Source organism: Pan troglodytes, chromosome 7 (assembly GCF_028858775.2).
Source record: "Pan troglodytes isolate AG18354 chromosome 7, NHGRI_mPanTro3-v2.0_pri, whole genome shotgun sequence".
Classification (NCBI taxonomy): Eukaryota; Metazoa; Chordata; class Mammalia; order Primates; family Hominidae; genus Pan; species Pan troglodytes.
This window is the reverse complement of record NC_072405.2, coordinates 124,409,463-124,481,551: the sequence shown is the minus strand read 5'-3', so window position 1 is coordinate 124,481,551 and position 72,089 is coordinate 124,409,463. Positions and strand designations below refer to the sequence as shown.

Sequence of the window (72,089 nt, the reverse complement as noted above, 5' to 3'; positions counted from 1 at the left end):
AACTCAAACTGTATTTACAGTAAGAGCTACATAATTTAGAAATGGATCATCTTCTCTCTTGCATATTTCTGTGTTTCTGTATTAAAAAGTTGTCTTCTCAGTCATATTATGCATTCTTCTCGGGCAAGAACTCTAAATATATAAAACTCTTTCTACAACTTAGGAAAATAGAAGAAAGTAAATACTGAGAAAAACTCAACAAAATATTCAGCAAGGCACCTCCAAGATACAAGTGCCTGTATTTATCCACAATTCATTTAGTATCATTTTTTCCATCTATGAACAGTAAGTGTACTCTCTGCATAAAGAAACTTAAAATCACTCTCCCGACTCTCTCTCTCATACTTGTTGCTTTATTTCTCACTTTGCCTTGTAATTTTCTGTTGCTACAGGGCATCTCTGTTCTATTTGTTTAGTCTTGACTGAGCATGTTTTCTTTTCTCATATGGTAAATTCACCTAGCTTTCCCTTCTTTCCTTTTATACACTTTTGTTGGACCAGGCATGATTTTTTTTCTTTTTTAGTACCGCATCCAAAATTTAATTGCCTCTGATTCCTGCTTAAAAACAATGGCTACCTAAAAAAGAGAGGTACATTTTATTTTTGTGTGAAGAGTACAACTCAAATTTTGGCAGAACAAAAGATTATTTGGAGGCTGTATGTTCTAGAGACTTTGGATTATAGTTATTGAACTTGATGTTTATATTTGTGTGTGGATGACTTCCACTGCTGTGATAAAGACAATAGCAGAAGAAAGAATGAATGAATAGGATGGAATAACAGTTTAGACAAATCAAATTTTCACAGTCTAATGATTGTTGAATGTGTATATTAAAAGAATTGCTATAAAATATTTACCATCAACATAAAATAGCAGCAAAGGTAGTTTTATTTAATAAGTGAATTCTTACTGGTTTACATTTTATCTAAGGGTTTCACATTACTAGAAAAATCATAATACAGTTAATTCTCCAAAGACCATCTGAATTGTAAATTAATAAAAAACATTTTTTTCCCTTAAGATAGCACTTATGTTACTGTACCTGCCACAATCTTTTGTTGCAATCTGAGAAATCTTCTGTTAATCTTAAATGATTTTTTTTTTTTTTTTTGAGATGAAGTCTGGCTCTGTCGCCAGGCTGGAGTGCAGTGGCCCTATCTCGGCTCATTGGAACCTCTGCCTCCCAGGTTCAAGCGATTCTCCTGCCTCAGCCTCCCAAGTAGTTGGAACATAGGTGCATGCCACCACAACCAGCTAATTTTTGTATTTTTAGTAGAGACGGGGTTTCACCATGTTGCCCAAGACAGTCTTGATGTCTTGACCTCTTGATCTGCCCACCTCAGCCTCCCAAAGTTCTGGGGTTACAGGCGTGTGCCACCGTGCCCAGTGGATTTTTTTCTTATAATTTCTTTGAAAATTACTAGATATAAAAAAGAGTTAAAACTATTCTAAACAATTCTTAACTCACAAGAACAATAAAGCTCATCAATTCTAAATTAAATTCCATGATTAGTATCTTTTTTCTGTCCTTAGCTAAATTCAGCCTAAATTCAACACTTATGATGTGTGTTCCCTGAATTATTTTGTTGATATTATACCTTGAAAAATGCAGTAGATGTAAACAAGTTATACTTACATAAGTTAAGTCAAATGACAAATCTACTGACTTAGCACTCATAGATTTTTTGAGCTACATGTAATTTTGATAAAATATACCTGATATAAAAATATGTAAAATAATAACAATAGTAATAATTAGGAAAACAATACTTAAAATGTGTTAAGCTGTCTGGTGAATGAGATGATCATTTTAATATGAGCCCCTCCTTGGATATTATTATAGAGCAGATGAAGAGAGAGATATGACCAGTGCAAAGTAGTAGGAACATACTTCTATCTATCATATATACCTTTTGTTTGAAAGAATATTACCTTTATGTGTTAAGATTCATGACTGATTTTCACTTCAATTAATATTTCTCTGGTAGTTATAAAGAAATACATTATTATATCATTTTTCTATGATATAAGACACAGAGAAATACTTTGGACATTTGTGACAGAATAATTTATTTTTTCCTACAGAAAGAACTGAAAGGCCATCACTGCCAATATCAATTAATTTTAATAATGACACTATAGAGAAAAATGGTAGTTAAGCCTTCAGCTGTGAGGCACCTTTTATAGAACTTTAAAAAACTGCAGGTGCTGGCACCTGGCCCAGAATGGAGAAAACTGTATTATATATTGTTAGCACTAAAACATACTGATTTCAGCTGAGACGTTTTTTAAAAGCCCACCAATCATGGAAATAGGAAATACATTAGTTTGTCCAAATAATATTTCTTGACTTTCTAAGAAAATTCAAAGAAAGCACCATAAGTCAAGGACAAAGAAATGAACATCAAGAGCAATTGCACACTAACCGCAAGCTCAAGGATGGTATAATTTCTAATGCTAGTTTATCCAGTTTTTAATTTAGAATGAAGTGTGTCTAACCGTCTGAAGAACCAAACTTCCCTGTGAACTAATTACTCTCAAATAAGGAAAAACAATTATCAGACTCTGTAAGGACGTATAGAAATTATTGATGCTACTTAAAATTTCTAACAGATGCATTCATTCATAAAAACAGGCTCTATTATGTGTCATATATGTGGGTTGGCTTAAAGTATTGAAAAAAATTACTATCTTGTACTAGGCTTAGTACCTGGCTGATGAAATAATCGGTACCACAAACCCTTGTGGCATGAGTTTGCCTATACAACAATCCTGCACATGTACCCCCGAAACAAAAGTTAGAAAACAGAGAATGATATAGAATGGTGCATGTATATGAAGAAATTACGATCTAGAGGGTGGGACAGGACAATATCACATGCAAATTATGAAGACGAGGGTAAAATGAGAGAGAATACTTCATTTTGAAAGAGCATTGAGACACCTTTAGAAAATAAATGACCTATGAATTTGGCATTCAACTTAGGAATACATTAGGTAAATGGAAAGACTATTTCAAATTGAGAGAAATCCAGGTTGTAACTCATAAAAAAGAACATATAATGTTGCAAGAATTTATAAAGTATAGGCTGGAGTGTATACATTTGTGGAGAGTGTGAGGCTAGAAAGGTAGGTTGGAAGCTGAGAAGGAAAAGATTCAGTAGCTAGACTTTAATCTCTTTCCTTCCTATACTGGAAGAACATTTCTGGGAAATCCTTGGAATTCTTTTTTTTTTTTTTCTTTTAATTATACTTTAAGTTTTAGGGTACATGTGCACATTGTGCAGGTTAGTTACATATGTATACATGTGCCATGCTGGTGCGCTGCACCCACTAACTCGTCATCTAGCATTAGGTATATCTCCCAATGCTATCCCTCCCCCCTCCCACCACCCCACAACAGTCCCCAGAGTGTGATATTCCCCTTCCTGTGTCCATGTGATCTCATTGTTCAGTTCCCACCTATGAGTGAGAATATGCGGTGTTTGGTTTTTTGTTCTTGCGATAGTTTACTGAGAATGATGATTTCCAGTTTCATCCATGGCCCTACAAAGGACACGAACTCATCATTTTTTATGGCTGCATAGTATTCCATGGTGTATATGTGCCACATTTTCTTAATCCAGTCTATCATTGTTGGACATTTGGGTTGGTTCCAAGTCTTTGCTATTGTGAATAATGCCGCAATAAACATATGTGTGCATGTGTCTTTATAGCAGCATGATTTATAGTCCTTTGGGTATATACCCAGTAATGGGATGGCTGGGTCAAATGGTATTTCCAGTTCTAGATCCCTGAGGAATCGCCACACTGACTTCCACAATGTTTGAACTAGTTTACAGTCCCACCAACAGTGTAAAAGTGTTCCTATTTCTCCATATCCTCTCCAGCACCTGTTGTTTCCTGACTTTTTAATGATTGCCATTCTAACTGGTGTGAGATGGTATCTCATTGTGGTTTTGATTTGCATTTCTCTGATGGCCAGTGATGATGAGCATTTTTTCATGTGTTTTTTGGCTGCATAAATGTCTTCTTTTGAGAAGTGTCTGTTCATGTCTTTCGCCCACTTTTTGATGGGGTTGTTTGTTTTTTTCTTGTCAATTTGTTTGAGTTCATTGTAGATTCTGGATATTAGCCCTTTGTCAGATGAGTAGGTTGCAAAAATTTTCTCCCATTTTGTAGGTTGCCTGTTCACTCTGATGGTAGTTTCTTTTGCTGTGCTGGGAAAACTGGCTAGCCATATGTACAAAGCTGAAACTGGATCCCTTCCTTACACCTTATACAAAAATCAATTCAAGATGGATTAAAGACTTAAACGTTAGACCTAAAACCATAAAAACCCTAGAAGAAAACCTAGGCATTACCATTCAGGACATAGGCATGGGCAAGGGCTTCATGTCTAAAACACCAAAAGCAATGGCAACAAAAGACAAAATTGACAAATGGGATCTAATTAAACTAAAGAGCTTCTGCACAGCAAAAGAAACTACCATCAGAGTGAACAGGAATTCTTGTGTTGGTAAAAACATTAGTAAAAGTTAATACTAAGATGTTGTATTTGTGTTAGTCTGACTTAACTATATTTTAGTTTGCATATTTTATATTTAATGTGGTCTGTCTACTGACAATAGAATAAGCTAAACATAATTGAATTTTAAGCAGATTTTGGAAGCAGGTTGAAGGATGAATTACAGAGGTATAAGAACAATGGGTTGAAGAGATTTGCAATTTCCCAGATTAAAAAAAAGATTATCTGAAATTGGCAATGGATTTAGAAAGAAGGGCTGTGCATGAGAAATTTTAGTGGCAGGACTCTGACTGTTGGCTCTTTCTCATGAAGTAGAGATGAGATGATACTAAAGATTTTGTCTTGGGCAGCCAGTTATATGGTTAGATGATGATGCTATTCACAGACAGATAAGAATATAACATGAAAGACATGCTCAGAGGTGAAATTATTAATAATTATCTTAGTTTGGACATTTTGCATTTTAGTCATATAGGAAATAATTGGTTAGAGATGCACCTACACATTTATTAACTTAAAGATGAATGTAAGTGGATTTCTTTACCTGTTTTGTGCTTACATCCATTTGTAATCCAGAATAATTCTATGCTATATATTGTCCTTCAAATAATAGCTCTTAACAATGATGCTATAGTTCTATCAGCTATGGTAGACTTTTATAATTTGCTAAAGGAGATTTCTGTAGTTACACTGATTGAGTTGCTTTCCCTTTCTGATAAAGTAAAATAAACTATATTACTTGCTAATAATATGAAGCTGAATAATATGGTTAACCTTTACATGCCTCAATTTTCTCATCTAAAAGTACATTCCTTATAATCTTGTAAGAAATAAATTAATTACCACACACACTTCTTTTACATGAATATAAATATGACATACCTACATATATTTTCCTAGCGGAGCGTACAGGATATTTTAAGTATGGAATATTTACTATTGTCATAGCTCAATTTTCTGTTGGTTGATTGTTAGCAACAGCAATATGGTAGCTCATTGAAAGTATCTCATATGTTTGGAAAATTGTATCACTAGAGCAGTCAGGATGGGTTGAATGTCTTTTTGTGTGTATCACAGAGTTTGTGATATCATTGAATCCAATTGATGTTTTAAAAAAGCAGAATGGCATAGAGGATTCTGGATTTATTTAATTTTAAGTTGATAAGATAGCTAGGCCTTTCTTAATGAAATATGGCACAGCTTCCAATTGCTGAAGAAAGAACACTGAATTCCAGTGATGTATGTAAACGTTGCTTTCCCTTTCTGATAAAGTAAAATAGGAAACCTGGAATAGAAAAATTAGAGACTTCGATTTATTATAACTATAATTTATAAGCAAAAATAATATAGCTTTGTCTAGTAGTTTCTCTGTGGGAATTTAGTTATTGTAGGGGATTCATGATTCTCAAATTGGGGACTCAAGATTTTAAAATATTTTCCCTGCTGGGATGTAGCAACAATTCTTAAATCACCTTAGAATATTACAGGCTTTTCATTGCCAATCAGGAATCTTGTCTTGATCCCTACCAGGAGTCTTATATCATTTCATACCTTGATGAACATGGATTTTTGTGTTTTCTATTAATTGATCCATTATTTCAAATTATTTTAAATATTGATGATTCATCCAGGAAACATTAGACTAAACTGGTGGTTTTTAAAAGTCATTGCATTAGCTCCTTCCCAGCCCTGGTTTTGGGGGTTGGGGAGGCAGGCACAATAAAAATAAATAAATAAATAAAAGTTAAAAAAAAAAAAATATATATATATATATGTGCTCATCAACATTCTCCAGGCTGCCTTTTAAGTTTATTGAGGCCATGTGAGTAATTCCTGATGAATGGGATATTAGAGGAAGTGATGAAGCCATGTATAGGCATGACCTTTAAAAACTCATGTGAGTCCGGGTGCGGTGGCTCATGCCTGTAATCCCAGCACTTTAGGAGTCCAAGGTGGCGGATCACCTGAGGTCAGGAGTTTGACACCAGCCTGACCAACATGGAAAAACCCTGTCTCTACTAAAAATACAAAATTAACTGGGCATGGTGGCACATGCCTGTAATCCCAACTACTTGGGAGTCTGAGGCAGAAGAATTGCTTGAACCTGGGTGGTGGAGGTTGCAGTGAGCCATGAGCCGAGATCCTGCCTTTGCACTCCAGCCTGGGCAACAAGAGTGAAACTCCGTCTCAAAACAACAACAACAACACAACTCATGTGCCACCCTGTACTTCTTTATTCTCCATCATCATGATCTTGAAGACAATCTGTTCCACATACCACAGGTACAAAATGAAGTGGAAATGCCTGACACTGATAATGCTGTCTTGGAAAGAACATTTGTCTTTTTATAATTGAGTTGTAAGAATTTTAAAAATATTATTAAAGATACAAGTCCATTAACAGATGTATGATTTACAAATATTTTCTCCCATTTTGTGAGTAGTATTTTCACTGGATAGTGTCATTTGAAAAATAGATGTTTTTAATTTTGATAAAGTCCAACTTATCTATTTATTTTTATTGTCATTGTTTTATGTGCTTTTGCCATCTCATATATATGACTCCATTGCCATCTCCAAAGTCATGCAAATTTACCCCTATGTCATCTAAGAATTTCATAGTTTTAGCTCTTACATTTCCATTTTCAATGAATTTTTTATATATATGGTTCCAGGTAATGGGCTAATTGCATTCTTTTGCATGCGGCTACCTAGTTACCCAAGTACTATTGTTGAAATGTTATCCTTTCTCTTTTGAGTGGTCTTGGTACCCTTGTCAATGATCAGTTGACCAAAGGCACAGAGATTTACTTCTGGATTCTTAATTCTATTTCATTGATCTATATATCTATCCTTGTGATAATACCACCCTCTCTTGATTACTGTTGCATTGGAGTGAGTTTTGAAATCAGGAAATTTGAATGCTCCAAGCTTATTCCTTTTTCAGATATATTAGACCATTCTGTGTCCCTTGTAATTCCAGTTTAATTTAAAACCAGCTTGTCCAAGCATGCAAAAAAACTACATGGAATTGTGATAGTTTTGTGTTGAATCTATAGATGAATTTGGGGAGTATTTCCACCATTATAATACAATGTCTTCCAATCCATGAATAAAATACACTTTTTTTCATTTATAGTAGCCCTCCCTTTTCTCAGTGGATGCCTAAAACAAGAGATGATACCAAACCCCTATTTATACTATGTTTTCTATCTACCTATTATAAAGTTTAATTTATTAATTAGACATGGTAAAAAAATTAACAATAATTAATGGTAAAATAGAACACTCATAACTATATACTATAATAAAAGTGAATGTGGTCTCTCTGCTACTCTGTCTTTCTCTCTCAAAAGATCTCACTGTATTGCACTCACCGATGTTCAGAACCCAGTTGACCACGAGTAACAGAAATCGTGGAAACCAAAACCACAGATAAGGGGAAAAATACTTTATTGAGATTTTTACTTTTTCAAGAATGTTTCATAGTTTTCAGAGAATAAGTATTGTACTTGTTTAAAAATGTATTCCTAAGTATATTATTTTTGATGCTATTATAAATATAATTATTAATTTTATTTTGTGATTGTTCGTTGCAAGGATAAAGAAATATAATATTTTTTGTTGCTGTTGTTTGAGACCGAGTCTTGCCCTGTTGCCAGGCTGGAGTGCAGTGGCATGATCTCAGCTCACTGCAACCTCCACCTCCTGGGTTCAAGCGATTCTCCTGCCTCAGCCTCCTGAGTAGCTGGGACTACAGGCGTGTGTCACCACACCCAGCTAATTTATGTATTTTTAGTAGAGACGGGGTTTCACCATGTTGGCCAGGATGGTCTCGATCTCTTGACCTTAATCTGACTGACTTGGCCTCCCACAGTGCTGGGATTACAGGCGTGAGCCACCGTGCCCAGCCTGTAATTGGTTTTTAATTACTGATTTTGTACCCTGAAACTTTGATGAAATTGTTTACTAGTTACAAAAGTTTTTAGTGAAACTTCAGAATTTTCTATATTTGTGGTCATGTCGTCTAAAATTACAAATAAGTTTACTTTTCCTTTCCAAACTAGATGTACTTCTTTTCCTGCCTAATTTCCCTGGCTAGCATCTCCAGTACACTATTGAAACAAAGTAGCAAGAACATATACTGTTGTCTTTTTCTGACTTAGAGGGAAATTATACAATATCTCACTGTTAAATATATTAGGTGTGAGTTTTTAGTAGATTTCCTTTATCAAGTTGAGGAAGTCCCTTTCTATTCCTATTTGGTAAGGGCTTTTATTATAAACTGTGCTTAAATTTTGTGAAAGGCTTTTTCTGCATCTATTGAGAGGATCATATTGTTTTTGTTTTTTATTCTATTGATCTAGTGTACTAGCTTAATATATTTTTGGATGTTAAACTAACCTTGCATTTCTGTAGTATTTCCCACTTACTCATAATATATAATTCTTTTTTACGTATTATTTTATACATTTCTAGCATTTTGAGGGTTTCATATTTGTAAAATATATTGATATGTAGTTTTCCTTCTTTGTGATGACTTGCCTGGTTTTGGTGTCAAAGTAATACTAGGGCTCATAGGATAAGTTTAGCAGTATTCCCGTCTTTTATTGTTGGAAAAGCTGTGTGAAGAATTGGTATTTACTCTTCTGTATATGTCTGCTGGAATTTATATCTTTTGCTATAAAATCTAACTAAAGGTTTGCCAATTTTAAAAATCTTTTTAAAGAATAACCTTTGAGTTCCATTGATTCTATTATTTTTCTATTCTCTATCTTTTTAATTTCCACTCTAGTATCTATTATTTTATTTCTCCTGCTTTTTCTAGGTTACATTTACTTTTCCTTACACTATGTTTTAAGGCCAAATGTTAGGTTATTGATTAACAATCTTTTGCCTTTGTTAATATAGATATTTATGTGTATAAATTTTTCTCTAAGCACTGCTTCAGTTGTATCCTATAAACTTGGTATATTGTGTTTTTATGTTCATTTATCTCAGTCTTTCCTAATTTTCCTTTTGATTTGTTATTTTACTATTGATTATGTAAAATGTGTTGTTTAATTTATGTACATTTGAGCTTCCATTTTTGTCATTGATTTCTAAATTCATTCCGTTGTGATGAGGAAAAATACTTTATTTCTATTATTCAAAATCTGTTGAGGTTTCTTTTACTACCAAGTTTATATTCTGTCCTGGAGAATGTCCCACACACATTTGAGAAGAATATATATTCCACTTTTTGGGTGGAGTGTATAATAGATACCTGTTAGGTCTAGATGGTTTATAATATTGTTCAAGTTATTTATAATATTTCTTTGCTGTTCTTCTGCTTATTCTGTTATTGAAAGTGGGGTATTAAAGTTTTCATCATTAGAAGACTTTAATAATTATTATATTGTCCATTTGTCACTTCATTTCTGTCAGTTTCTGCTTCATATATCTAGGGCCTCTGATAGATGGAGAGATAGATGATAGAGAGAGAGATAGATAGATAGACAGAGAGACAGACAGACTTATATCTCTGATGGATTGGCCTGTTTATTATAATAATAACTGTAATAATTGTATCTTTCAACTGTAGAATATCTATTTCTTTTTTATAATTTACATACCCTGTTGGAATTATCTATTTGATATGACACTATCTTCATACTTTCTTTTAATTATTTAATCATGGTTTTGTTTAGTTCTCTGTATTTATAATGTCTGTTTTGAAGTCTGTTAAATCCAACTTCTGGCACATTCACAAGCAGTTTATGTCACCTCCTTTTTTCCAACGTATAGGCAATAATTTCCTGTTTCTCTGCATATTTCATGTTTTTATTTGAAGCTGGATATTTTATATAGTATGTTGTAGTGACCTTCTCCCTCCTTCCCCCATTTTCTGGGCTTGTTGTTGTTATTTTCTTGATTAGTTGATTAATGACTGGCTGCTTTACTTTGGTGAAGACTATTTTCTCCTTACAGTGTCAAGCCTCTTAGATTGTTCCCCAGGGATTACAGTACTGGCTGGGTATGCTCACAGTCACCCCAAGGTGGCAGTGGTTTTCACCAGGATTCTCTTTGACTGGTTCTTTTCCTGACCAACTCATCTGTCAAGATGCAATAATTGTTAACTGATTGCTATTAAAAATAAAAAAAAACAATATCCTGGGGCTAAAATTACTTCATAGACTAGTAAGAATAATATATAAAATCAGATATGATCAGACAGCTTTAAGGCACTAAGGTTGACTATAAGATGTCATTGCTTATAAAGCTTCCCTTGGAAAACTGGATTTGTACCTGGCTTTAAATGTTGTTTTAGAGGTAAGTAAAAAAGGCCACTTCTCGGAATGCCTAGGAACTTCAGGATATTTTAAGGACATCAAGACAAGAGGAATTTGCCCAAATCTGTAGGTATTGCAACATCTGATGGCAAGCCCTTGCATTGGCTTCTTAGCCGCAGGAGGCTTTTAAAAGTCTAATCTGAGATTCTTTATGAAAAGTTCCATCAAAGCAAACTTAAAAAGGCTATGTGATCAACCAGTATTCATGCTGCACTTATATAAGTAACCAGGACAAGTTTAATAAGACTGGTCTCATTTGGCAAACAAATTAGATTCACTTTATCTTTGAAAGAAATGGGGGTAATTGTAGAAAGAAAAACAATGTTTCGATGAAGATCTATGGCACACTTTTGTGGGCATTAAATGCTAGTCCTGCTCATTGTATTTAAGGTTTTGTTATGGTCTTAAAACTAGAATTGACCCTAAATCACTCTAATTTCTTCAAACATCTGGCTACAGCTCTCCGAATTAACGTTTCCATTTTTTATCCTACCCTTCTGGTTTGGAATTATTAAAAATTAAAAGTGCTTTTTTTCCCAAAGACTAGCAGGTTGATGCTGGATTACCTCATATAAGCTTCAGATAAATTACTACTACAGATAATGTATAGATAATATTGTTGCCTGATGTTGCAAGGGCTACTCAGAAAATTCACTGCAAGATTCAATGTCATTGCCAGAGACACAGAGACATTTAAACTGCCCACAAGAAAATTTACAAATGGCCACTGGGCTACTGCCGTTCTCACTTTACCTTCTACAGATGTGTTGAACCCCACATCTAGAAATCTCAACTGGCAGCCCCGTGGATTCAGAAACTGTATTTCTAATGATTAATCTTTGTTTTTTATTTTTTGCATTTTATAAAAATTCCCCTCATTAAACACACGACTGCTAGCACCGTCCATCAAATATCCTCTACTACCAAGTCCTAACATATGATTCAGCAAGTCCTTAAGGAACAAAAGGCAGCCAAACAAGAAAATTGGACTTCTATTACTTATAGGAATGAAGAATGTCTCTTCTGTTCTCAAAAAAGAAGGGGGAAATATAAAGATTTTTGGCTGACCAAACTTTAGTCAGACTTCTGAACCTTTTCCTAGGACCAACTATATACTTCTTAATTAAACTCAGTTTCATCATACAACACTGTTAAGTCAGTTTAGCAAGAACCCTTTCCCCAACCTTGATTTCCTATCATCCTCTATTTTTGATCAGGTTCTTCATCCTTTCCCCTTCCCAGGTGAAGTCTGTTCACCTCGCTTGTATTCATCAATAATCATGTCAAGTTGTTTCAACCAGAATCACCCTTATCCATGATGATTTTTCTTTGTAATTTTCCATCCACAGAGCCCTGCACCGATCCTCGGCTATAAACTCACACTTGCTCACGCTGTATTTGGAGTTGCACCCAATCTCACTCTCCCACTGCAAAATCTCTTTGCCATGGTCCACATACCCATTGTAATGGTACTGAATAGTCTTCCTTACCGTTTTATTGAATAAATTTGTTTTTATCACTCTTATCCCCAAAACTGTGCTCAAAATGATGGCTTTTATAACCATATGCTTGTACTCTTCTATAATGTTATCATTTAATGCCTTTAAACATTCTCATATTTCTCATTTCAGAACAGAATAATTAGCTGTCTCTGAATCTCTGTAATATGTTCCTGATTTCTTAACTTGATTTCAGTAAAGGTTCTACTCCATGATTATCGATGACTTCCAAGTAATAATCCAAAATACATATTTTTCTCTTTATTGTATTCATCTTAACTTCTCATAACCAGAGTCTCCAATTGTTCCTTTCTCTTTAAGAGTTCCTTCTTCATTAAAAAGTATTTTTTTTTAAATTTTTATTTAGCTTTTATTTTAGGTTCAGGGGTACATGTGCAGGTTATATAGGTAAACTCTTTTTAATTTATTATACTTTAAGTTTTAGGGTACATGTGCACAATGTGCAGGTTAGTTACATATGTATACATGTGCCATGCTGGTGCGCTGCACCCACTAACTCGTCATCTAGCATTAGGTATATCTCCCAATGCTATCCCTTCCCCCTCCCCCCACCCCACAACAGTCCCCAGAGTGTGATGTTCCCCTTCCTGTGTCCATGTATTCTCATTGTTCAATTCCCACCTATGAATGAGAATATGCGGTGTTTGGTTTTTTGTTCTTGTGATAGTTTACTGAGAATGATGATTTCCAATTTCACCCATGTCCCTACAAAGGACGTGAACTCATCATTTTTTATGGCTGCATAGTATTCCATGGTGTATATGTGCCACATTTTCTTAATCCAGTCTATCATTGTTGGACATTTGGGTTGGTTCCAAGTCTTTGCTATTGTGAATAATGCCACAATAAACATACGTGTGCATGTGTCTTTATAGCAGCATGATTTATAGTCCTTTGGGTATATACCCAGTAATGGGATGGCTGGGTCAAATGGTATTTCTAGTTCTAGATCCCTGAGGAAACGCCACACTGACTTCCACAATGGTTGAACTAGTTTACAGTCCCACCAACAGTGTAAAAGTGTTCCTATTTTTCCACATCCTCTCCAGCACCTGTTGTTTCCTGACTTTTTAATGATTGCCATTCTAACTGGTGTGAGATGGTATCTCACTGTGGTTTTGATTTGCATTTCTCTGATGGCCAGTGATGGTGAGCATTTTTTCATGTGTTTTTTGGCTGCATAAATGTCTTCTTTTGAAAAGTGTCTGTTCATGTCCTTCACCCACTTTTTGATGGGGTTGTTTTTTTCTTGTCAATTTGTTTGAGTTCATTGTAGATTCTGGATATTAGCCCTTTGTCAGATGAGTAGGTTGCGAAAATTTTCTCCCATTTTGTAGGTTGCCTGTTCACTCTGATGGTAGTTTCTTTTGCTGTGCAGAAGCTCTTGAGTTTAATTAGATCCCATTTGTCAATTTTGTCTTTTGTTGCCATTGCTTTTGGTGTTTTAGACATGAAGTCCTTGCCCATGCCTATGTCCTGAATGGTAATGCCTAGGTTTTCTTCTAGGGTTTTTATGGTTTTAGGTCTAATGTTTAAGTCTTTAATCTATCTTGAATTGATTTTTGTATAAGGTGTGAGGAAGGGATCCAGTTTCAGCTTTCTACATATGGCTAGCCAGTTTTCCCAGCACCATTTATTAAATAGGGGATCCTTTCCCCATTGCTTGTTTTTCTCAGGTTTCTCAAAGATCAGATAGTTGTAGATATGCGGCGTTATTTCTGAGGGCTCTGTTCTGTTCCATTGGTCTATATCTCTGTTTTGGTACCAGTACCATGCTGTTTTGGTTACTGTAGCCTTGTAGTATAGTTTGAAGTCAGGTAGTGTGATGCCTCCAGCTTTATTCTTTTGGCTTCGGATTGACTTGGTGATGCGGGCTCTTTTTTGGTTCCATATGAACTTTGAAGTAGTTTTTTCCAATTCTGTGAAGAAAGGCATTGGTAGCTTGATGGGGATGGCATTGAATCTATAAATTACCTTGGGCAGTATGGCCATTTTCACGATATTGATTCTTCCTACCCATGAGCATAGAATGTTCTTCCATTTGTTTGTATCTTCTTTTATTTCCTTGAGCAGTGGTTTGTAGTTCTCCTTGAAGAGGTCCTTCACATCCCTTGTAAGTTGGATTCCTAGGTATTTTATTCTCTTTGAAGCAATTGTGAATGGGAGTTCACTCATGATTTGGCTCTCTGTTTGTCTGTTGTTGGTGTATAAGAATGCTTGTGATTTTTGTACATTGATTTTGTGTCCTGAGACTTTGCTGAATTTGCTTATCAGCTTAAGGAGATTTTGGGCTGAGACATTGGGGTTTTCTAGATATACAATCATGTCGTCTGCAAACAGGGACAATTTGACTTCCTCTTTTCCTAATTGAATACCCTTTATTTCCTTCTCCTGCCTAATTGCCCTGGCCAGAACTTCCAACACTATGTTGAATAGGAGTGGTGAGAGAGGGCATCCCTGTCTTGTGCCAGTTTTCAAAGGGAATGCTTCCAGTTTTTGCCCATTCAGTATGATATTGGCTGTGGGATTGTCATAGATAGCTCTTATTATTTTGAGATATGTCCCATCAATACCCAATTTATTGAGAGTTTTTAGCATGAAGGGTTGTTGAATTTTGTCAAAGGCCTTTTCTGCATCTATTGAGATAATCCTGTGGTTTTTGTCTTTGGTTCTGTTTATATGCTGGATTACATCTATTGATTTGCGTATGTTGAACCAGCCTTGCATTCCAGGGATGAAGCCCACTTGATCATGGTGGATAAGCTTTTTGATGTGCTGCTGGATTCGGTTTGCCAGTATTTTATTGAGGATTTTTGCATCAGTGTTCATCAAGGATATTGGTCTAAGATTCTCTTTTTTGGTTTTGTCTCTGCCTGGCTTTGGTGTCAGGATGATGCTGGCCTCATAAAATGAGTTAGGGAGGATTCCCTCTTTTTCTATTGATTGGAATAGTTTCAGAAGGAATAGTACCAGTTCCTCCTTGTACCTCTGGTAGAATTCGGCTGTGAATCCATCTGGTCCTGGACTCTTTTTGGTTGGTCAGCTATTGATTATTGCCACAATTTCAGCTCCTGTTATTGGTCTATTCAGAGATTCAACTTCTTCCTGGTTTAGTCTTGGGAGAGTGTATGTATCGAGGAATTTATCCATTTCTTCTAGATGTTCTAGTTTATTTGCATAGAGGTGTTTGTAGTATTCTCTGATGGTAGTTTGTATTTCTGTGGGATCGGTGATGATATCCCCTTTATCATTTTTTATTGCGTCTATTTGATTCTTCTCTCTTTTTTTCTTTGTTAGTCTTGCTAGTGGTCTATCAATTTTGTGGATCCTTTCAAAAAACCAGCTCCTGGAGTCATTAATTTTTTGAAGGGTTTTTTTGTGTTTCTATTTCCTTCAGTTCTGCTCTGATTTTAGTTATTTCTTGCCTTCTGCTAGCTTTTGAATGTGTTTGCTCTTGCTTTTCTAGTTCTTTTAATTGTGATGTTAGGGTGTCAATTTTGGATCTTTCCTGCTTTCTCTTGTGGGCATTTAGTGCTATAAATTTCCCTCTACACACTGCTTTGAATGCGTCCCAGAGATTCTGGTATGTTGTGTCTTTGTTCTCGTTGGTTTCAAAGAACATCTTTATTTCTGCCTTCATTTCGTTATGTACCCAGTAGTCATTCTGGAGCAGGTTGTTCAGTTTCCATGTAGTTGAGCGGTTTTGAGTGAGATTCTTAATCCTGAGTTCTAGTTTGATTGCACTGTGGTCTGAGAGATAGTTTGTTATAATTTCTGTTCTTTTACATTTGCTGAGGAAAGCTTTACTTCCAAGTATGTGGTCAATTTTGGAATAGGTGTGGTGTGGTGCTGAAACAAATGTATATTCTGTTGATTTGGGGTGGAGAGTTCTGTAGATGTCTATTAGGTCCGCTTGGTGCAGAGCTGAGTTCAATTCCTGGGTATCCTTGTTGACTTTCTGTCTCGTTGATCTGTCTAATGTTGACAGTGGGGTGTTAAAGTCTCCCATTATTAATGTATGGGAGTCTAAGTCTCTTTGTAGGTCACTCAGGACTTGCTTTATGAATCTGGGTGCTCCCGTATTGGATGCATATATATTTAAGATAGTTAGCTCTTCTTGTTGAATTGATCCCTTTACCATTATGTAATGGCCTTCCTTGTCTCTTTTGATCTTTGTTGGTTTAAAGTCTGTTTTATCAGAGACTAGGATTGCAACCCCTGCCTGTTTTTGTTTTCCATTTGCTTGGTAGATCTTCCTCCATCCTTTTATTTTGAGCCTATGTGTGTCTCTGCACGTGAGATGGGTTTCCTGAATACAGCACACTGACTCTTTATCCAACTTGCCAGTCTGTGTCTTGACTGTTTATCCAATTTGCCAGTCTGTGTCTTTTAATTGGAGCATTTAGTCCATTTACATTTAAAGTTAATATTGTTATGTGTGAATTTGATCCTGTCATACTGATGTTGGCTGGTTATTTTGCTCATTAGTTCATGCAGTTTCTTCCTAGTCTCGATGGTCTTTACATTTTGGCATGATTTTCCAGCGGCTGGTATCGGTTGTTCCTTTCCATGTTTAGCGCTTCCTTCAGGAGCTCTTTTAGGGCAGGCCTGGTGGTGACAAAATCTCTCAGCATTTGCTTGTCTGTAAAGTATTTTATTTCTCCTTCACTTATGAAACTTAGTTTGGTTGGATATGAAATTCTGGGTTGAAAATTCTTTTCTTTAAGAATGTTGAATATTGGCCCCCACTCTCTTCTGGCTTGTAGAGTTTCTGCCGAGAGATCTGCTGTTAGTCTGATGGGCTTCCCTTTGTCGGTAACCCGACCTTTCTCTCTGGCTGCCCTTAACATTTTTTCCTTCATTTCAACTTTGGTGAATCTGACAATTATGTGTCTTGGAGTTACTCTTCTTGAGGAGTATCTTTGTGGTGTTCTCTGTATTTCCTGAATCTGAATGTTTGCCTGCCTTGCTAGATTGGGGAAGTTCTCCTGGATGATATCCTGCAGAGTGTTTTCCAACTTGGTTCCATTCTCCCCATCACTTTCAGGTACACCAATCAGATGTAGATTTGGTCTGTTCACATAGTCCCATATTTCTTGGAGGATTTGCTCATTTCTTTTTATTCTTTTTTCTCTAAACTTCCCTTCTCGCTTCATTTCATTCACTTCATCTTCCATCGCTGATACCCTTTCTTCCAGTTGATCGCATCGGCTCCTGAGGCTTCTGCATTCTTCACGTAGTTCTCGAGCCTTGGTTTTCAGCTCCATCAGCTCCTTTAAGCACTTATCTGTATTGGTTATTCTAGTTATACATTCTTCTAAACTTTTTTCAAAGTTTTCAACTTCTTTGCCTTTGGTTTGAATGTCCTCCCGTAGCTCGGAGTAATTTGATCATCTGAAGCCTTCTTCTCTCAGCTTGTCAAAGTCATTCTCCATCCAGCTTCGTTCCATTGCTAGTGAGGAACTGCGTTCCTTTGGAGGAGGAGAGGTGCTCTGCGTTTTAGAGTTTCCCGTTTTTCTGTTCTGTTTTTACCCCATTTTTGTGGTTTTATCTACTTTTGGTCTTTGATGATGATGTTGTACAGAAGGGTTTTTGGTGTGGATGTCCTTTCTGTTTGTTAGTTTTCCTTCTAACAGACAGGACCCTCAGCTGCAGGTCTGTTGGAGTACCCGGCCATGTGAGGTGTCAGTCTGCCCCTGCTGGGGGGTGCCTTCTAGGTAGGTGGGTCAGGGGTCAGGGACCCTCTTGAGGATGCAGTCTGCCCATTCTCAGATCTCCAGCTATGTGCTGGGAGAACCACTGCTGTCTTTAAAGCTGTCAGACAGGGACATTTAAGTCTGCAGAGGTTACTGCTGTCTTTTTGTTTGTCTGTGCCCTGCCCCCAGAGGTGGAGCCTACAGAGGCAGGCAGGCCTCCTTGAGCTGTGGTGGGCTCCACCCAGTTCTAGTTTCCTGGCTGCTTTGTTTACCTAAGCAAGCCTGGGCAATGGCGGGCGCCCCTCCCCCAGCCTTGCTGCCACCTTGTAGTTTGATCTCAGACTGCTGTGCTAGCAATCAGCGAGACTCCGTGGGCGTAGGACCCTCCGAGCCAGGTGCGGGATATAATCTCCTGGTGCGCCGTTTTCTAAGCCCATCGGAAAAGCGCAGTATTCGGGTGGGAGTGACCCAATTTTCCAGGTGCCATCTGTCACCCCTTTCTTTGACTAGGAAAGGGAACTCCCTGACCCCTTGCGCTTCCCGAGTGAGGCAATGCCTCGCCCTGCTTCGGCTCGCGCACGGAGCACGCACCCACTGACCTGCGCCCACTGTCTGGCACTCCCTAGTGAGATGAACCCACTACCTCAGATGGAAATGCAGAAATCACCCATCTTCTACATCGCTCATGCTGGGAGCTGTAGACAGGAGCTGTTCCTATTTGGCCATCTTGGTTCCTCCCCCCAAAAACTATTTTTAATTGACAAATAATAATTGTCTATATTTATGGGTTAAAATATGATGCTTTGATACAAATACACATTGTGGAATGATCTTATCAGGCTCATTTACATATCAGTTACCTCACATACTTATTTCATTGTGATTAGAACACTAAAATCCACTCTCTTAGCTGGAACTTACCGTACAAGAGTAGTGAGAGTGGGCATCCTTGTCTTGTTTCAGTTTTCTCCCTTCACTATGATGTTAGCTGTCAATTTGTCATTTATGTACTTTATTGGTCTGAGGTACCTACTTTCTATACCCGATTTAATGAAAACTTTTATCATAAAGCCGCATTGAATTTTATCAAATACTTTTTTTGCATTTATCAAGATAATTATATTATTTTTTCCTTCATTTTATTGATGTGATATGTGATGGTTAGTGATTTATTTATGCTGGAACATCCTTGCATTTCTGGGAAATCCGATTTGATCATAGTGTAGTATCTTTTTGACATCTTGTTGGATTTGGTCTGCTATTGTTTTGTTGAGAATTTTCACATCTGTGTGTATCAGAGATATTGGCCTCCTAGCCAGAAAAAAATAAGCAAAAGGAAGAATAAAAGATATCCAAACTGGAAAAGAGGAAGTCAAATTGTTCCTGCTTGCAGATTACATGATGTCATATAGAGAATAACCTAAAAGCTCTATAGCTTTTATAACCTAAAACTTATAAAAGGGTTTATAGGTTTTAGGTTATATATGTTTTATAACCTAAAACCTATAAAAGAGTTTTATAACCTAAAACTCTTATAGCTGATAAACAAATTCAAAAAATTGCAGGATATAATATAAATATAAAAAATTAGTAGCATTTCTATGCAGGAACAACAAACTAGCTGAATAAAAAAATAAATGAAGACTGCAGTCCCGTTTTCAACAGATAAAAAATAAATAATAGAATGCTATTCAGCCTTCACAAAGAAAATGTTATGTCTAGAGGACATTATGCTATGTCAATAAGCCAGGCACAGAAAGAGAAATGCCATATTCTTCACTTATATGTAGAATCTAAAAATGTGGAGCTGATAGAAGTAGAGAGTAGAATGAAGGTTACCAGAGGCTGGTTGGGGTAAAATGGAGAAAGGTAAGATAACAGTCAAAGGGTACAAAGATCTAAATAGACACTTCTTCATCACTTTTATAAATTTCATCTTCACAAATTTCTGTATACTTATATTCCATAGGCTGCTTCTCTGTATATTTTCTTATCCTTAAAAGGTAGTTTCACATCAAATCAACAAAACCACCCAGTAGTCTCAACTCAGAAGCAAGTGTTACATCAAGGTGCCAGAAAATGCACCTCACAGGTATTTTATCATATTGATATATTCTCTGCTTCTCTCAACCAAAAGCAAGCAGGATTGTTTTAGTACTTCCCTAGGTTAGTGGTCAAATATTTTTGATCTCTATTAATGAGTTAGAAGCTCAGGATAAGGTATTGGCTTGATTCAGAAGCCTGGCTCCTTCCTACATTAAAAGTGGAAAAGTCAGACTGTGAGAGAAATGTCAATATTCTTACAATGGATAAAAATGGATAATCTGTGATATTCATAGATGGAAGATGGAAGATGTAAACTGCACAGACTTTTTTTGTTCTATTATTTAAACAGCTTTAAAAAATCAGCTTGTGCAAATAATAGCTTCAGCCTGCTGGTATTGAAAGCACAAATGTGTTTCCTGAAAATTGCTAACAGAGTAAATCGTAAGTGTTCTCACCACAAAAATATTAAGTATGTAAGGTCTTGCATCTGTTAATTAATCCAATTTAGCCATTCATATTTCAAAACATGTACATTCCTATTCCACTTGGCTGTGTTCCTTAGGTCATTACAAGAGATGCTTTGATTTAAACTCTCTTCACTTTAAGCACTTGAAAAAAATTCATATAGGCCGGGCGTGGTGGCTCACACCTATAATCCCAGCACTTTGGGAGGCTGACGCGGGTGGATCACAAGGTCAAGAGATCGAGACCATCCTGGCTATCACAGTGAAACCCCGTCTCTACTAAAAATACAAAAAAAAAAAAAAAAAAATTAGCCGGGCGTGGTGGCAGGCACCTGTAGTCCCAGCTACTCAGGAGGCTGAGGCAGGAGAATGGCGTGAACCCGGGAGGCGGAGCTTGCAGTGAGCCAAGATCGCGCCACTACAGTCCAGCCTGGGCAACAGTGTGAGACTCTGTCTCAAAAAAAAAAAAAAATTATATATTGCCTCACAGCAGCAGCAATGATGAGCATCATCTTCCATGTCAGACGTCATAATCCTGAAAGTCAAGACAAAGTGGACAACAAAATTATGCATTTGGAGTTGCTACTAAGTAAATCCAAATTATTTTCAAATTCTTTCAGTGCAGATCTTTCTCTTCTGTAAGTGCAGAATCCCTTCTCTATTACCATTATACAAAGTAAACATCAGGTATATAGCATTGTTTGCTCCAATTTTCATAGATGTCATTTGCAAAGCTAAATTTATATTCATATTATAAACAAACAGTTATAATTGCCTTATGGGTTCTTTCCTACTGCACAGATAAAACCAATTCACAGAGACAGCAGTATTTCAGTAGAGAAAGAGTTCAATAATCACAGGGCTTGCCTAGCGGAAGGACAAGAGTTATTACTCAAATCAGCCTCCCTGAAAACTCAGAGGCTAGAGTTTTTTAAGGATAGTTTGATGGGCAGGGTCTAGGGAATGGGGAATGCTGATTGGTTGGATTGGGGATGAGATCACAGGAGGCCAAAGTTGTCTTCTTCCACTGAGTCAGTCCCTGCATGGGGGAGTCACAAAATTTTATGAGCCAGTTTCTTAGTATGGGTTACTGATCTAAATGATGCCAGCTAGTCCATCAAAAGTGCAGAGTCTGCAGTATACCTCAAACACCAATCTTAGGTTTCATAATAGTGATATTATCTATAGAAGCAACTGGAAAGGTTACAAATCTTGCCACTTCTGGCTACATGGACTCCTAAATCATAATTATCACTTATCACTTTTGTCTTAAACTATAAATTCCTCCCATAGTTCACTTGGCCTATGTCCAGAAATGAACCAGGTCAGCTTGAAGGTTAGAAGCAACACAGAGTCGTCTATGTCAGATTTTTTGAATGCCAAAATTTTTCTACGTCAGATTTCTCTCACTGTCATAATTTTTGCAAAGATGATTTCAGAATGCTTTTCTTTAAAATAGACATACAAATTACAGAAAATACGAAGGCCACAACTCGCTTTATTTTTACATCCCCAGAAAGAATTGTGACATTGAAAGGTGTGTCTATCACAATCTCATAGTTTAAAAATAGATTTACAACATATATTTCCCATAAATATTTTCTCAAAGAGCAAGCATTTTCAAAAATGTTAAAATTAACAGTTTGCTTTAAAAATAGCATCTGACACAGCCTCTCTAACTTTCATCAGAATCTATGAAGTCAGAGGAAAATGAAAAAACACATAACACAATCTTTGGCTTAGATCTTTGCATCCATCAGAGAAGAAATTTACCTAACCCAAGGACAGTGGAATTTCATTGAGAGAAGTGATTGACAGCTTCTTGTTCTTTGTGGTATGGCATAAAAGTAGATTAAGAAAACCATTTTTTCATCTTCATTTTCTATAGCCCTATGGGAAAAACCTTACAGATTTTTTTTTTTGCAGCATGGGTACTGCGTTTTTATGTAGCCACAGCAATGTGCACCCTCTTTGCTATTAGAACTTTTTTGAATGTAACAGGTTAGAGAATGGAACAGCTAGATAATACTTGTATAAAATTAATCTGAGGTTTAGAAGAGAAGTGAAGATGGCAACTAACAATAAATTATTTCACATTGGTGGTAAAATTACCACAACTTAAGAACAAGCATAAATTTGTGGAAAGAGTTTTGATAATAAACTAGGAATTGCAATTTCTAATATTTTTCAAACAACAGTAGACTATACCAATAGTGGTGGAAGACATGCCCATCTAAAGTTAAGTTAAATGAAGTTAAGTAAGAACAATTTCTTATTTTTAATGGGAATGTTTTTATAAAACTGTAGCAGAATAGAATAAAAAAGGGAGAAGCTGAATTAAAAATAACAGGATAAAATTAAATGAGAGATAAATGTGAAAAGGAAACATTGAAAAGCAACGTAGGAAACAGAAACAAACATTAAATACATAATAAAGAAAATAAAGGAGAATTTTGTTTTGTAGAAAATCCAATCGCTGAAGTATAGAACAAATGTAATTAGATGTTCTAAAATGTAGAGTAGAAGAACAGGAGTCACAATAGATGTGATAAATAATGGGAGATATAAAAGGCAGATTAGATATCTAGCCTGGCAATGTTAAATTTCTTTAGAGAAGCACATTTTAAAAATTGAGATATTAACTATGTTCAAACAATGACTAGAAATATTGTCTGAACTTAAAGTATGAGTATTTACATTTAAAGGTTTACTATAGTCTGAATGAAATACATTAAGGATATTTAGACAAAGGATTTAACATAGATGATGCTCAGGGGATTCATAATGGCTCTAATTTGAATAGCCATTTACCAGGATATAGTAAACAATAGCAAGAATTTTTAATAAATTTTAATTATAAAGATAAATATAATTTACACATACAGAATCAGAAATAGATTAAGCTACAATAAATATTTAGAAGATTATCCATTATCTGACTCCTTTAACAATAAATAACATAAGATCTAATAAAAATTGGCTACAATAGTTGTACTTGTTCAAGTTTCCTATTTGGTGAAAATATAAGATATTTAAATATAGTATGCTTCAAGAGAATAGATGAACAACTTTTAAAAAAATATTTGAAGATGAACTGCGCCAATGAGAAATGAATCACACTTTACAATATAAAAGGCAAATTTAAAAAATGATAGCATTAACATCAATTAAACATCATTAAACTTGAACATAATTGGCTATAAAAGGAAATGGAAATGTCACAAATATTTATTAAAATAATAAGAAAGCCTAAAACAATTCAGTAACAATAAGCAATGGAAAGAAAACAAGCAGATTCTATTAAGAATATTTAAAATAGAGGAAGGGTTTTCCAGTGAGGAATAATAGTGTACACTTTTCCTTAAATATCCAAAAGATAACATCAAAATATAAAATTTAGTCTTCAATTCAAATAAAATCTAACCATTATTGTTTTAATTTTCTTTTATATTTAATAAATTGCACATCTCTAAAAAATGTAAAAATGTTAGAAGGACCAGAAGCAAAATGTGAAATTTTTATCCTTGGCTCCATGTAATTGCTACTTCCAGACACCTCATTAGAGTTAACCTTTGTTAATGATAATCCTGAATTGTATTCTTTACTACTCTCCAGTAGAAAAGACAGAATATCCAACTCTAATTGACCTAAAAAAGATAAAATTTTTTGGCTCATATAACTGAAAATTCCAGATTATATTCTGGAACTTCACTGAGGTTTCATTAGGTGCTTTAAAAAAAGTCACTACTACTTAATTTTTCTTTCTCTCTATGATCTTTCACAATATCAGCAAAATTGAAAGACTGCACAGGGTCCATGAGCAGATCTAGATTTTCTTCCTAATACTCTTAATGTAACCATTGAAATTGTAGACTCCACCTTTCAACAAAAAGCTTTCCTATATAAAAGAGTCTTTTAGATATTGGGAGAAAAAAATGGAAGCTTGTTTGTTAATGCATTATTTTAATGTAGTGAAACCAGCTGATATGATTTTGTTGTGTCCCCACCCAAATCTCGTCTTGAATTGTAGCTCCCATAATTCCCATGTGTCATGGGAGGGAGATGGTGGGATGTAATTGTATCATGAGAGTGTGTCTTTCCTGTGTTGTTCTCATGATAGCAATTCAGCCTCACAAGATCGGATGGTTTTATAAAGGGGAGTTCCCCTACACATGCTGTCTTGCTTGCCACCATGTAAGACATGCATTTGCTCCTCCTTTGCCTTCTGCCATGACTGAGAGCCCTCCCCAGCCATGTGGAACTGTGAGTCCATTAAACCTCTTTCCTTTATAAATTACCCAACCTCAGATATATGTTTATTAGCAGTGTGAGAACAGACTAATACAGTAAATTGGTACTGGGTAGTGGGACACAGCTGTAAAGATACCTGAAAATGTGAAGGCAACTTTGGAACTGGGTAACAGGCAGAGGTTGGTTGGAACAGTTTGGAGGGCTCAGAAAAAGACAGGAAAATGTGGAAAAGTTTGGAACTTCCTAGAAATTTCTTTTTTTTAAAAAAAAATTTTACTTTTAGTTCTGGGATACATATCCAGAACGTTCAGGTTTGCAACATAGGTATACATGTGCCTTGGTGGTTTGCTGCACCCATTAACCCATCATGTAGGTTTTAAGCCCTGCATGCATTAGGTATTTCTCCTAATGCTATCTCTCCCCTTGCCCCCAGCCCCCGACACGCCTTGGTGTGTGATATTCCCCTCCCTCTGCCCATGTGTTCTCATTGTTGAACTCTCACTTATGAGGGAGAACATGAGGTGTTTGTTTTTCTGTTCCCGTGTTAGTTTGCTGAGGATGATGGCTTCCAGCTTCATCCATGTCCCTGCAAAGGACATGAACTTACTTTTTTTTATGGCTGCATAGTATTCCATGGCATATATGTACCACATTTTCTTTATCCAGTCTATCATTGATGGGCATTTGGGTTGGTTCCAAGTCTTTGCTATTGTAAATAGTGCTGCAATAAACATATGTGTGCATGTATCTTTACAGTAGAATGATTTATAATCCTTTAGGTATGTACCCAGCAATGGGATTGCTGGGTCAAATGGTATTTTTGGTTCTAGATCCTTGAGGAATCGCCACACTGTCTTCCACAATGGTTGAACTAATTTACACTCCCACCAACAGTGTAAAAGTGTTCCTATTTCTTCACATCCTCTCCACCATCTGTAGGGATATTTATAGCACTAAATGCCCACATCAGAAAGTGGGAAAGATCTAAAAATGACACCCTAACATCACAATTAAAAGAACTAGAGAAGCAAGAGCAAACAAATTTAAAAGCTAGCAGAAGACAAGAAATAACTAAGGTCAGAGCAGAACTGAAGGAGAGACATATGAAAAAATTCTTCAAATAATCAATGAATCCAGGGGCTGTTTTTTTGAAAAGATTAACAAAATAGATAGACTGCTAACCAGAGTAATAAACAAGAAGAGAGAGAAGAACCAAACTGACACAATAAAAATGATAAAGGGGATATTGCCACTGATCCCACAGAAATGCAAACTACCATCAGAGAATACTATAAACAACTCTACGCAAATAAACTAGAAAATCTAGAAGAAATGGATAAATTCCTGAAAACATACACCCTCCCAAGACTAAACCAGGAGGAGCTGAATCCCTGAATAGGCCAATAACAAATTCTGAAATTAAAGCAGTAATTAATAGCCTGCCAACCCCCAAAAAAAAAGCCCAGGACCAGATGGAGTCACAGCCAAATTCTACCAGAGGTACAAACAGGAGCTGGTACCATCCTTTCTGAAACTATTCCAAACAATAGAAAAAGTGAGACTCCACCCTAATTCATTTTATGGAACCAGCATCATCCTGATACCAAAGGCTGGCAGAGACACAACAATCAATAAAAGAAAATTTCAGGCCAATATCCCTGATGAACATCGATGTGAAAATCCTCAATAAAATACTGGCCAAATGAATCCAGCAGCACATCAAAAAGCTTAACCACCACGATCAAGCCAGCTTCATCCCTGAGATGCAAGGCTGGTTCAACATACACAAATCAATAAACGCAATCCATCACATAAACATAACCAATGACAAAAACCACATAATTATCTCAATAGATGCAGAAAAGGCCTTCAAAACAATTTAACACTCCTTCATGCTAAAAATACTCAATAAACTAGGTATTGATGAAACATATCTCAAAATAATAAGAGCTGTTTAAGAAAAACCTATAGTCAATATCATACTGAATAGACAAAAGCTAAAAGCAGTCCCTTTGAAAACCAGCACAAGACAAGAATGCCTTCTCTCACCACTCTTATTCAACATAGTATTGGAAGTTCTGGCCAGGGCAATCAGGCAAGAGAAAAAAATAAAGGACATTTATTAGGACGACAGGAAGTCAAATTATCTCTGTTTGCAGATGACATGACTGTATATTTAGAAAACCCATCATCTCATCCCAAAAACTCCTTTAGCTGATAAGCAACTTCAGCAAAATCTCAGGATAGAGATTAAATGGCTTTGACCAAAATGCTGATAGTGACATGGACAATAGAGTCCAAGCCAAGGTGGTCTCAGTTGAAGATGAGGAACTTGTTGGGAACTGGAGCAAAGATCACTCTTGCTATTCTAAGAAACTAGTGGCATTTTGCCTAGAGGTCTGTGTAACTTTTTGAGAGTGATGACTTAGGGTATCTGGTGGAATAAATTTCTAAGTAGAAAAGCATTCAAGGGGGAAGCAGAGCATAAATTTGAAAAATTTGCAGCCTGATGATGTGCAAAAAAAAAAAAAAACACCAGTTTTCTGAGGAGAAATTCAAGTTAGCTGCAGAAATTTGTATAAGTAATGGGGAGCAAAATGTTAATTGCCAAGACAATGGGGGAAATGTCTCCAGGGCATGCCAGAAAACTTCACAGCAGACCCTCCCATCACAGGCCTGAAGGCCTACAAGGGAAAAATGGTTTAGTGAGTCTGGCCCAGTGGTGCCTTACTGTTTGTGCAGCCTCAGGACTTGGTGCCCTGCAGCCCAGCCATGGCTAAAAGGGGCCAATGTACATCTCAGGCTCTTGTTTCAGAGGGTACAAGCCCCAAGACTTGGTGGCTTATACATGATGTTGGGCCTGTGGGTGCACAGAAATAAAGAATTGAGTTTTGGGAACCTCCACCTAGATTTCTGAGGATGTATGGAAACGCCTGGATGTCCAGGCAGTGGTGTGTTAGGGGTGGAACACTCATAAAGAACCTCTGCTAGGGCAGTGCAGAAGGGAAATGTAGGGTGGGAAGCCCCCACACAGAGTCCTCACTGTGGCACTGCCTAGCAGAGCTGTAAGAAGAGGGCCACCATCCTCCAGACCCCAGAATGGTAGATCCACTAACAGCTTGCATCATGCACCTGGAAAAACCACAGACATTCAATGTTAGCCTTTGAAAGCAGCCAGGGTAGGGGGAGCTGTACCCTGCAAGCCACAGGGGCAGAGCTACCCAAGAACATGGAAACCCACTTCTTGCATCAACATGACCTGGATGTGAGACATGAAGTCAAATGAGATCATTCTGGAGCTTTAAGATTTGACTGCCCCACTGGATTTTGGACTTGCATGGGGCCTGTAGGCCCTTTGTTTTGGCTAATTTATCCCATTTGGAACAAGTGTATTTACCCAATGCCTGTATCCTTATTGTATCTAGAAAGTAAGTAACTTGCTTTTGATTTTACAGGCTTGGGGCAGAAGAGACTTGTCTTGTCTCAGATTAGACTTTGGACCGTGGGCTTTTGAGTTAATGCGGAAATGAGTTAAGACTTTTGTTGGACTGTTGGGAAGGCATGATTGGTTTTGAAATGTGAGGACGTGAGATTTTGGAGGGGCTGGTGGCGGAATGATATTATTTGACTGTGTCTCCACCCAAATCTCATCTTGAGTTGTAGCTTCCATAATTTCCATGTATTGTGGGAGGAATCTGGAAGGAGGTAATTGAATCATGGCACTGGGTCTTTCCTGTGCTGTTCTTATGATAGTGAATAGGTTTCACAAGACCTGATGGTTTTATAAAGGGGAATTTCCCTGCACAGGCTATCTTGCCTGCCACCACATAAGATACGCCTTTTCTCCTCCTTTGCCTCCTTCCCTGATTTTGAGGCCTCTCCAGCCATGTGGAATGGTGAGTCAATTAAATCTCTATCCTTTATAAATTATCCAGTAATTTATAAAATTTGGTATGTCTTTCTTATATTTCCTTGGGTATGTCTTATATTTCCTTGGGTATGTCTTTATTAGCTGCAATGAGGACAGACTAATACTCCTGGCACCAAAATCTGTATTAGTCAGGGTTCTTTAAATGGATGGACTAATAGATGAATATATATGAAGGGGTTTGACTCACATGATCACATGGTGAAGTCCCACAATATGCTGTCTGAAAGCTGAGGAGCCAGGAAGCCAGTCCCTGTCCCAAAACCTCAAAATTAAGGAAACCAACAGTACAGACTTCAGTCTGTTGCCAAAGGCCTGAGAGCCCCTGGTAAATCAATGATATAAGTCCAAAACCTGAAGAACTTGGAGTCTGATGCTCAAGGGCAGGAAGCATCCAACACTGGAGAAAGAGGGAGGCCAGAAGACGCAGCAAGTGTCCTCTTTCCATGCCTGCTTTTATGCTTGCAGCTGATTAGATGGTGTCCACCCAGATTGAGGGTGAGTCTGTCTCTCCCAGTCCACTGACTCAAATGTTAATCTCCTTTGGCCACAAACTCACAGACACACCCAGGAACAATACTTTGCATCCTTCAGTGTAATCAAGCTGATGCCCAGTATTAACCATCACATCAATCCAATGGTGCCATAGATAGTTTTTATGATTAAACATAGAAATTCACCCATCTGGTCATAAAGCTTGAAACTTACATTTGTTTTATCTGAGTTCCTTCCTCAGGAAATGACATTTGGGCCTCTCAATAAAGTCAGCTGGGTTCAACATCAATGATCATTAGAGAAATACCAATCAAAACCACAATGAGATATCATCTCATGCTAATGAGAATGGCAAATATTAAAAAGTCAAGAAACAATAGATGCTGATGAGGCTGTGAAGAAATAGGAATGCTTTTACACTGTTAGCAGGAATGTAAATTATTTCAGTCATTATGGAAGACAGTATGGTGATTCCTCAAGGATTCATAACAAGAAATACCATTTGACCCAGCAATCTCATTATTGGGTATATTAAAAAAATATAATTCATTCTACTATAAATACACATGCACACATATGTTTATTGCAGCACTATTTACAATAGCAAAGACATGGAAACAACCAAAATGCCCATCAATGATGGACTGGATAAAGAAAACGTGGCACATATACACCATGGAATACTATGCAGCCATAAAAAGGAAAGAGATTATGTCTTTTGCAGGGATATGGATGAAAATGGAAGCCATTAGGCTGGGCGAGGTGGCTTATGCCTGTAATCCCAGCACGTGGGGAGGCCGAGGCTGGTGGATCACTTGAGGTCGGGTGTTTGAGACCAGCCTGATCAACATGGAGAAACCTTGTCTCTACTAAAAAGATAAAATTACCTGGGCGTGGTGGTGCATGCCTGTAATCCCAGCTACTTGGGAGGCTGAGGCAGGAGAATCGCTTGAATCCAGGAGGAGGAGGTTGCAGTGAGCCGAGATCTTGCTTTTGCACTCCAGCCTGGGCAACAAGAGCGAAACTCCATCTCAAAAAAAAAAAGAAAAAAAAGAAAGAAAAGAAAATGGAAGCCATCAGCTTCAGCAAACTAACGCAGGAATAGAAATCCAAACACCACATGTTCACACTCATAAGTGGGAGCTGAGCGATGAGAACACATGGACACAGGGAGGGAAACAACACACACCAGGGCCGGTTTAGGGGAGTGTGGGGTGAGGGGAGGGAACTTGGAGGACAGGTTGATAGGGGCAGCAAACCACCATGGCATATATATACCTATGTAACAAACCTGCACATCTGCACATGTGTCCTGGAACTTAAAGTAAAATAAAAGAAAATAGAAAATATCGACTAACTGAAACTCATCAGATCACATCCAGACAATGAGATGCCTAGAACCCTTCATTCCTCATGATTGCTTCCTTGCCCTTCCCTAGTTCCTGTTTTCTTACACATTTTTACATTTCTTCCCAGCTATATAAATTCCTTATTTTAATTGGTCACAGAGATGGATTTGAGTTTGATCTCCCATCTCCTTGGGCTGCCGAACACAATTAGAGCCTTCTTCCTTGGTAATACTCATTGTCTCAGTGATTGGCTTTCTATGGAGTGAGTAGAAGGACCCAGAGAAAACCCCTGGTGTTTTGGTAGCAGTAGTAGTATCTGCAAAAGATGTTTCTTTTATTGACTATCTTCATATTAATTGCACATACCAAAAACAGTGGGGATGGAAGAGAATTCACTAACTGGAATGAATATAGAGACTATATATCAGGATTTTCAGGGACAGTGGGAGGTTTGCTAGGAGAGATATGGTTTGTTCCTTTCAATATGCGTAATTATTAATTACACTCTCAAACATATCCAGATTTGGATCATAAATTACATGGGCACCTTTGCTTAAATCATAAAATACCTATCCTTGAAATGAAAAAACAAAAACAAAACATGTGACTGGGAAATTAGGATTAATGCTCTATAACACACCATCCCGTATGTCTTTACATTCCTCTTTCCTATGAAATTAGAAACAGATAAACATATACGGCTTTTGAAAATTGATAGCACCATATTATCTATAGTATTGTCCTGTATTAAATGTAAAAATTTAACAACATATCTTCAATTTTTCCATGTCAATAAATTTGGTTTGATTTTACATTTTATTAAAAGCTGCATAGCACTGCATAAGTATAATCATATAAAATTTGCTTGATGCTTCCCCATTGATGGCTGCTTATTTCTTATTTTATTTTTAAAAGAGTGAAACAATATCCAACTGCTTCATGCATTTTTTTTTTGTGCCCACTTGGAGTATTTCTGCAAAACAGGTTCTGAGAAATAGAAATTATGAGTCAAAGGGTATATAAATAGAGTGTTAATATTTAATAACATGCTGCTTTCCCAAAAGGTTTAACAAATTTATACTTCTACAAAATTGTGTATGCGCATTTTATTTCACATTCTCACCAATATATGATGTTATTAATCATTTTAATAGTTCTTAATTGGTGGGTAAAATTCCATATTCATGTTTTCAGTTTATGTGATTAGCAGTAAGGTTAAGCATTTTTAAAATTTTATGAATTTTCAATTTATATCATTTGTCTATTACTCTATTTCATAGTTTGTCTTCTTCTTACAGGTTTTAGTTCTTTTTTTCTGGACACAAACCCTTAATTTATTTTTATTTTTTTGAGACAGTGTCTGTCTATCACCCAGGCAGGAGTTCAGTGGCACCATCATGGCTCACTGCAGCCTCGACCTTATGAGCTCAAATGATCTTCCCACCTCAGTCTTCCACGTAGCTGGGACTACAAGTGCATGCCCTCATTCCTCGCTAATTTTTTATTTTTGCTTTTTTTTAGAGACAGGGTCCTACTGTGTCACTCACATTGGTCTCGAACTCCTGGGTTGAAGCCATTCTCCCACCTAGGCCTCCCAATATGCTTGGATTACAGACATAAGCCACTGTTCTTGGCACTGGATACATCATCTTTGCCTTAAACCTATGCTACATATATATTCCTGGGTCTAACATTTGCTTTATAAATACGTTTTTAGTTGATTTTGTAACATAGAATATTTTGGGGGAATAAAATACATCAGCCAATTTCTGTTTGCCTCGTGTATTTTATCCTGCCCACCTCAAGATTATGAAAATTAATTATTATTTTCTAAATATTATACAAAATATTTTCTATCTCAAATTCTTGCTTAATGTAAGGCAAAGTAGAAATACACTTTTTCACTGGGCAAAGAACATAAACAGACACTTTTCAAACGAAGACATGTATGCAGCCAATAAGCATATAAAAAATGCTCAACATCACTAATCATTAGAGAAATGCAAATCAAAACCACAATGAGTTAACTATCTCACACCAATCAAAATGGCAGTTAGTAAAAAGTAAAAAAATAACAGATGCTGGTGAGGTTATGCCTCAAAGGGAACACTTATACACTGCTGGTGGGAGTGTAAATTAGTTAAGCCACTGTGGAAAGCTGTATGGCAATTCCTCAAAGAAATTAAAACAGGATTACCATTTCACCTAGCAATCCCATTATTGGGTATATACCCCCCAAAATATAAACTGTTCTACCATAGAGACACATTCATCCCTATGTTCATTGCAGCAATATCTACAATAGCAAAGACATAGAATCAACCTAAATGCCCATAAATGGTAGACTGAATGAAGAAAATATGGTACATATACACCATGGCATACTATGAAGCCATGAAAAAGACTGAGATCATGTCCTTTGCAGCAACATGGATGGAGCTGGAGGCCATTATGCTAAGCAAACTAACACAGGACCAGAAAATCAAATGCTACATGTGGTCACTTATAAGTATGAGCTAAACAATTTGAACACCTGGATAGTAGGAGGGGAGCAGCAGACACTGGGGTCTACATGAGGGTGGAGGATGGGAGGAGGAAGAGAATCAGAAAAATAACTATCAGGTACTATGCTTATTACCCAGGTGACAAAATCATCTGTACACCAAATCCTTGTGACATGCAGTTTACCTACAAAACAAACCTGCACATGTACCACTGCAACTAAAATAAAAAGTAAATAATAATAATTATTATAATTTAATTCGTATTAGAAAAAAATGTTAACAAGTAAACATGTTTTCAAATATATAACAATTTTGCCACCATAATTTATTGAAAAAAATTATAATTTCTCTTACATTGAATTTATAATTTCATTTTTCAAATTCTTTAAAGAGTTATTTGCATTTTGACTGCAACAGTGTAATATGTAGAGATTATATTGGTTAGAATTGACTTTTTACAATATTGATTTCGCCATTCATAAAGATGAAATTGTGCCTGCAAGTTTTTTATTTTTTATTTTTTTAGTTAATCTTTGTTGTCCTCTACTGAAGTATATCATTTTAGAGGCCGAATGCAGTCCTTCTCAGGTTTACACTTTGGTATTTTGCAGGATGTATAGTATTTACAAGAAAGTTGTTCCAATGTATTTGCTTTTTTTGCATTAAACATTTTATTTAATATTTTAACATAATATAGAGCTCATTAATTGCAATATCTTTCCAGTATTTTCTCTTGGATACTCTGGGTAGAGTGTCATGTTAACTACTAACAATGTCTCTTTAATTTATTCCTTTTGAAAATACATTGTATATTATCAGTGAGAGATTCTAACCTTTTGATTTTAGAACATATTTTCCTAATATTTCATGACTAAGTATGTTGTGTCTGGAAACTTATAAACTAACAGAGCAGAAAATATTTAGTAGATTATGACATAAATAATCACAATTTTCATTTTTTGATGCTTGTATATGTCTCATAATATTAAATGAAAAATTTAGGTATGATACTACCTCTGTAAAATATAAGAAATGATAAAGTATTTGTGTAGCAGTGTGCTCCTATATGTATATGGGTAAAACCTTGGAAAGAAAATTAGCAAAATATTACTAGAAAGTTGAATTAGTAATGATTAAATTAATAAAATGTTCTTAGTGCCTTTATTTTACATCTCCTGAAATGTCTATGTATGATTTTATAACAAAAATAGAGAGAAGCCATTGTTTTCTTTTTCTTCTAATACTCATGTTTAGAAGAGATATATTATATATATCTAAAATATTATAGATTAACAGTTATATATTATAGGTTATATATTTTATGTACTTTTTATATCTTTAAGAGAAATGAAATCATATAAAGTATATATTTTGTTAAATGACTATCCAAAGTTATCCATATATATTCCACCTATAAATTTGGCATTTGAAAATAATATAATTATATCTAGTTTAAGAAATAAAGAGCATCTGGTTTAAAAAATGCATGGAATCTGGAGTGACATGGACTGAGGTTCAGGGTTGGTTCTTCCATTTTGGAGTCAGTTTTTTTAATTTTGGACAAAAGAGTTAACATCTCAAAATCTCAGGATCCTCTGCTTTATTATGGGGATAAAAATGTCATGCTTCAAAGGAATAACATGAGCACTACATGGAGTTAAATAGTAGAGCCTGGCACTCATCAAAAGTTGGTTTATCTTTATTATATGCAATTGTAATATGTTTTCGTTGCTTTTGTTATTATTATAACTGCCATTATTATAATTACTATTGGCTTTCAGAAGAATGAGGATATCTGTTATTTCATTTTTCCCTGAGTATCCAACTTGATAAATTATATTAACGATAAAACCTACCAAATATAAGAACCCTCATTCTCCTAATCAAGAATAAAATTAAAGCAGTACATTCATTAAATGCATTGCAGTTGAACTGGAAGTTGCTGAATGCTACAGCAAGAGGAATTGGCAGTTATTCATAGCACCACATAAAAAGTAAGAGGCTTCATTGCAGTAAGTGATGGGCCATTTGCTGAATATTTTGGAGGGAAAGAAATTTAGCACTCTGACTCATGAAATTTCTACACTTCAGATTTTTACAGCAAAATCAAAAAGATAATTACATATACCCCACTTAATGCTGCACAACACAGCACGGTAGCATACTAAGGGCCACTCTTCCCACATATTTTCCTAAAAATAACTACAGTATATTAGTATTCATATTTTGTTTACATTTTCTGTTATTGTATTTCTCAGAGATAATTACACTTAGCATGTCAGAATGTACAATGGCTGATATGGCAAGCTTGTGAGCATGACTGAAACATATGCAGATGCTCCCAGCCAGTGCTGTATTTCAAGTTGATTGTATATTGCTTAATACAGCTTGTCACCAGTATAACTGGTGCTCTAGGACATAGTATGAACCACAATGCCAAATAAGGCCAAATGCTATACCACTGGACCTTCCATACAAAAACAAGGGAAAGTATCATGCTGTTAAACTGCAAGTTTTCTAGTTGGTCAAGACACCTGTAGGGGAGCAGGCTGAGCAATAAGAGGTTAAACACCAGTGGATGATAGGAGATTAATGGATGGAAATCCCCTGGAAACACAAAGATCATAACAAACACCAAAGTCGCTTGTAATGATAAAAATGTGTATAATCAGTAGTCAGAAGAAACAATTGCTGAAAGTTCACTGTGCCTTTAGAAATACTGAAGAGATGAGGAAAATCCAAATCATCTCCATGGGGACTAGGTCATGGTGACCCTCAGAGTTAATGTGAGCTTCTTCTTCCAAAAACACATCCACTGCTGTAAATGATATATGTGCTTGTAAAAGCAAAGTTCCTGGTACAAGAAAGCAACAACCCAGTTCTGACCAAGACAGGGGGAAAAAAAATCTGAAGGAAAAATACAGAAAGGATCTGATAATTTGAAAAGTATAAAAAATAGAATTAGCCCTAAACAGTAGAGCAACTCTTCTCTTAGACCTTATCTATTTTAAAGTTTTCAATATTGTCCTAGTGAGAATAGAACTGTAAATATGTCAGAAATCCATTACTTATAAAACATGTCAGCGTGCACATTACAATTAAATTAACCATATAGGTAAATGCTTAGCGTTTTTATTTACTACTATAGCTTTAATCATTTTCAAGAAATTCCTTTGTCATCATTACACTTCAATTTAAACCATACATTAATGTCCTTTTCGTAAGTAAATATCTGATGATGTAGACTGTGGTGTCTAGAGCAAAGGAACATGTTAAGCCCTAGCGACCTACCTCCACAACTCAGAATGTTATTTATTTTAACAGGATTTCTTTTTATTTGTTACCTGTTAAAGGTTTAACAATTTAATGGAGTTATAGAAAATCCCTCTTTATTTTCAGTTCTGAATATCTCAAAATTTCCCAAGTAAGGAAATTTTTATTTCATAGCTATTGCTGCGAAAATACAACAGAAATACTTTTTTCCTTAAAATTACAGGAGAAATACTTTTCTCTCAATAAATACAAAAAAAAGGATTTCAATTTAAAAGTCGACACCTATTTATGTTAAAAACTCTTAATAAACTAGATATTAAATAAATATACCTCAAAATAATAAGAGCCATCTATGTCAAACCCATAGCCAACATTAAACTGAAATGGCAAAAGCTGGAGGCATCCCCCCTTGAAAACTGGTGCAAGACGAGAATGCTCTTTCTCACCAATTCTACGTAACAGTATTGGAAGTCCTAGACAGAGAAATTAGGCAAGAGAAAGAAATAAAGGGCATGCAAATAGGGAGAGAGAAAGTCAAACTATCTCTGTTTACAGATGACATGACTCTATATCTAGAAGACCCCATAGCCTTAAAGTAAAAGCTCTTACAGATGATAAACAACTTCAGCAAAGTTGCCTAATATAAAATTAATGTCCTCAAATCACTAGCATTTCTACACATCAACAGCAGCCAAACAGAGAGCCAAATCACAAAGGCAATCCCATTTATAACTGCCATAAAAAGAGTAAAATGCCTAAGAATACAGCAAACCAGGAAGGTGAAAAATCTCTACAAGGAAAATTACAAAATACTACTCAAAGAAATCAAAGACACAAACAAATGGAAAAAATATCCCATGCTCGCACATAGGAGAAACAATATCATTAAAATGACTACATTACCAAAAGCAATTTAAATATTCAATGCTATTTCTATCAAATTACCAATGGCATTCATTAAGAACAAGAAAAAACTATTTAAAAATCCGTATGGAACAAAAAAAGAGCTCAAATAGCCAAGGCAATCCTAAGCAAAAGGAATAAAGCTGGAAGCATCTCATTATCCAACTTCAAACTATACGAAAAGGCTACAGTAACCAAAAAGCAGTATGGTATTGGTACAAAAACAGGAACTTAAACCAATGGAACAGAACAGATAGCCCAGAAATAAGGTCACACAACTATGACCATCTGATTTTTGATAAAGCTGACAAAAACAAGCAATGTGGAAAAGACTACCTATTCAGTAAGTGGTACTTGATAATTGGCTAGCCATATGCAGAAGACTGAAGCTGGACCACTTCCTCATACCATATACAAAAATCAACTCAAGATTGATTAAAGATTTAAATGTAAAGCCCAAAATTATAAAAACCCCGAAGACACCAAGGCAATACCATCCTGGATGTAGAAACAGGCAAAGATTTCATGACAAACACCAAAAGAAATTTCAATAAAAGCAAAAATTGACAAGTGGGATCTGTTTAAACTTAAGAGCTTCTGCGAAGCAAAAACTATCAACGGAGTAAAGAGACAACCTAGAGAATGGGAGAAAATATTTGCAAACTATGCATCTGATAAAGGTCTAATATCCAGCATCTGTAAGGAATTTAAATTCATTTACAAGATAAAAACAACTCAATTAAAAAGCGGGCAAAGGACCTGAAAAGACACTTCTCAAAAGAAGACATACATGATGTGGCCAAAAATCATGTGAAAAAACCTCAATATCACTGATCATTAGAGAAATGCAAATCAAAACCATTGTGAGATACCATCTCACACCAGTCAGAATGGCTACTATAAAAAAAGTCAAAAAATAACAGATGCTGGTGAGCTTGTGGAGAAAAGAGAACACTTACACATTGTTGGTGGAAGTGTAAATTAGCTCAACCACTGTGGAAAACAGTATGGCGATTCCTCAAAGAACTAAGCAGAAATATCATTTGACCCAGCAATCTACTGAGTATATACCCAGAGGAATATAAATCATTCTGTCATCAAGGCACAGGCCTGTGAATGTTCATTGCAGCACTCTTCACAATAGCAAAGCCATGGGATCAACATAAATGCTCATCAACGATAGATTGGTTAAAGAGAATGGGGTACACGGCAGGTCGCGGTGGCTCACGCCTGTAATCCCAGCACTTTGGGAGGCCAAGGCAGGCAGATCACGAGGTCAGGAGATCAAGACCATCCTGGCTAACACGGTGAATCCCCGTGTCTACTGAAAATACAAAAAAATTAGCCGGGCGTGGTGGTGGGTGCCTGTAGTCCCAGCTATTCGGGAGGCTGAGGCAGGAGAATGGCGTGAACCCGGGAGGCGGAGCTTGCGGTGAGCGGAGATCGCACCACTGCACTCCAGCCTGGGTGACAGAGCTAGAGTCTGTCTCAAAAAAAAAAAAAAAAGAAAAAAGAAAAAAAAAAGAAAATGGGGTACACATACACCATGGAGTACTATGCAGCCAAAGCAAAGAACAAGATCATGTCTTTTGCAGGAACATGGGTGGAGCAGGAGGCTATTTTCCTTAGCAAACTAATGCAGGAACAGAAAACCAAATACCACATTTTCTCACTTATAAGTGGGAGCTAAATGATAATACCTTATGAACACAGAGAGGGAAACAGAAGACACTGAGGTCTACTTGAGTGGGGAGAGTGGGAGTAGGGAGAGAAGCAGAAAAGACAACTATCGGGTACTGGGCTTAATTTCTGGGTGATGAAATAATATGGACAACGAGGCCCTGTGAAATGTGTTTACCTGTGTAACAAAGGCACATGTGCCTCTAGACCTAGAATAAAAGCTAAAAGAGTAGCTTCACAGAAAAAAAAAAAAAAAAGAAGAAGAAGAAGAAGAAAGAAAAGATTAGTGGTTGTTAGGAGTTGGGGTTGGTGCCAAAGAAAGGAGGAAGGAATACACAGGTGGAGCACAGATTTCTAGAGCAGTGAAAGCATTTTGTACAATACTATAATGGCAGATAAATAGCTTTATCCAGTTGGCAAAACTTGTAGGACCTAACAACACAACAAGTGAATCCTATGTAAACTTTGGATTTTAGTTATGAATAGCTTATCAACATTGGTTCAACAGTCTTAACAAATGAACCACACCAGTGCATGGTGTTAAAATACAAAAAAACTGTAAGGAGAGTGGTAGTGGCGGTATTTAAGAACTTGCTGTACTTTCTGTTCATTTTTTTAATAAATCTAAATTGCTATAAGAAATAAACTCTAATAATTAAAAAAAAAAAAGGAGAGAGGCAGGGCTTTTCCACTGATAAGAGGGCTACACATTCAGTCCATAAACCCTGACAGATGGTGATTCAAGCATGGCTTTGAAACTTGAAGTGAAGGAACTCACTCCCTCTAGGAACTGGCTAATTTACTTCTCCATATATCTGATCATTAGTACTCATTTTATCTCTCTACTCATTAGCATTGTGCATATACTTCAGTTTCTGAAAAAAATTCCCTTTGAACTACATAGTGCAGCAGTACATAACTCAATGTATGACCTTCTAATAGAGTCAAACTCCACTTAAACTATGTAAATGTGCTCTTTCTCAAATTTTCCCCAAGCAGAAATTATAAAAGTGTTTATGTTGCAAAATGAACTATGCATTAACAGTAAATAGATTTTATGTTAATTTTTAAAAAGTACCTAAGTAAATAGGCGCTAAAGGTTCATATGTTAGAAATCAAGTTTGGCATTTGATGAATATGGTAAAGTTCACAGCATGAGAATATAATACTTTTTGATAGAAGTATGCATTATACCGAATATTGCATGTTAAACCTTTAGTTCATCATCAATCATCTTGTTTTATCATTGACTGAAAAAAGTCAGGAATAAACCGTCACTTTGGAGCAGTCATGAGAATGAGCACTCCTATGATTGTAACACATTTGTAAAGCTTCGCGTCTTATGGTGACATTTTTTTAAAATTTATTTATTTTTACCAAGTGACTAACTACAAATTCACTCAAAATCTACTCTCTAATTTCAACAGTAATTTAGTCACTTAGGAAGGAACATTAACTCTTTTAGGTTTCTAATAAACAATTTTCTTTGTTCTATCAAGGTATACTGAATTTTTATTTCTTTTTTAATTATACCTCAATCTCTCTTAGATTCAATTGAAAAATCTTTAAGATCAGAGTTTTTAAATTATTATAAGCTTAAATTTAATTGTCAGTTAAAACTTAAAGAACAGTAATCAGCTAATTTAAAAGCTCTAATATGAAATACAAAAGGACATGCATTTGGAAGTATATGAAAGAAAATATTGATATTATTATTTTATTAGTCTCTAATTGTGAGATCATAAAGCAAACTATAATATGCTATGTTTTAAAAATGATTGAAAACATATTTACACTTATATTTTTCTTTTGCAAATTTATGGGAAAATAATTGTAATGAAATTTATTTTCAAATACAGAAATTGTAATTGAGTTTCATGAAATAAACATAGAAATATAATATATAACACTGCAAATTTAATATTATCTCAAACTATACTGGGCCTAATAATAGAAAATTTTATTTTATAAAATTTGTAAGATTTTTTATTATTTTATAAAACAGAAAATTAAATTAATTTCCAAAGACATACTAGTTTGAAACTACTTTTGTGTGCTTTCTTCAATTTTCATTGTTTAACTTTCAATATATCATGTTTATCACATTCACTTTCAAACTATTATGTATAGAAAAAATGCATTTATAAGTGATTAGCTAATATACTCTTAGTAACAAATCCCAGTTAAATACATTTTTTTCCCTCATCTGTATGTGAAAACTTTTGATAGATTTTTAAAACTAAATCAGATCCTAGACAGAGGTTGTGAGTAGCTCTCAGGGACATAAATTTGGATTCTGGGGCAAGACGTAGCATGGAATAGGTTTCTAAGGTTGAGTATGTTATGAGTTAGAGAAAATAAAACCGGAATATTATCATTTCAAGGTTACATCTATGTTCTGTTCTACTACATACAATTTTTGTTCCACTAAAATTTGATGTAAGATATATGATAGAAAGCTGCTACATATCCTTCTCATTTAACAACATTAATTATATATTAATATATTATATATAAACATATATTGACATAATAAATATATGTTATGATACATGAGGAAATAAAAATATCCTGATTAACCGATAGGTATAAATTATTGAACATCAAAGATTAAAAATTATTTCTTAATGTGAACGATACTAAAGAAAGCAGGAAAAGTCAGGTTGACTCTGACTTCTTCAAGGCATCAGTCAAAACTGGAAAGAAATGGAAGAAATGAAAGAATATCTGTCTGATTTTGAAAGCATAATTTGATCCAGGAAATTATGCAAAATCAAACTGTCATTCAAGTAGAAGGCAACCACAAGACATTTTGAAATATCAGACATCATTGGATAAAGATATTTTAAAAGAAATTACTAAACCCTAAATTATAGCCAAGCAAGGGATGAATTAAAACAAAGAAACAAAACAAAACATAATAAACAGCTATAGTAATCCTATGTCACAATAAGTTATGGTTAAGAAACAATTCATCTAAATATTGAAATTTGAAAAAACAACTTCTGTAGCTATACAGATATGGCTACAAAACCAAACAAAAATGTTATGAAGTATGCTAAAATAAAAGTGATGTACCCGAGGAAAATTGCTAAATCAGGTGAAAGAGATGTGAATATGTAAAATAAAGATGATACTTAAAGTTGAATAACTGGAGAACATCTACTTAATGCAAAAACAAAACAATTCCAAAGAAACTACCCTAGCACATTAAATGAATATTTTAAGACTAATATCTTTCTTGGTATGTTTAAGATATTTTACTTCAGGAAATCATTGTTTTACCTATAATTTTCTATTTAATAATTTGATAAAAATAAATCTAATAATTTTATTTCAAATTATATACCTAATATAATTGGATTATAGTTCTGTAATAAAATTGATTGCCTCATTAACCAAATAACCAAAGAAAGTTTCTCATTATAATATTATTCCAAATAATAAAATAAAAACAATAAAAAATTGAATAAATCCTCAATTTATAATCCTTTTTATCAATGCATCTAGGCAATTATTGTCAATGTCTTCTATCCTTTCAAAGATAGTTCCAAACACTGTAAGGCTCTGGATAAATGTACACATCACCACTTATGAATTATTCTTGCAAGCAGTAAATATGATTTTGAAGATACTTTCCAAATATAGGTAATAAAAGGGAAAACAACTTTTTGAAACAAAATGAAATCAATAAACTGATTCCAGATTATGTGACTTTGTATAGGAAAATGAGCTGATTTCTTCAACAAATAAATTTCAAAATTAAAAGAAAACCAAAAATATTTAAAAAGAAAATAGAAGAATTATAGACTAAAAGAGGCTCAAGATACATATCATGTAATTTGGATCTTAATTCAAAGTTAGAAGGAAGCATGAGAGGTTTAAGGGCATCTATCACTTGATACTTGATAAATAATACAATTGATATTAATATTAAATATTACCTCTTATTAAAAGATTATAGTTGATTTTAAAAGCATAATATTGTCACTATGTTTATGAAAAGATTTTTATTTAGATATACATATTTGAACATTTATGCAGCAAATAACATAACATCTGGAATTTACTCCAAGAGAGTGAAGACATGTGGGGATGTCTTTGGTGGGATAGATTTGCCATAAGTTGATGGGCACTTACAGATAAATTATACTATTTTCTCTAATATAAAATAAGTTTAAAATTTTCCATAAGAAAAGCAAGAAAAAATAAAAAGATAGACATCTCTAAAGTTCTTGGTTTAGATGCTTACGTATGCTAAACACTCAGAAATAAACAAGTATTATCAGTTCATTTATAATTCTTAAACTATGATTAGAAAATAGGATTTATAATAACTCTAACTTTTGATATTTATTATGATTTTCTTTGCAGCTTTGTGTTTTACATGTATTTTGTATAAACTCTTGGAACATTATAAAATAATTTCCCTCTTGTGTTTCATATGTATTATTTCTGTTTAGGTTTTAATTAAATCTAATATATTTGTTTGTTCATTTATTGATTAACTAGTTCTATAATTGTTTTTAATGGACCTCTTTGGGCCTATCTGGCAGATATCCTGCTTTCTGGTAGTGATGCTTGCTTAATGAATATCTTATGAGTGACTTTATTAACACAAAGTACTCTAGAAAAGTCATTAATTGGCAAAATTTTCGTAAAAGGAAAAGTTATTTTCCCACAAGGAAGATTGAGTTTTTATATATTTTTTATTTTTACCATGTCTTATGCACAAAGCTTATAAATTACAATAATTGCCTCCATTCAGAGAAATTAAGGTAACGTTAAGTCATTCAATAAATAATTCACCCAGATATTTGGGTTGATAATGAGGCTTAACGGTGTACAACGCCCTTTAAAATTGAGCTGTCATGTGGAATCTACAATAACAATGCATCAAGGAAAGAAAACACAACTATGATTTTTAAATGTAGAAATATAGTCATGCATCATTTAATGAGAGGGAATTTAATGAGAGGGATACTTTCCAGTAAATGCATTGTTGGGTTATTTTGTCATTATGCAAACATCATAGAGCGTACTTACATAAATGAAGATGGTAGAGCCTTTTTCACACCTAGGCAATATGGCAAAGCCTATTTATCGTACTACTTAATTAAGATTTTATTGTTTTCTGTTACTTGCTACTCAAAGAATCTGAATTAAAACAAGTATGTTCTAAAAAAAATCCATTAGTTAACTATGGCTGTGTCTTGAAGTAATGATGCTAGGTCCAGGATTAAATCAGAAGCAGGGACAATTTTCCTGGCCTGCTTGCTCTAAATTACTACTCTAGAAGCATAGGTCAAGTTATTTTTCATTCATCCGCTTAAAAGACAAAATATTTTACAGATTGAAACATTCTGTACTCACTACATAATTCATTTACTTTTGCTTTCTTACCAAAGTAATTAAGTTTCAGAAATGAACCTGATATTTGTTTCACTTTTATCTCTCTCAAAGAGTGATCATATTAACATAAAATATAGTGGCAATATTTAGAATATGAGCTGAACCTTTAACAACTGGTAGCTTTGGAAATGTGGAGAAAAAAAACAAGGGCAAAGATGGAGTTCAGAGTATGTTCTCTAACAGCCAGTATTTTGAATTGCCTCAAATATAGTATTCCTCTGGGAGATTAGTCAGTTAAAAATATAAAGAGGTGGGCTTCAAGATATACTTACTAGAAGCAGCCAGCACTCACCTCCTCCACAAAAAAAAGACCAGAACAGCAGTAGATAATTACATATTAAATAGAGACTCTAAGAGAGAACACTGGAAACCATAAAAAAAAAAAATGACAGGGAATCTTTAAAGCACAGAAGGAGAGGAAACAAAGCAACTGTCCTAGATACAGTTAGCTGGCATCCATGAGGAACTCCCCAGTGCAGATGGATAGTGGGGAGGTAAGTGAGGTATTCTCAGCTGTCCAGATGTCAACCATGGACTCCTAAAATCCTAGCAATAGAAGAGCTCCATGGTCATCATGGACCATGAGTCTAGTATAGATAGCTGACTGGGGCCCATGTGATGGCATGGTTCCAGAGAGGAAGTTTGTGCTGTATCCTACGCACCTCCTGAAAACCAAGCAGTTGCGGAACAGTGCCATTAGGAAAGCCCAGCCCCCACAAGATTTCCATGGGGCCTAAGAGTCCCTGCATCTCCAGATCCAAGGATCCCAGCTGGGATCTTCCACATTCGCCCAAGATTGCTACAGTGTTGTAACACCAGCTGGACCCAATGGTGCAACCAGCTCCCCAGCACTCTAGTGCATGCAGTGTCCTATACCTTGGGGAATGGTCAGTGCAGTGCATGGGGAAGGCTGCCCCAGGACAAAGATGGCCAAAGTACATGCTCTCCAGACCTGAAAGCCACCTGCTTGAGGCCACTGTCACTGACAACAACCCCACCCCCAGCCCCTAGCAGCAGGAACACTGTGCACCTTCCTGTACTTCCAGAGAATCTGAGAAACAGCCTGCCCTTACTGTCACAGCTGGTGCTCATGAACACAGTCAGAAAAACTGAGGACAGGCTACTCCTCCTTGGGATATCCCTGCCAATGCCCACATGTGTTGTCTTGGTGCTTGAGAGTCAAAACACCCCCCACCACCTCTACCACTGGCATCTGCAGACACTTTGTAGGGCCTAAAGACAGGACTGCCCATTTTGCTGCCATTCACAAACATTGACTGGTGAACTAGGGTTTGACCAGCCCTATATGCCACAGCTTGTGACAGCATACACAATGAGGGGCCTGGGGACCCCTTGAGGGGTGCTACCCTAGCCATTGCCCATATGTGTCATGGTGGAGCCTGGGGATTGACCTGCCCTGTCTGCAACCACTGGCATGCATGCACACAGCGGGAACCTAACAACAGGCCCAGCTTTCCTGAAGCTGGCATCTGGGGCCTGGGGATTGACCCACCTGGCAAGCCACAGCTGGTACTTGCCACACCAATGGGTGGCCTGAGGACAAGACTGGCCAGCCTGACACCACCCTTGCCAATTCTCATGTGCATTGTCCAGGGGCCTGGAGATCAATTTGCTCCACCTGCTGCCACTGGTGCCCACAAACACATTCCAGGGGCCTGAGGACAGACCTGCCTAACCTGTCAGCCCCTGTACACATTGACTGAGTGTTTGGGGATACAACAACCCTACTCTTCACAGACTTCACCTGCACAAAACATCAGGAGCCTGAGGAGAGCCCTGCCAATTCCAGGGCACATTGTTCAGGGAGCTACAAGTCAGTCTTCACTGCTTGCCACCAATGACACATGTGAACATCATCAGGAGGCTGGGCAAGAAGCCCTGCCTGCCTTTTCAAGCCATCTGAGGACCTGGGGATAGATCTGCCCTACCCACCATAGTCTGTGCCCTTGTATACATTCAGGGATCCTGAGAATAGGCCTGTCCCATCAGGGGCCACCCTACTCCGGGGATCTAGAGATATGTTCATCCCAGTTGCTGCAACTTGTTTCTTTACATGCCTTTCAGGGATCTGAAGGATGGCCTGCCCAGTTTGCTGGTACCTGTGAACATAGACCAGAGGTCTGGGGATCGAAATGTTACTCAGCACAGCCCATGTCACATGTACAATTAGGGGCCTGAGGACAGGCTCACCACAACTGGTGCCACCCCTACCATTGCCTGCACACATCATCTGGAAAGGTCTGGGAATTCCCAATCCCACCTACTACCAATGGCACCCATTCACTTCCCCTGAGGGTCTGAGCTTCTACCCAGCCTGCTAACAAGACTGCCAGTGCCATCCACTTACCTGGAGGCTGACCCAGGACCCTTAGTGTCATCACTGACCCCACACACAATGCTTAGGGTCTTAGGACACACCTGCTCATCGAGTCCATCATTGCCACAGCCAGCACCTGAGCACAAGCTGCCTGGAAGCCCAAAAATCAGTCTTCCTAGACTGTCTAACACCGGTGCCACTGTATGCCACCAAGTGGCCAAAGGGAGGCCCCACCACCTCTATGACTAGGGCCTAAGAAAAAACCCATTTTGTGTCCTCATACCTAGCAAAGCCTAACCACAGCCTCCACTAGCAAGAACATCTTTATCCTTAGACACTGAGGAACACAAAACACCACTGATGCTGATTATAGCTGAACAAATCATATAAAGAATACACCTACTGCAGTTACCCAGAATCAAAGCAAAAACATGCTATCCAATTTACACTATAGATGCCTTTATAGGAAAAACACTTTCCCTACAAAAGCCAATCCATAAAAATTGAAAGAAGTATAAGGTGTAAGTAAGGGATCCAGTTTCAGCTTTCTACATATGGCTAGCCAGTTTTCCCAGCACCATTTATTAAATAGGGAATCCTTTCCCCATTGCTTGTTTTTCTCAGGTTTGTCAAAGATCAGATAGTTGTAGATACGTGGTATTATTTCTGAGGGCTCTGTTCTGTTCCATTGATCTATATCTCTGTTTTGGTACCAGTACCATACTGTTTTGGTTACTATAGCCTTGTAGTATAGTTTGAAGTCAGGTAGCATGATGCCTCTAGCTTTGTTCTTTTGGCTTAGGATTGACTTGGTGATGTGGGCTCTTTTTTGGTTCCATATGAAGTTTAAAGTAGTTTTTTCCAATTCTGTGAAGAAAGTCATTGGTAGCTCGATGGGAATGGCATTGAATCTATAAATTACCTTGGGCAGTATGGCCATTTTCACGATATTGATTCTTCCTACCCATGAGCATGGAATGTTCTTCCATTTGTTTGTATCCTCTTTTATTTCATTGAGCAGTGGTTTGTAGTGCTCCTTGAAGAGGTCCTTCACGTCCCTTGTAAGTTGGATTCCTAAGTATTTTATTCTCTTTGAAGCAATTGTAAATGGGAGTTCACCTTATACAAAAATTAATTCAAGATGGATTAAAGACTTAAATGTTAGACCTGAAACCATAAAAACCCCAGAAGAAAACCTAGGCATTACCATTCAGGACATAGGCATGGGCAAGGACTTCATGTCTAAAACACCAAAAGCAATGGCAACAAAAGACAAAATTGACAAATGGGATCTAATTTAACTAAAGAGCTTCTGCACAGCGAAAGAAACTGCCATCAGAGTGAACAGGCAACCTACAAAATGGGAGAAAGTTTTCGCAACCTACTCATCTGACAAAGGGCTAATATCCAGAATCTACAATGAACTCAAACAAATTTACAAGAAAAAAACAAACAACCCCATCAAAAAGTGCGCAAAGGATATGAACAGACATTTCTCAAAAGAAGACATTTATGCAGCCAAAAGACACATGAAAAAATGCTCATCATCACTGGCCATCAGAGAAATGCAAATCAAAACCACAAGGAGATGTGGGGAAAAGCAAGAGAGATCAGATTGTCACTGTGTCTGTGTAGAAAGAAATAGACATGGGAGACTCCATTTTGTTATGTACTAAGAAAAATTCTTCTGCCTTGAGATTCTGTGACCTTACCCCCAACCCCGTGCTCTCTGAAACATGTGCTGTGTCAAACTCAGGGTTAAATGGATTAAGGGCGGTGCGAGATGTGCTTTGTTAAATGAGATGCTTGAAGGCAGCATGCTCCTTAAGAGTCATCACCACTCCCTAATCTCAAGTACCCAGGGACACAAAAACTGCGGAAGGCTGCAGGGACCTCTGCCTAGGAAAGCCAGGTATTGTCCAAGGTTTCTCCCCATGTGATAGTCTGAAATATGGCCTCGTGGGAAGGGAAAGACCTGACCATCCCCCAGCCTGACACCCGTAAAGGGTCTGTGCTGAGGAGGATTAGTATAAGAGGAAGGCATGCCTCTTGCAGTTGAGACAAGAGGAAGGCATCTGTCTCCTGCCCGTCCCTGGGCAATGGAATGTCTCGGTATAAAACCCGATTGTATGTTCGTTCTATCTACTGAGATAGGGAAAAACCGCCTTAGGGCTGGAGGTGGGACATGCGGGCAGCAATACTGCTTTGTAAAGCATTGAGATGTTTATGTGTATGCATATCTAAAAGCACAGCACTTAATCCTTTACCTTGTCTATGATACAAAGACCTTTGTTCATGTGTTTGTCTGCTGACCCTCTCCCCACTATTGTCTTGTGACCCTGACACATCCCCCTCTCGGAGAAACACCCACGAATGATCAATAAATACTAAGGGAACTCAGAGGCTGGCGGGATCCTCCATATGCTGAACGCTGGTTCCCCGGGTCCCCTTATTTCTTTCTCTATACTTTGTCTCTGTGTCTTTTTCTTTCCTAAGTCTCTCGTTCCACTTTACGAGAAACACCCACAGGTGTGGAGGGGCAACGCACCCCTACATCTGGTGCCCAACGTGGAGGCTTTTCTCTAGGGTGAAGGTACGCTTGAGCGTGGTCATTGAGGACAAGTCGACGAGAGATCCCGAGTACGTCTACAGTCAGCCTTACGGTAAGCTTGTGCGCTCGGAAGAAGCTAGGGTGATAATGGGGCAAACTAAAAGTAAAATTAAAAGTAAATATGCCCTTATCTCAGCTTTATTAAAATTCTTTTAAAAAGAGGGGGAGTTAGAGTATCTACAAAAAATCTAATCAAGCTATTTGAAATAATAGAACAATTTTGCCCATGGTTTCCAGAACAAGGAACTTTAGATCTAAAAGATTGGAAAAGAATTGGTAAGGAACTAAAACAAGCAGGTAGGAAGGGTAATATCATTCCACTTACAGTATGGAATGATTGGGCCATTATTAAAGCAGCTTTAGAACCATTTCAAACAGAAGAAGATAGCGTTTCACTTTCTGATGCCCCTGGACGCTGTATAGTAGATTGTAATGAAAAGACAAGGGAAAAATCCCAGAAAGAAATGGAAAGTTTACATTGCGAATATGTAGCAGAGCCGGTGATGGCTCAGTCAACGCAAAATGTTGACTATAATCAATTACAGGAGGTGATATATCCTGAAACGTTAAAATTAGAAGGAAAAGGTCCAGAATTAGTGGGGCCATCAGAGTCTAAACCACGAGGGCCAAGTCCTCTTCCAGCAGGTCAGGTGCCTGTAACATTACAACCTCAAACGCAGGTTAAAGAAAATAAGACCCAACCGCCAGTAGCCTATCAATACTGGCCGCCGGCTGAACTTCAGTATCGGCCACCCCCAGAAAGTCAGTATGGATATCCAGGAATGCCCCCAGCACCACAGGGCAGGGCGCCATACCCTCAGCCACCCACTAGGAGACTTAATCCTACGGCACCACCTAGTAGACAGGGTAGTGAATTACATGAAATTATTGATAAATCAAGAAAGGAAGGAGATACTGAGGCGTGGCAATTCCCAGTAACGTTAGAACCGATGCCACCTGGAGAAGGAGCCCAAGAGGGAGAGCCTCTCACAGTTGAGGCCAGATACAAGTCTTTTTCGATAAAAATGCTAAAAGATATGAAAGAGGGAGTAAAACAGTATGGACCCAACTCCCCTTATATGAGGACATTATTAGATTCCATTGCTCATGGACATAGACTCATTCCTTATGATTGGGAGATTCTGGCAAAATCGTCTCTCTCACCCTCTCAATTTTTACAATTTAAGATTTGGTGGATTGATGGGGTACAAGAACAGGTCCGAAGAAATAGGGCTGCCAATCCTCAGTTAACATAGATGCAGATCAACTATTAGGAACAGGTCAAAATTGGAGTACTATTAGTCAACAAGCATTAAAGCAAAATGAGGCCATTGAGCAAGTTAGAGCTATCTGCCTTAGAGCCTGGGAAAAAATCCAAGACCCAGGAAGCGCCTGCCCCTCATTTAATACAGTAAGACAACGTTCAAAAGAGCCCTACCCTGATTTTGTGGCAAGGCTCCAAGAGGTTGCTCAAAAGTCAATTGCCGATGAAAAAGCCTGTAAGGTCATAGTGGAGTTGATGGCGTGTGAAAATGCCAATCCTGAGTGTCAATCAGCCATTAAGCCATTAAAAGGAAAGGTTCCTGCAGGATCAGGTGTAATCTCAGAATATGTAAAAGCCTGTGATGGAATCGGAGGAGCTATGCATAAAGCTATGCTTATGGCTCAAGCAATAACAGGAGTTGTTTTAGGAGGACAAGTTAGAACATTTGGAGGAAAATGTTATAATTGTGGTCAAATTGGTCACTTAAAAAAGAATTGCCCAGTCTTAAATAAACAGAATATAACTATTCAAGCTACTACCACAACAGGTAGAGAGCCACCTGACTTATGTCCAAGATGTAAAAAAGGAAAACATTGGGCTCGTCAATGTCGTTCTAAATTTGATAAAAATGGGCAACCATTGTCGGGAAATGAGCAAAGGGGCCAGCCTCAGGCCCCACAACAAACTGGGGCATTCCCAATTCAGCCATTTGTTCCTCAGAGTTTTCAGGGACAACAACCCCCACTGTCCCAAGTGTTTCAGGGAATAAGCCAGTTACCACAATACAACAATTGTCCCCCGCCACAAGCGGCAGTGCAGCAGTAGATTTATGTACTATACAAGCAGCCTCTCTGCTTCCAGGGGAGCCCCCAGAAAAAATCCCCACAGGGGTATATGGCCCACTGCCTGAGGGGACTGTAGGACTAATCTTGGGAAGATCAAGTCTAAATCTAAAAGGAGTTCAAATTCATACTGGTGTGGTTGATTCAGACTATAAAGGCGAAATTCAGTTGTTTATTAGCTCTTCAATTCCTTGGAGTGCCAGTCCAGGAGACAGGATTGCTCAATTATTACTCCTGCCATATATTAAGGGTGGAAATAGTGAAATAAAAAGAACAAGAGGGTTTGGAAGCACTGATCCAACAGGAAAGGCTGCATGTTGGGCAAGTCAGGTCTCAGAGAACAGACCTGTGTGTAAGGCCATTATTCAAGGAAAACAGTTTGAAGGGTTGGTAGACACTGGAGCAGATGTCTCTATCATTGCTTTAAATCAGTGGCCAAAAAATTGGCCTAAACAAAAGGCTGTTACAGGACTTGTCGGCATAGGCACAGCCTCAGAAGTGTATCAAAGTACTGAGATTTTACATTGCTTAGGGCCAGATAATCAAGAAAGTACTGTTCAGCCAATGATTACTTCAATTCCTCTTAATCTGTGGGGTCGAGATTTATTACAACAATGGGGTGCGGAAATCACCATGCCCGCTCCATTATATAGCCCCACGAGTCAAAAAATCATGACCAAGATGGGATATATACCAGGAAAGGGACTAGGAAAAAAATGAAGATGGCATTAAAATTCCAGCTGAGGCTAAAATAAATCAAGAAAGAGAAGGAATAGGGTATCCTTTTTAGGGGCGGCCACTGTAGAGCCTCCTAAACCCATACCATTAACTTCGAAAACAGAAAAACCGGTGTGGGTAAATCAGTGGCCGCTACCAAAACAAAAACTGGAGGCTTTACATTTATTAGCAAATGAACAGTTAGAAAAGAGTCATATTGAGCCTTCATTCTCACCTTGGAATTCTCCTGTGTTTGTAATTCAGAAGAAATCAGGCAAATGGCATATGTTAACTGACTTAAGGGCCGTAAACGCCGTAATTCAACCCATGGGGCCTCTCCAACCCGGGTTGCCCTCTCCGGCCATGATCCCAAAAGACTGGCCTTTAATTATAATTGATCTAAAGGATTGCTTTTTTACCATCCCTCTGGCGGAGCAGGATTGTGAAAAATTTGCCTTTACTATACCAGCCATAAATAATAAAGAACCAGCCACCAGGTTTCAGTGGAAAGTGTTACCTCAAGGAACGCTTAATAGTCCAACTATCTGTCAGACTTTTGTAGGTCGAGCTCTTCAACCAGTTAGAGACAAGTTTTCAGACTGTTATATTATTCATTATATTGATGATATTTTGTGTGCTGCAGAAACGAAAGATAAATTAATTGACTGTTATACATTTCTGCAAGCAGAGGTTGCCAACGCAGGACTGGCAATAGCATCTGATAAGATCCAAACCTCTACTCCTTTTCATTATTTAGGGATGCAGATAGAAAATAGAAAAATTAAGCCACAAAAAATAGAAAAAAGAAAAGACACATTAAAAACACTAAATGATTTTCAAAAATTGCTGGGAGATATTAATTGGATTCGGCCAACTCTAGGCATTCCTACTTATGCCATGTCAAATTTGTTCTCTATCTTAAGAGGAGACTCAGACTTAAATAGTAAAAGAATGTTAACCCCAGAGGCAACAAAAGAAATTAAATTAGTGGAAGAAAAAATTCAGTCAGCGCAAATAAATAGAATAGATCCCTTAGCCCCACTCCAACTTTTGATTTTTGCCACTGCACATTCTCCAACAGGCATCATTATTCAAAATACTGATCTTGTGGAGTGGTCATTCCTTCCTCACAGTACAGTTAAGACTTTTACATTGTACTTGGATCAAATAGCTACATTAATTGGTCAGACAAGATTACGAATAATAAAATTATGTGGAAATGACCCAGACAAAATAGTTGTCCCTTTAACCAAGGAACAAGTTAGACAAGCCTTTATCAATTCTGGTGCATGGCAGATTGGTCTTGCTAATTTTGTGGGAATTATTGATAATCATTACCCAAAAACAAAAATCTTCCAGTTCTTAAAATTGACTACTTGGATTCTACCTAAAATTACCAGACGTGAACCTTTAGAAAATGCTCTAACAGTATTTACTGATGGTTCCAGCAATGGAAAAGCGTCTTACACAGGGCCAAAAGAACGAGTAATAAAAACTCCGTATCAATCGGCTCAAAGAGCAGAGTTGGTTGCAGTCATTACAGTGTTACAAGATTTTGACCAACCTATCAATATTATATCAGATTCTGCATATGTAGTACTGGCTACAAGGGATGTTGAGACAGCTCTAATTAAATATAGCATGGATGATCAGTTAAACCAGCTATTCAATTTATTACAACAAACTGTAAGAAAAAGAAATTTCCCATTTTATATTACTCATATTCGAGCACACACTAATTTACCAGGGCCTTTGACTAAAGCAAATGAACAAGCTGACTTACTAGTATCATCTGCATTCATAAAAGCATAAGAACTTCATGTTTTGACTCATGTAAATGCAGCAGGATTAAAAAACAAATTTGATGTCACATGGAAACAGGCAAAAGATATTGTACAACATTGCACCCAGTGTCAAGTCTTACACCTGCCCACTCAAGAGGCAGGAGTTAATCTCAGAGGTTTGTGTCCTAATGCATTATGGCAAATGGATGTCACGCATGTACCTTCATTTGGAAGATTATCATATGTTCATGTAACAGTTGATACTTATTCACATTTCATATGGGCAACTTGCCAAACAGGAGAAAGTACTTCCCATGTTAAAAAACATTTATTGTCTTGTTTTGCTGTAATGGGAGTTCCAGAAAAAATCAAAACTGACAATGGACCAGGATATTGTAGTAAAGCTTTCCAAAAATTCTTAAGTCAGTGGAAAATTTCACATACAACAGGAATTCCTTATAATTCCCAAGGACAGGCCATAGTTGAAAGAACTAATAGAACACTCAAAACTCAATTAGTTAAACAAAAAGAAAGGGGAGACAGAAAGGAGTGTACCACTCCTCAGATGCAACTTAATCTAGCACTCTATACTTTAAATTTTTTAAACATTTATAGAAATCAGACTACTACTTCTGCAGAACAACATCTTACTGGTAAAAAGAACAGCCCACATGAAGGAAAACTAATTTGGTGGAAAGATAATAAAAATAAGACATGGGAAATAGGGAAGGTGATAACGTGGGGGAGAGGTTTTGCTTGTGTTTCACCAGGAGAAAATCAGCTTCCTTTTTGGATACCCACTAGACATTTGAAGTTCTACAATGAACCCATCGGAGATGCAAAGAAAAGCGCCTCCACGGAGATGGTAACACCAGTCACATGGATGGATAATCCTATAGAAGTATATGTTAATGATAGTGTATGGGTACCTGGCCCCACAGATGATCGCTGCCCTGCCAAACCTGAGGAAGAAGGGATGATGATAAATATTTCCACTGGGTATCATTATCCTCCTATTTGCCTAGAGAGAGCACCAGGATGTTTAATGCCTGCAGTCCAAAATTGGTTGGTAGAAGTACTTACTGTCAGTCCCATCAGTAGATTCACTTTTCACATGGTAAGCGGGATGTCACTCAGGCCATGGGTAAATTATTTACAAGACTTTTCTTATCAAAGATCATTAAAATTTAGACCTAAAGGGAAACCTTGCCCCAAGGAAATTCCCAAAGAATCAAAAAATACAGAAGTTTTAGTTTGGGAAGAATGTGTGGCCAATAGTGCAGTGATATTACAAAACAATGAATTCGGAACTATTATAGATTGGGCACCTCGAGGTCAATTCTACCACAATTGCTCAGGACAAACTCAGTCGTGTCCAAGTGCACAAGTGAGTCCAGCTGTTGATAGCGACTTAACAGAAAGTCTAGACAAACATAAGCATAAAAAATTGCAGTCTTTCTACCCTTGGGAATGGGGAGAAAAAGGAATCTCTACCCCAAGACCAAAAATAATAAGTCCTGTTTCTGGTCCTGAACATCCAGAATTATGGAGGCTTACTGTGGCCTCACACCACATTAGAATTTGGTCTGGAAATCAAACTTTAGAAACAAGAGATCATAAGCCATTTTATACTATCGACCTAAATTCCAGTCTAACAGTTACTTTACAAAGTTGTGTAAAGCCCCCTTATATGCTACTGGTAGGAAATATAGCTATTAAACCAGACTCCCAGACTATAACCTGTGAAAATTGTAGATTGTTTACTTGCATTGATTCAACTTTTAATTGGCAACACCGTATTCTGCTGGTGAGAGCAAGAGAGGGCGTGTGGATCCCTGTGTCCATGGACCGACGGTGGGAGGCCTCGCCATCCGTCCATATTTTGTCTGAAGTATTAAAAGGTGTTTTAAATAGATCCAAAACATTCATTTTTACTTTAATTGCAGTGATTATGGGATTAATTGCAGTCACAGCTACGGCTGCTGTAGCAGGAGTTGCATTGCACTCTTCTATTCAGTCAGTAAACTTTGTTAATGATTGGCAAAAAGTTCTACAAGATTGTGGAATTCACAATCTAGTATTGATCAAAAATTGGCAAATCAAATTAATGATCTTAGACAAACTGTCATTTGGATGGGAGACAGACTCATGAGCTTAGAACATCGTTTCCAGTTATAGTGTGACTGGAATACATCAGATTTTTGTATTACACCCCAAATTTATAATGAGTCTGAGCATCACTGGGACATGGTTAGACGCCATCTACAGGGAAGAGAAGATAATCTCACTTTGGACATTTCCAAATTAAAAGAACAAATTTTGGAAGCATCGAAAGCCCATTTAAATTTGGTGCCAGGAACTGAGGCAATTGCACGAGTTGCTGATGGCCTCACAAATCTTAACCCTGTCACTTGGGTTAAGACTATCGGAAGTACTACGATTATAAATCTCATATTAATCCTTGTGTGCCTGTTTTGTCTGTTGTTAGTCTGCAGGTGTACCCAACAGCTCCGAAGAGACAGCGACCATCGAGAACGGGCCATGATGACGATGGCGGTTTTGTCGAAAAGGGGGAAATGTGGGGAAAAGCAAGAGAGATCAGATTGTCACTGTGTCTGTGTAGAAAGAAATAGACATGGGAGACTCCATTTTGTTATGTACTAAGAAAAATTCTTCTGCCTTGAGATTCTGTGACCTTACCCCCAACCCTGTGCTCTCTGAAACATGTGCTGTGTCAAACTCAGGGTTAAATGGATTAAGGGCGGTGCGAGATGTGCTTTGTTAAACAGATGCTTGAAGGCAGCATGCTCCTTAAGAGTCATCACCACTCCCTAATCTCAAGTACCCAGGGACACAAAAACTGCGGAAGGCTGCAGGGACCTCTGCCTAGGAAAGCCAGGTATTGTCCAAGGTTTCTCCCCATGTGATAGTCTGAAATATGGCCTCGTGGGAAGGGAAAGACCTGACCGTCCCCCAGCCTGACACCCGTAAAGGGTCTGTGCTGAGGAGGATTAGTATAAGAGGAAGGCATGCCTCTTGCAGTTGAGACAAGAGGAAGGCATCTGTCTCCTGCACGTCCCTGGGCAATGGAATGTCTCGGTATAAAACCCGATTGTATGTTCATTCCATCTACTGAGATAGGGAAAAACCGCCTTAGGGCTGGAGGTGGGACATGCGGGCAGCAATACTGCTTTGTAAAGCATTGAGATGTTTATGTGTATGCATATCTAAAAGCACAGCACTTAATCCTTTACCTTGTCTATGATACAAAGACCTTTGTTCATGTGTTTGTCTGCTGACCCTCTCCCCACTATTGTCTTGTGACCCTGACACATCCCCCTCTCGGAGAAACACCCACGAATGATCAATAAATACTAAGGGAACTCAGAGGCTGGCGGGATCCTCCATATGCTGAACGCTGGTTCCCCGGGTCCCCTTATTTCTTTCTCTATACTTTGTCTCTGTGTCTTTTTCTTTCCTAAGTCTCTCGTTCCACCTTACGAGAAACACCCACAGGTGTGGAGGGGCAACCCACCCCTACAAGGAGATACCATCTCACACCAGTTAGAATGGCAATCATTCAAAAGTCAGGAAACAACAGGTGCTGGAGAGGATGTGGAGAAATAGGAACACTTTTACACTGTTGGTGGGACTGTAAACTAGTTCAACCATTGTGGAAGTCAGTGTGGCAATTCCTCAGGGATCTAGAACTAGAAATACCATTTGACCCAGCCATCCCATTACTGGGTATATACCCAAAGGACTATAAATCATGCTGCTATAAAGACACATGCACACGCATGTTTATTGCAGCACTATTCACAATAGCTAAGACTTGGAACCAACCCAAATGTCCAACAATGATAGACTGGATTAAGAAAATGTGGCACATATACACCATACTATGCAGCCATAAAATACTATGCAGCCATAAAAAATGATGAGTTCATGTCCTTTGTAGGGACATGGATGAAACTGGAAATCATCATTCTCAGTAAACTATCGCAAGGTCAAAAAACCAAACACCGCATGTTCTCACTCATAGATGGGAATTGAACAATGAGAATACATGGACACAGGAAGGGGAACATCACACTCTGGGGACTGTTGTGGGGTGGGGGGAAGGGGGAGGGATAGCATTAGGAGATATACCTAATGCTAAATGACGAGTTAATGGGTGCAGCACACCAGCATGGCACATGTATACATATGTAACTAACCTGCACATTGTGCACATGTACCCTAAAACTTAAAGTATAATAATAATAAAAAAATTTGAAAGAAGTGACTTACACCAGATGCACAGAAATCAAGGTAAGGGCACAAAAAACATTATAAAAAAATATATATAAAAACAAGGAAACATGAGACTTCCAAAGGAACAAAATAATTCTTCATCAGTAAATTCCAATAAAAAATGTATAAACTGCCTAAAAGATAATTGAAAACAATGATATTGAATAAGCTCAGTGAGACACAAGAGAACATAGATAAACAGTATGAAGAAATCAGAAAAACAATTAATGATCTGAATGAGAAATTCAACAAAATGTTAAATATCATTAAAAAGAATCAAACAGAAATTCTGGATCTGAATAAGTCAATAAATGAAATAAAAAATAAAATAGAGAGCTTCAACAGTAGACTGGATCAAGCCGAAGAGACAATTTCTGAATTTAAAGATGGGCCTTTTGAAATAATCCAGTATACAAAGGAAGAAGAGAATAAAAAGATAAAATAAATAAAGTCCATGGGACATATCACCATAAAGTCAGCAAATATTTTAACTAACTTTCTGTTTTGCAGAATGTGAAGTAATGCACAAAGGCATAGAGAATCTATTAAATAAAATAGTATCTGAAAATTTGCCAAATCTCTCAAAAAATAGAGACATTAAGATACAGGAATCTCAATTTCAAATATATTGAGTCCAAAAAACTTCTCCAAGGCACATAACAGTCAAACTGTCAAAAGTCAAAGACTAAGAGAGTGCTAATAACAGCAAGAGAAAAATCATTAAGTCACATATAAGGGAACACCCATATGGTTTGGCTGTGTCCTCACTCAAATATCATCTTGAATTGTACTCCCATAATTCCCATGTGTTATGGGAGGGACCTGATGGGAGGTAATTGAATCACTGGGGCAGGATTTTACCCCATACTATTCTCATGGTAGTGAATAAGTCTCACGAGCTCTGATGGTTTTATAAATGGGAGTTCTCCTGCCCAAGCTCTCTTGCCTGTCACCATGTAAGATGTGTCTTTGCCCCTCCTTCACCTTCTGTCATGATTGTGAGGCCTCCCTAGCCATGTGGAATGGGACTCCATTAATCTTCTTTTTCTTTATAAGTTACCCAGTCTCGGGTATGTCTTTATTAGCAGCATGAGAACAGACTAATACAGCTCGTCAGACTAAAAGTGCATTTCTCGGATTTCCTGGCAGAAACCTTACAGGCTAGGAGAGAATGAGATCATTATTCAAAACTCTGTTAGAAACAAACAAAAAAACCTACTAGTCAAGAATAATATATCCAGGAAAGCTACTCTTCAAAAACAAGGAAATAAAACCTTTTCCAGACAAGCAAAACCTGAGGGAATTCATCACCAGTAGGCCAGTCCTGTAAAACATGCTTAAAGCAGTCCTACATCTGGAAGCTAGATGATGACATTTACCATCATGAAATCACACAAAAGTATAAAATTCACTGGTAGAGCAGACAGACAAATCAGAAAGAGAAATAACTCAAATGTTACCACTATAAACAATAAGAAAGCAAAGAAGAAAGGATATACAAAGCAAACAGAAAACCATTAGCAAAATTACAGGAATATGTCCTCACCTATCAATATTAACCTTAAGTGTAAATGAGTTAAATCATGCTGTTAAAAGATAAAGACTGATTTAATAGATTAAAAAACGATTCAACTATATGCTGTCTACATAAAATGCATTTAACTCTTAGGAAACATATAGATTAAAAATGAAGGATAGAGTAAGATAGTCCATTCAAGTAGAAACCAAAAGTAAGAAGGAGTAAGTATACTTACATCATCATATAAAATGTACTTTAAGTAAACAACAGTAAAGAGAGACAAAGAAGGTCATTATATAATGATAAAAAAATTAAGAAAGATAATATAATAATTGTAAACAAATACATATCCAAAGCTGGAGTATCCAGATAAAGAAAGCAATTATTATTAGATATAAAAGGAGAAATAGACTACAATACAATAATAATAAGAAACTTTAACACTCCATTCTCAGCATTGGAAAGATTAGGCAGAAAATCAACAAAGAAACATTAAATTCAAGCTGCATTTTAGAGCAAATGGACTTAATAGACATTTACAGAACATTTTATTTAACAGCCATAGAATATGCATTCTTTTCAATAGCACAAGGAACATTCTCGAGAATGGAATATATGTTAGGACACAAAGCAATTGCCAACAAATTTTTAAAAATGAAAATCTTACCAAATATTTTCTGAAGCCATATGGAATAAAGCTAGAAATTAGTACCAAGAGGAACTTTAGGAACTGTATAAATACATGGAAATTAAACAACATGCTCTAGAATAACCACTAGATCAATGAAGAAGTTAAGAAGAAAATTAAAAAAAAATGAAACAAATGAAAATGGAAACATAACTTACCAAAACATATGTGATACAGAAAAAACAGTGCTGAGAGGGAATTTTATATCAATAAATACCTTCATTAAAACGTAGAAAGATTTTAAGTAAATGACATCAAGATGTATCCCAAGGAACTAGAAAGTAAAATCAAAACAAATTGAACATCAGTAGAAAAAAAGAAATAATAAGTATCAGAGCAGAAGAAATGAAATAGAGACAAAAACAAAGAATCAACATAACAAAAAGGTTTTTTTTTTTGAGAAAATGAGCAAAATCAATAAACTCATAGCTAGACTAACCAAGAATAAAAGAGGAGACTCAAATAAAAAAACTGAAACAAGAAGTTACAACTGATACCACAGAAATAAAAAGGATAATCACAGACTATTATGAAGAACCATAGCTAACACATTATAAAACCTGGAGGAAATAGATAATTTTTTGAAAACCTACAACCTTTTAAGACTGAACCAAGAAGAAACAGAAAACCCAAAACGACCAATAATGAGTAACAACATTGATTGAGTTTTAAAAAATTTCCAACAAACAAATGCCTAGGACTGAAAGGCTTTACTGCTGAATTCCACCAAACTTCTTTAAAAAAGAAAAAACTAACAGCAATTCTCAAACTATTCTAAAAAATTGAAAAGGAGAGTATTTTTCCTAATTCATTATGTGAGGCCAGCATTACCCTAATACCAAACCCAGACAAGGACACAACAAAAAGAAAACTACAGGCCTATATCCCAGATGCAAAAATCCTCAACAAAATACTAAAAGTCAGAATGTGGTGGCACATTAAAAAAATACACCATGATCAAGTTGGATTTATCCCAGGGATGCAGAGATGTTTCACCATAAACATATAAATAAATGTGATATATCACATCAACAGAGTGAAGAACACAAACCAAATAATTATCTCAGTAGAGGCAGAAAAATCATTTGATAAAATTCAATGCCCTTTCATGATAAAATCTCTTAGTAAATTAGGCATAGAAGGAACATACCTCAACATAATAAAGGCCATATGTTGCAAACTCACAGCTAACATCATACTGAATAGGGAACATTTGAAAGCCTTTCCTCTAAGAACTGGAAGAAGACAAGAATACCTACTTTCACCACTCCTATTCAACATAGCACTGGAAGTCCTACCCAGAGCAATCAGGCAAGATAAAGAAATAACAGACATCCAGGCTGGAAAAGGGGAAGCCAAATTGTCCTTCTTTGCAGACATGATCTTATTATCTAGAAAAACCTAAAAACTCTACCCAAAGAAACTATTACAACTGACAAATTAATTCAGTACAATTGCAGGATACAAAATCAACATAAACATTAGTAGTATTTGTCTACACTGATAGTGAACTAGTTGAAAATGAAATCAGAAAGGGAATCCCACTTACAATAGCTACGAAATAAATAAAATATCCAGGAATAAATTTAACCAGGGAGGTGAAAAATGTCTATGAGGAAAATTACAAAACATTAATGAAAAAAATTAAAGAGGACAAATAGAAGGATATCCCATGCTCATGTATAAGATGAATTCATATTGGTAGAATGGGTATAATATGCAAAGCAATTTATAAATTCAATGCAATCCCTATCAAAATGCCAATACTATTTTTCACAGAAATATAATACAAATTCTAAAATTTGTATGAATTAAAAGATTCTGAAGCAATCCTGAGGAAAAAGAACACAGCTGGAGGCATCACACTACCTGACTTCAAAATATATTACAGTGCTATAGTAATCAAAACAGCATACTATTAGTATAAAAATAGACACAGAGACCAATGGAACAGAATAGAGAATCAAGAAGTAAATCCACTTATATACAGCCAACTGATCATACACAAAGGCTCCAATAGCACACAATGGGGAAAGACATTATCTTCAATTAACGGGGCTAGAAAAACTAGATATCCATATGCAAAAGAATAAAACTGCACCCCTATCTTTCACCAGTTATAAAAATGAATTATAGGCTTAAATTCAAGACCTGAAACTATAAAAAAAAATAGAAGTAAACATTTGGGGAATGCTTCATGATATTTGTCAACGTAATTATTTTATAGCTAAGAGCTCAAAAGCACAGGCAACAGAAGCAAAAAAATACAATTGGAACTATATCAAATTAAAAAGCTTCGATACAGCAATAAAAAATCAACAGAACGGTGAGACAACCTGTTGAATGAGAAAAAATATGTGAGAACTATTCATACCACAAGGAATGAATATTCTGAATATACAAGCAACTCAAACAACTCAGAGCATAAATAAATAAATAAATAAATAAATAAATAAATTCCATGAAAAAGTGGGTAATGTTTTTCAATAGACATTCCTAAAAAGAAGACATACATACAAATGGCATACGGGTATATGAAAAAATGCTCAATATCACTAATGGTCAGAGAAATACATATCATAATCACAATGAGGTATCATCTTGCCCAGTTAGAATTACTATTATTTAAAAGACAAAAACTAAGAAATGCTAGTGAGAATGTGGAGCAAAGGGAACTTTTATACACTTGGTAGGAATGTAAATTAGTACAGCCATTATTTTTAAAAGTATGAATTTTTTTCAAAAAACTCAAAGTAGAACTATCTTAAGACCCATCAATCCCAGTACTGCATATTTATGCAAAGGAAAGGAAATCAGTATATTAAAGAAATTGTGGCACTATTCACATTAGCCACGATATGAAATGATGAAATGCCAAGTGATCCTCAACAGATGAATGGATTAAGAAAAAATGTGGTGTATATATATGCCATGGAATACTACTGAGCCATAAAAAAGATTAAAACCTGCCTTTTCCAGCAGTACGGATTGAACTGAAGAACATAATATTCAGTGAAATAAGCCAGAAACAGAAAGTTAAACACAGCATTTTCAAACTCATATGTAGAAGCCAAAAATGTTGATCTCGTGGAGGTAGAAAGTAGAATGATAGTTATTAGAGGCTGGGAAGGGTGTGTGTTGAGGGAGGTGGATAAAGAAAAGAGGTTTGTTAATAGGTATAAAGATACAGTTAGGTGGATTAAGTTCTAGGGTTCGATAACACATTAGGGTAACCATCATTAACAATAATCTATTATGTTTTTCAAAATAGCTAGTAGAGAAGAACTGAAATGTTCATAACACAAAGAAATGATAAATGTTTTCAGGTGACAGATATTCCAAATACCCTGATATAATCATTACACATTGTTTGCATGTATTAAACTATCACATGCATTCTATAAACCTGTTCACATATTATGTATCAATAAAAAAATCTAAAAATCATAAGAAAAACTCTGCTGTTTTGAAACTCCTGAAAGCTACTCTAAGTAGTGTATAATTTATTCTTGATGCTCTTCTTTCAAATTTTTTTAAATGTCATTACTTTCTCTATATCTGATTATGGGCTGTTTCTATTTAGAATGCCCTCTCCTCTTTTCCACTGATCCACAAATTGTAGGGCATGTAGTTCTGTATTCACGTACCTTTCAACCCTTTCTAAATGTTTAGGGCTACTGTGAACTCACTGTGGTTAATAATCTCCACTTTCTTATTTGATATGTTATTGGCATATTCATTTTGTTGTCAATGTAACTTTTTCTATATGAAGGTTAATTCTGTCAATTCCAAGTTGCAGAAGCAGAAAGATCACTTCATGTAAGTAGTCCCTATTGAATGAAAGCACCGTTTTTCTAGCATTGTCAGCATTCTTTTTCACAGTGGTCACCATTTAGTAGACGGGTAAAACACACATTCTGAGTGTTGATGGACTGTTCTCTACAACATATATTAGGAAACTACTTATAAATGCTAGCTGTCTTAATGTCCCAGGACTGCCAAAAAAATTATTTTTTCCTAATTTTTGAGGCTAGAAGCCTAAGTTCAAGATATTGTCAGGATTGGTTTCCTTGAAGGCCTTTCTCATTGTCTTGTAGATGGCTAATATGGTTTGGCTGTGTGTCCCCATCCAAATCTCATCTTGAATTGTACTCCCATAATTCTCAAGTGCTGTGGGAAGTACTCAGTGGGAGATAATTGAATCGAGGGGGTGGTTTCCCCCATACTGTTCTAGTGACAGTGAATAAGTCTCAGGAGATCAGATGGATTTATAAGGGGTTTCTGCTTTCTGTTTCTCTCATTCTCTCTCGCCATGCCATGAAAGAAGTGCCTTTCACCTTCCCCAGCCACATAGAACTGTTGAGTCCATTAAAGGTGTTTTTCTTCCCAGTCTCGGGTGTGTCTTTATCAGCAGGGTGAAAACAGACTAATATAATGGCTGTCTTCCTTTAGTGTCTTCATGTCCCCCCCAGCCTGTGTGTGTCTGTGTTCTAACCTTCCGTTCTTAAAAGGACGCTAATCAGGTTAGAATAGAGTCCACCTGGCTGGGTGTGGTGGCTCACCTCTGTAATCCCAGCAGTTTGGGATGCTGAGGCAAGTGAATCACTTGGGCTATGAGTTCAAGACCAGCCGGGGCAACATGGCAAAACCCCGACTTTACTAAAAATACAAAAAATTAGCTGGGTGTGGTGGCACTCACTTGCACCTGTAGTCCCAGCTACTCAGGAGTCTCAGGTGGGAGGATCTCTTGAGCCCAGCAGGTCAAAGCTGCAGTGAGCCGAGATCCTGCCACTGCACTCCAGCTTGGGCAATAGCGCAAGATGCTGTCTCAAAAAAAAGTATCCTAAGGGCTGCATTTTATCTTAATTACCTTTTAAAATGTTTTATCTCTAAGTACTGTCACATTCCGTGGTACTATGGATTAGGATTTTAACATACACATTTGGGAGAGTCAGAATTCAGCTTGTAACACAGGCTGAATAAAAAAGGTTCTTCCACCTGTTATTTATCAGCAATGTTAATGGAGATAAAGAGATGTCAACAAAAATACTAAAATATTTCAAACTGTCTTGTCTTTTTGTTCTGGGATTCTTAGGATGGATAATTCTACCGGTAATTAGTTTCTTCTACATAAGGACATCATACATGTAACTGAAGGGTGGTGAATATATAATGAGTGACCATACAGAACAAGGTCTTTATGTGTTTTAAGATATGAATAATTTTATTGAAACTACAGGCCATCCCAGAAATAAAAGGTATACACACTAAATAGTCTATACTTTTTAAAAGGCATATACACCTTAAAATGAGTTGATGCAGCTTTAAAAAAAAATGGAGTTTTTAAACTCCAACTCTCCAACTCCAACTCTCTGTGCCATTAAGCATGTAATAACATTTTTATTAGACAAAAAAAAAAAAATGGAAAGGGGAAAGCAACAAAAAATTAAAATTGTCTAATTTGTAAACTGGAGAGAGGATTTTTACAGTTTTCTGGTAGTCTGTTATCCACAGAATTGAAGAAGATATAAGCAATATCTCCTATACAACTGATTAGAAAAAGTGCATCACCTTTTCTTAAATGAAAATACTTGAGCTGAAATAGTCTTTTTTATAATTATAAGAAATAAATGAGATTTTTACATAAGAATGAATAGCTAATTGTACTAATTATAAAGATAGTCATTTTTGTCTGCTGTAAAGAACATGTACAAGGTATACATGATGTTCAAGACATAGCTTAAGAATTAACCCGTTTATATCTGAGGTTGCAATTTTTGGAATTTTTGCAATCAGACTTTGGTGATGACCTTGAGCAGTAGGATATAAATAACTCCCACATGGTTAGCATTCCAATATGGAACACTAGGCATAAATGGGTTAAGGGGTGTAATGCAGACAGAGTATTTTGCACATTGTGTAATACTGGGTACATTATATCTAAATAATACATGTGTTCATCATTGAATTCTTGTTGTGGTTTTCAGTTGGATAGGATGAATACATTTAATATTTTATTTCTTAGATTAAAATTCTATCCTTAACAAAATTGGTGCATTATCTACAGCTCAAGAATAAGCCATATTCCATTAGTTTATTGGAAAGGTGATCCTTCTGGTTTTCTCAGTAATCTCCCACATCATTCTAAATAAAAAAGTTCATTCTAAAGTAGTTTTAAAGGATTTGCTTTAAAAATAATCTTCCAAAGATTTAGAGTCTGTGGAGTGACCACCTCCACACTTCACTGGTCACAAGTCATTTTTAAAGCAACTAAATCCATTGAAAGCCAATCTGATAGGAATGTCGTGTCTGTGTAATCCTCAGGGGAGAAGGTGGAAGTTAGTCACATAGCCTAGCTAAAGAACTGCCTGCCAGACAAGTGCCATAGATAAATAGTCCCTGAAGGACTGTGAGGAAAAGGAAAGTCAGTCTACATCTCACAGAGAGAAGTACATTTTTCCTTGCCATGACTAGTGATAGTCTAGATATTTTAGATATTTTTAAGTTTTCCATTTATTTAATTAGATATGTAATTTTCTTAACAATTTTCTTGGGTTATAAAAATCATGTTTTACTTCCTGAATATTCCTCCCATTTTTAAGGACTTCTAGTGACTCCTTAAAATAATAATTTAAAAAGTACCATGTCTCTCCTGCTTATGGAATCAATTTCAGCAAATGGCAGAGAAGCTGGAAAAATCAGTAATGAAACAGTGACTGACAGATGAATGGAGCAGAAAATAGAAAAATTCATGAAATACCTGGGATTTCTGGTCAATCATGTGTTCCAGAAAGAAGGTACGTCTTACAGAATAAGTATAATACATGATTTTTGGCAGGTAGTGACAAAATTGCAAGGTTAGTTCAAGACATGAAGAGCATGAAGAGCACTGTCAGTCACATTATCACTTTTCTTTTACCTTGATGACTCATCCACAACTCTAGGCATTTAAAAGGAAAAATAATGTGTCTCCCACATTTCCCTTCTATAATACAGTGTGATATGGCATGACATTTCTTAAGTTCTTGAACTTTTCAAGACAAATAAAGACGTGGCATGGAAGAGGGGTCTGTGGGTGATAATATTTTTGCTGAAATATTTTTTAAAGAGCATTTTTGCACAAAATTTCTCCATTCATCTCATCAGCATGTCAGACAAATAAACTACTTGATATGAAAACATTTTATTGTAATCTTGCTTTTATAATTATTGAGTATTTTTGTAACATTTACCACTTTGTTTGACATCTTCCTATGATGTATTTCGCTAATCATCTTAATCAGACTGTGCAGAGCATCATTTTACTTTTCTCCTCTAACTCGAGGCCTTCATAAGACTGTCAATTAGCACACTGCAGTAAGAGAGCAATGCCTTAAAGGACTATTAAGAGGTGGAGGCCTTCTTGCCCTGATCTACATGGTGCCAGATGGCTGCCTAATTAGTTACTCTGCTGCATGTATACTCCACTTCATAGCTGCAATCTCCTTTGCAGAATTTCAGCTAACAGACACTATGTACTTTTTTTTTCACATTTATCTGACCTGGTGTCTTCTATAGCCTAAGATAAAATAAAATTACAAAATAGGTTACATTTTAAAACTTAATCAGTCTGATTAATGCAAAAGTTTATCTTCAGTATCACCCAAAGAGTAAAATGTTATGTAAGTATGACAGACATCCGTATGTGTCTTTGTATGTGCCTGCCCCCACAACCTTATTAGTACACTTCAGAAATTACAGGTCAATGATCTTAGAGTTTACTTTTGGAGTCCTGAGACACTAATGAATATTTGTTTCTGAATATATCTGGCATCTGATTTTGAATTTATAACACATAGGCCCCTCAAATCCACAAAAAAAAAACCTATTCTATATATATAAAGCATGTATATACATTTAACTATATATATATTTTTTTTTCAAGATGCTGTTCCTGAGATAGTTAAAATCAATGAACTATATTCATGCCAACGTTACCTCACGATGTTATCTCCACAAGCTTTAATAAGACAGACATATGTGCGGAGTATACAGATCCCAATGGAGTGCATTGCTAGCAACAATAACCTTGTAAAAACAGCCACTTTTAATAATTTTTCTTATGAAATTTAAAAATATGTATTAGTTATATTAATTGCAGTGACTTTGTGTACATGATATATGCTTTAAAAGATTGTACTATGAAAATCAAAACAAAACCACAAGAGGCTTATGTATTCCCAAATTAGTGCCAGTTGAGTTCAAATTACTAATTATTTAGAACAGAACACAATTAAAGATATATTAAAGTGCACCAGAAATCCACTGTTACATACTGTGATTTGGGAAAATAAACAAGTCAGTTGGTCTTCCAGGAATCTGTATTTGGGTTAATAACATAGGACACTTCATGAGTTTTCTTTGAATTTGGAAATAAATAAATATATAGATTTACCACACCTAACAACTATTGAATTCATAGCTGACTTTAATTATTATATTAAATTATTTTATATAATAATTTGATTATTATATTAAATTATTTTATATAATAATTTAATTATTATATTAAATTATTTTATATAATAATTTGATTATTATATTAAATTTATTATAATTTTATAATATATAATATATAATATAATAATTATTAATTTATTATTATATTAAATTTAATTATTATATTATATTGACTTTAATTATTATACTTTTCAATTGACTAAAATTTTTGTTGCTGTTGACTTTTGTGTCACGTATAATTACCTAGCTACCTAGAAACAAACTAAATAATTATAATCTAAGAAGTGATATTTTGAAGTTATGGCTTTGGACAAAGACCAAATTATTAGACATATTAGTTTGTAATCATAAAATATCATATAGAAAATGTAAATTTTCCACTAGGTTTGGATGAACTCAAAATGATTTAGTATATATACTTATATCTAGCCAAGGGGATCAGTAGGTACCATTTTCTACTATTCATCTTGCTGTTCATGTTGCACTATTTTATGTTGCACAGGGCTCATGATGGTCAATTTGGTGTGTCAACTTGGCTAGACGATACTTCTCAGTTTTTTAATCAAACACTAATTTATGTGTTCCCGTGATGGTATTTTGAACACATGACTAAACATCTACAATCAATGGACTTTATGTTCTCAATGATTTAGGTGGGCATGCTTGATTTAAAGAACTGAAAGCCCTTCTTAATTAAGAAGACATCTTGCCTGTGGACTGAAACTTCTCCTGCCTGAAAATTTCCAGCTTTCCCTTCTTGACAGTCTACCTTACGGATATCATATTCACAGAACCAGTCCCCACCATTACTTATGCCAATACCATATATAATTATGTGTGTGGATATATAATATACCATGTATATTATGTGTTTACATATATGTATATTATGATTTTACATATATATATCTGGTTGAACCTTGATTGATACTCTCTGAGTGGTGTTAGGTTTTGTCTGCATTTTGTCAGTCTCAAGAAATATAAAATCAAGCACATTCGATTTTTATACTGAATGCCTGTCTGAAAGTGGATTACCTGACTCTGATCTTGTTCCAAAGAATGGCTCCATCATACCCCTCTACCCCCAAATAGTACTACAACCACATTATTTTTCCTTCCTCCCTTGGTGAGTGAAATAAGCCTTCATTGCATTCTATTTTACGTATCAAAAATAATAATTTGCTCTCAAACTTTTGTCCATTATTTATTTAAACTTCAGCTTTATTGTTCAAATTATTATTTATTTAACTTTGAAATCACTTAGGTAACTTGAATTTCTGTATACAATAAACAACCCCTAAATTATAATGTTTTTGAATTTCTTTGTTATACATAGGCCTTTAGAAAAAAATGAAGAATAAGTAAAAATTATAATCACTTTTGTTACTTTATTTCTGTGACTATCATTGCTTTAGGTTTATCTGTTTCTTGGAATGTTTTCTTCTTCTATTCCTAGTTTATTCCTAAAACATACACTCTTCAGCTTCATTTATTTTCTTCTAATCTGCAGTATGTTCTGGAACCAGCAAGTCTTTCTCTTAAAAAAGCAGAGCTTGCAGTGTTACCTTTATATATAATAAATGTAAAACATATTCATTGTGAAATATTATGTAATAATGTAAGGAGAAAATATAGCAACTATATATACACCCAGATGCATACACACAAAACCCACAAATATGCATCTATCAATTTCAATCATATTGCATATAAGTATGCATAGTATTATGTCTTAGTTTTCGTCTTAACTGTGTTTTGCAACTTTCTTTCATGCCATTGTAACTTATTCCTATACAATTTATAATGGTTGAATATTTTATCACATTGTCACATTGTACTTGATTCAATCCATCTTATTATTAAATCAGTACTTGCTCATGAATCGTTCCATGTCTGATAGTGTCTTTGGTTGAATTCCTAGATAAAATTGTTAGTGAACCATAATAAATACTTTTCACGTTTTAAAATACTTCTAAGTTAATGTTTCTAAAAAGACTAAGCTTCAAATTTTTTAAAATAATATATCATTTTGCTTGTATAATTCTTACAGGCATGAAGTATTAGGAGCAGCTTTGTCAATTTTACAAGACAGATATGATATTTATTTGAATATAACTTATTAATGCTGATAACAATTTTTCATAGTTATTAGTATTTGCATTTCTTCTGCTATTAATAACCTATTCACCACTTTCTGCCTCTTTTGGGTATTATAACTTCTTTATTTCTGTTCCATTTATCTGTCATTTCTTGCACTACTAACATTTTAATGATTATAGATGTAAAGTATAATTGTCATCTTATAGTGTGTACTATACTATACAGTGTGTCTACTACAGTGGATTTTTCATTTTATAATACTACTCTTAATTATCAAATTTCTCACAGAATATTAATATCACTTTAATTAAAATAATCCTACTGAAGTTTGTTTTAATATCATTAAATCTGCATCATTTTAAAATGTGTTCTATACACCACACATCACTGGTTTCCTTGGAGTATGGAAAATAGCCTGCAAATGTTTTGAAATTTTCAGCAGAAGAAGACAGTGGAATACATTTTTCATTTATACGTTGAACATATTACATTTAATATTAATTATTATTTTTAGAGAAATCACTCTAAATAATGATTAGCATAGTCTTAAAAGTTGCAGATGAGGACTGTGGTGTTGCTTTCAGCTGACTAATTCATGAAGGAGGTTACAGTACTACTATAGGTTCTCCATTACAAAGGACTTACTAGAGATAAAATGGAATTTTCTTGAAAGTGAATCCAAAGGCCACTTTATCTAGAGAGAAGAGAAGGTGGTCAAATTTTTGAAATATACAGTGAAAATTGTGAATATGATTAAAGCATTAAGACTAATGGCAAATCCTCTTTGGTTCATGAGAAAAAAAATTCATGGGCACAGAACTTAAGAATCTGATTTACTGATATTGCTTGTCCTCTGCTAAGTGAGAATATACTCAAACAAAATTTTGAAAATAGAAATGGGTTTTAAAAATTAATTTATTTGTGATTCAAGGGAGGCTGAAGACTATTTCTGTAAAGTGTCTTGCTCAAGTGAATTTAGCACTTGAGATAGTGAACTGAAAATATTCAGTATCTTAAATATCTTTACCGTTTCACTTCATAGCTTTAAA

The 72,089-nt window shown here is 36.1% G+C and overlaps 1 long non-coding RNA gene across 1 annotated transcript; it reads left to right on the top strand.

Moving 5' to 3' along the window:
- The first annotated feature begins 49,263 nt into the window (after positions 1–49,263).
- LOC134810907 (uncharacterized) lies at positions 49,264–57,389 on the top strand. Its single transcript, XR_010159656.1, has 2 exons — positions 49,264–49,383; positions 56,427–57,389. It is a non-coding gene; the product is annotated as an uncharacterized LOC134810907 (long non-coding RNA).
- Positions 57,390–72,089: the final 14,700 nt, after the last annotated feature.